Genomic DNA, 62,061 nt, shown 5'->3' with positions numbered 1-62,061 from the left:
CTTCTTGTTCCATATACCGCCTGGTTTGGTTCGAGCTTGCTCACGCACTGCTTGTTCGCTTGTACTCTTTGGCACGTCTCGGTATTATTTCGATACCACGAGATCGCCAATAAATATACTTGATCTGGACTAGTAAAGCCTTCTGGTTTACGGGCTATCAAGGGAACCAAGTCATATTTGTACGCGTAATCGAATAGTAGTGGTGATCATAGTCCGTCCACGACTCGACATCCACTACAGATGTACATCAAGTTCTTTTTTGTTCCACAGGTTGAATTTTTTGAGTCATAAGTAACCTGTAAAGCCATCCTCATACAATAATAGGGTAACTCAACTCCTATTTATCCTCTTATTTAATTATAAAACCAGGCCTTTTGAGGATTCTCTAGTATCCTAAGCAGACTTTGTTTCATATCCCCTCCTGGACTTGCGTAGAGTCAGGACTTAAAAGTTCTTTGCTCTTCGATATTGAGATTCAGTTTTGTCAGTACACCATTGATCTAAATTTCTTTCATATTCTTTTGTGAAGAACAGTACAAACATTTTTTTCTAGTAGTAGTGGGTTTTCTTGATTTAATTAGCGTTATTGAAGGTACGTACTATCTGATGTCTCCAGTTTATAAGTCCCTAAAAACTGTAGGGGCATGTGTATAGTAAGTTCGTGTTTAGGAGGGCAATCTACCGAAGACGCTGCATGTATATTTGACAGAATATCTGGTTTCTAGACATCAAATCTGACTAGGGCAGACAAATAGATGCTAGTAGCGATCTAAAGAGTGAAGAATAACATCGCACGATTACTTACCCAGTAAAGGAGTGTTATCAAGGTTGATAGTAATTCCTTCATTTTAATTCTTGTACATTGTTAATTTCTGTCTACCGCCATCATTATTGAATGTAAATGCATCCAATGTTCTTTGAGAGTTGCTGCTTCATGCCTTTTAACATTTCTTGCCCTAAATTATGACGCCTTTCACCCACAACAAAACTCTTGGCTAGTCATAAACCTACCTACAGCTCGTTACTGCAATTTAAGTGAGCTCATTGAAGTCTAGTCGATATTGGTTCTTTTCTGTTCTTCGATTTTTAGACTTCAGTTTTGACCAGAAATGTCTACTTCAGTTACTGACTGGATATATATTATTTCCATCTGGTATCTTGAAGAAATCAATTATCCATTTTGAGCTTATATTAGTCCCACCAATTTTCGTAATTGTGGTGTTTTTTTTAAAAAACGAGTTTGAATTTCTTACCTAGGTTATATTATACTCTGAAGAATTGTTGCCAGTAGTTGAGAAGTAGATTTCCTCACACAATGGATCTAACTCTTCCTGAACTTAATCATAACTGCTTCAGTACTCTGGATCATTCTTCTGATAACTCCGGAAACTCTGTATCAATAAATCATAGTTTTGCACTGATTGATTGCAAAAATCCCCAAAATGAGCAGTTGCATGGTGCCATTTCTGTCAGAAGTTGGATTAACTCTGCGGTATATTTCACGTAGTTTGTGACATGTTATCCTTCTTTAGAACAATGATTACTTGGAAGAAAACTTGGGTGATTTACGAAAGTGTTTGATGCAGAAAATTCTCGAGTTCAACTGTCATTCTACAAGTCATATACCAACTCCAGCAATTACGAAGTTGTATGAGTCTTTGATATGCTTGTACTTCAAAACCCCAAAACTTTGGTCACATCCATTAAGGTGGATTATAGAAGTATTAATACACGGTAATTGTTTCTTTTTCGAATATCTATGTGGTTTGTGACAATCATTTAAATTCCACTTGATTATATGTGGTTGTGTTTGGTTCAGTTAAGTTTTCATTTCTCATGGGAAAAGTCGCTTATTTAGGGTAAAGATAACGGGATTCTTTCCATTGTACACATGGCAGCTTCACCATGAAAGTTAATCCAATATGTTCTCTGTTTAATGGTTAGTACCACCTGGGATTAAGATCAGTCCAAATGGTTTTGATTATATTTAGTAAGACATTAAGATTGATTTCAACTTGAAAATTTGTAATTCAGAATCATACTCTGTGCCACTACTGAAAACAACATTGGCAGTCCGATTTTTATAAAAGCACTTTTTTAAGTCTCCCATCCTTCATAATCTTGAAGTATATTATTTGATAGATGGAAAAGCTATTTACTTTTACCAGGATATTCAATGAAAAAGAAAGTCTTGTTTGTTTAGTTGTTTTATTTATTTAAGAACGTAAACATTGGCACAAAAGGCCACTAAAATATACATGCGCCACGCAAATCATTGGGTTTATGTGTGCGCTGGAATATTGCCTTGGTGCCAAAACCGAAACAGGTGGTTTTCCTAGTGAGCCATATCTGATTCTTTGACCCAGATATCTAATGTATAAGGTAAGGGAGAAACGTTAGGAAATGCGGTCCCATGAGTCAGTGAACAAGAATAGGTTCATACTCTATTTGTTCCCTCAGGATCATTGAGCCCATGTGCATCATTACTTTAGAACCATGGCTTTTCAACTCCCCTAGGTGGATCCTCCATACCCACCAACCCGGTTTAAACACCGAATATTCGCCTTCTGTCCTCATTTTCGTAAACAACATCCCTCACGAAAAGGGTAAGTAGAACTTGCCAGGACATCCCTATCAGTGGCTATATACGGATAGCCATACAAAAGCATATTGAGAGAGAGTGTGAACTCTCCCCACTTCTCGTTCAGCATTTGGTGACCTAGATTGTTTGTATAACGTCTTGTATGCGATTCCTTATCAAGTCTAAATGAAATATCACGTTATGAATAATTTTGGTGAAAATCATGGGAATAAATACCTCTTAACGTAGCCAATACTGACTATTTGCCATTGAAAGCTTTCACCTAACCAGTGATGTTTTGGGAAAGTGTATTATATTTACGAAATACTTCTCAAAAAGTTCCCGGCCGTCGGTGTATAGTGGTACCGTCTGATCAAAAATACTAAACCTGAAGTTCGTAGTTCTCAGAATTCGTCAATGAGGTCGGACTATTAGTAGTATTAGTAACTGTAATATTAAAGGAAAAAAAGGGAATAGAAAGGAGTAAATTGAAACTCATGTTCTGGGAATGAATAAACAATGAACGTATCTCTTCCCCTTAAGATCCTCAACAATTGATCATGATTACCGAGTGGACACCAACCAGGTAGTCTACATAAAACGATACTCATGGACTGACGCCACGTTTTGGTTTGGCCACTCATGCGTGTCAGTATGCTTTTATACCAACCAGTATTGCACATCCAAGCAGTCAATGATTGGGTATGTGTAACATATCCCCCTTCAGCTACCTCAGTCTAGGAGGATTCGCAATATCATCTGATTCACCATCTTTTCTTAGTACCCTACGTCTAACTACAGTATTGCTCACTAGGCTTTCCCATTCTGCACGAGCGATGCTTCGAAGACACTTTTGGTCGAATAATAGGCCACGTTTCATAGCCACAAAATAAAGCAGAGGACTAGTGGGGATTATACTCTCCCTTCAACAGACAAGCAAAAGTCTTACCTACCCCTTTGGTGGTACAATTTCGTGGAAGTTCAGCGAGCTTTCTGTACTCGTGTTAAAATTTTGTCAAACGCCGACTCAACAGGGGTGATGAGACCTTCAAGATAGTGAAGTGATCAACCTACTCGAATACTTCACTATTTACTGTCAAACAAAGCATTGATTCAGATCAATCCCGAAGCAACATTTTACATTTACATTGAAATAAATCGCGAACATTCTAGTGTTGTCACTCGTAGTTCTGTATCGGATTAATGGGTTGTAAACTTTCGTTCACTTAATTGGTCAGGGATTATAATACGCATTCGTCCTATGATGATCGGATCTTTAGGTCAAAGACTCCGGGTGTGGCTCCTTAGGAAAACCACATGCTTCGGTTTGGGCATACGAAAATACTCGTATAAACTAATTTGTAATGGTTCGAGTTATCTCGTTATTTTTCGAGTGAATTTTGCTTGGCATATGTTCATCCGGTGCGGATTGTCTCAACATAGCTGTTATAGCATAAATTTACACAGAATAGATGGAATATGGCTAGCAGTAGAATCTAGGATAAACGTTTTGTCCTGTTTTCGTCTCATCAGCTAAATGTACCTCCATTTCCGAGTTAGTGTTCATTCTAGGATTCGAACTTACTACCTTTCTTTCGAGGGTACAGGTATATCTGACGAATGCCTCTTAAATAGGATAAAACGCGCGTTCTGTATTCCATTGCTAGTTATGTTTCGTATATTCTACCCCTATACATTGTTGTCTTTTCTGATTGTTGAGCACATCATAGTTAGTGCTTTTCCGTTTTCCAAATTAATTTAGCTGACTCTCTTTATGCCAGTACTTTTAACCCGTCAATCTCAGATGAAGAAATACAACACTGTTTAACTAATTCTGCATTTTCGAAACAAATCAAAGGAAACATACTACATCTTCTATCCTTAATTAGTGAGGAATTTACAACAGCCCAGTTAACTCATAGTGTTAAATGTATTATCAAAGAAGGTATTCATTCTGATGAAATTTTAGTCAGAAATATTCTAAAGGTATGGAAATCTAGAGTCATTAAATTATTTTTTTTAAAGATATTTTTCTAACGATTGGAATGTCAGTAAGTGAGTAGTGTACCACTTTCATCTGTTTATTTACTATTCAGCAAGCAAAACCATCCAGTCACTAGATTGGTACCAGTGATCTTCACTTAACCATTACGACAACTGGGAGTTTTTGGTTCGGTTGCTAACAGGTTTGACGTTAGGTAGTGCTATAAAGCAAGTTTGTAGTTGGTTTTGATCAGCGATGAAAGCCATATTCAACTTCATTTATTTTATTACAGTCAAGAGGTTTTCCCCAAGTGGTTGCATAGGACACTATTTTTTTTACGTCGAGATGTTTGTAATACAGTTCTGACTATTCATTAACTGAAAATAAACATTTACCCAGAGCTGCCAGGTTTGGAGTTGCTTTTAAATACGTAAATTATTTAATAATTACTAAGTCAAGCCAGTGAGTAAAGGAAAAGAGAGATATTATCTTGCTTCCTTACCTACGCTTGTTATCCCCCGTAAAGCATAGGTCGCCGACCAGGAATCTCCTAATTGCTTTGTCGTGGGCAATCTTTTCCAGTTGTTATTCATCCTTCTCATATCTGCTTCCGATCATTTGGTCTTCCTCTTTTCCGTTTCCCTTCAGGATTCCAGGTTAGCACTTACCTCGTGATGCAGTTTGATGATTTCCTCAATTTATGTCCCATCCACTTCCAACATCTTTTCCTATTTTCCTCTTCATTTGGAAGCTAGTTTGTTCCCTCTCATAGTAGGCTGTTGGTGATGGTATCCGGTTAACGGACATCGAGTGTCTTACGTAGACAATTGTTTATAAATACTTGTACATTTCTGATGATGGTTGTAGTAGTTCTCCAAGTTTCAGCTTCGTACAATAAAACTGTCTTGATGCTTGTATTGAAGATTCTCACTTTGATATTGGTTGACAGTTGTTTTGAGTTGCATATGTTCTTCAACTGTAGGAATGCTGTCCCTTTTTGTCAATTATTGCCTTTACATCTGCATCGGACCCTGAGTGTGTGGAGCATCTTCTTCTTCATGACCAGAGTACAACAGCATCTCTCACAAATCTAACCTTTTCTATCCAACTGGGGTCCAATGGGTTTCACTTATTCCGAGCATAACCAAGTTGTATTTCCTCATTTCTGTAGCTATCTGATTAGTCCTACAGGTCTTCTATATTTTCAGGAGATTCCATGTACCGATATTAACTGTTGCTGTGATTGTTTGAGGGGGCATCGTACTCGTGACTTCTGAAGAATCTTAGTTTTTGTCATGAGGCGTCCTAATTCTTCTGAATGAAAATCCTTCGACTCCCAGGACAGAGTTTGAAGGATTTAAATGATTCTTAGGAAAGTTTTTACCTACGGGATGGAGTTGCTGACCCCATTCCCAATCCTTCTCCTTTACCCGGGGTTGAAACCGATAGAAACCCTAAAAGGGTTCTGGGCGGAATCTCCTTGTTTCTTGATAATTTTAAAATATTCTGTGTGAAGGTACACATTTTGTCCTGATGTTAGGACTTACTAATATCACGTAATCTTGTATGGTTTCTATCTTGTTGGTGCCGGTTATATTCCGTTAGTATTCGAAATCTCTTTTGATTACTCTGTATTGCCTCGATTGTGTGACTGTATTTTATCTGCTCAGCTCTCATCTTCTATGTTCAGGCAGAATAAGGTACACCACCCTTGAACAGATATGTAGCTAAAATTTCACGACATGAAAACCTGTCAAATGATATAGACTTTTATTTGAATCTGTTTCGGCGATTCAGGTACACTTAATTCTTAGACGTGGAGTCATAGTTTTTGTTTGACTTCGGTTCTGAAATGTGGGTGTAAAGTTTAACTTTCACACAAATAAGTGTTTCACAGCTTTTAAAACAAAGTATGGAATCACAGGTCAAAATTCTCATGTTAGTATTTCTAGTGCTGAATTCATTATTGTCGGTGAATATGTTGACTAAGTAGTTGAGTTGCTCGACTTTTGACTACTGAATTACAAGTTCATAGCTTACTACACTTTGACTGGACTATCTAGGTAGTATCACTAGTCATCACAAAAAAGAAGTATACTTCAAGCCCTGGATATCGCTTTGTATTATGGGGTTCTTTTGCCAAATTGTTTTGCCTTAGGTCATATCTTGAAGCTGATAAGGAATGTCATTTTACGTCTAATTGTGCTGAGGTATCATAAGCTTGATATTATCTACATCCTATCGACTTTTAGTGTTCTCATAGACTCACACTTGACTCGTGGCTGTAAACACCAATCAGGAACCGGACTACTAAATTACAACTTATTTTCTCAGCGAGTATCAATCATCAGAAGAGGTATGTTATCATTTGCTGATTTACTAGACCAGATTTATCTGTACATAACTTGAATTATGTTGCATATTAACTGACTTTTTTCAAATCTTTTCATGGTTTCAGCAATTTATTAACGACGTAAATCATGAGGAAATTCGTTCTCTAGCTATTCATACTTCTGCTATATGGATGTCTAATTTTGTCCTAAATAATTGCCATTCATCGTCAGCTGATAGTTATTTAGATATTGTACATATAATCTACAATTCAATGCAATATTCTGAAGACCTTTATTTAACCGGAATAAATGCTTTAATAAATATATTTGAATCCGATGGTGTTGGACTAAAGTAAGGCTTTGTTTTACTCATCATTATATTTATGTTGTCTTTCCCAATCTATCTGATCAGTTTTTTATTTGTTGGTCTCCTGATTGTAATCAAGGAAAGAGTGTTATATTTTGTGTTAGAGTAACAGAAAGAGTTAGTTTTGGTTGATTGATTATATTTCTGTGGTTTCAACATACTACTTCGTTTCTCAGAAAAGCGTCTTCTTTTGCCTTTCCAGTTAGTTATAGACTAGAAATACAAATACAAGTATACATATGCGCCGCACGAATCTCATTTGATTTGTGTGAGAGCTATGATACTGCCCAGACCAAAGCAGGTGGTTTTCTTAGGGGACCACATCCGGAGCCTTTGACCTGAAAGTCTAGTCCACAAGGCAGTGGATCATCATGAGGAGATGCAGTCTCATGGTAGCCGGTGAACAACGATTCATTCATGCACCATTTGTTCCCTCGGGATACTGGAGCCCATGTGTACCATTGGTTTGGAATCAAGGTTTTCCAACTCCCCTAGGTGGATCCTTCATATCCACCAAGGCGGTTAAAGCACTGGACATTCGCTTTTCATCCTCTCAATTTCGTAAACAACAGTAATGCAATGAGAAGACAGTGAGTAGGACTTCCCTGTCAGAGGCTTTATACGCGTGGCGATGTGAGAGCATTTCGAGAGAAAGAGAGCGGACTCTTCCCACTCTCGGCCTTACCAGGGCATTTGGGGGCAATACAAATACAATGTAAATACAAATTTAAATCATCAGATTATTGTGGTTACCACGTCCTCATTAAGTGAAATTGAGGTCTAGGTGCCATTAAGTGTAAAATTTTAACCTAGAGGTGAAAAGATGTGGCTTCTGTTCTTTGACTGTCGATCTCAATTGTGGCATTTTAGGAAAAATGCAGCTATTGTAATATAATACACGGAAACCAGCAGTAACTCGGATGTTCATGAGAAACACATACATATCTGCTTAAACATTGGCGAGTGGAGAATGATTTCTTGCTTATAACAAGGTAGATTGTTTAAACGACCAAGCTACATCTCTGGTTTTTGGTGCAGAAATCATGTGCTTGCTGAAAGTTACATGAAATGGTACTATTGTCTCATTAGTATATACTTTTATTCCCCTTAGTGATATGCTACTCTCCTCTCTTTATTTTAATTCCCTAATTATTCCAGTTCAGATAGGGACAAAGGGTTTTTACTTGATTTTCATGTCTCCGAATTGACGAAGTTCAAATGTACTTTACAACATCTTGTCGAATTACATTCAGTAAATCTTCAAAATGGAGTTCAATGGAATGAATGTAAAGGATATGAAGCATTAAATAAAACTGTACTACTTTTATCAATCTTGTCGGAGAAACAGGTGTTTATATTTGTATAACTATATGATTGTTATAATAATAGGACTATACATGTTATCTCTCATATTTTGGTGTATGGAAACTATTTCCAATATCCTATGGTATTTACAATATTATTTAAACCTAAGGTGAAAATGACCTTTCAGATAATAATGAAAGAGGTAATTAGAAGGGGTTTTGTGGCGATTTCAGTATTTTCATAGCTGAAATCATGAGTCTATGGAAAACCTGGAAGCACTGGACGGCCGTTTCGTCCTATTGTGGGGCTCCTCAGCAGTGCGCATCCATGATCCCGCCTCGCGAGATCCGAACCCAGGACCTACCAGTTTCGCGCCAGGGCATTTGACCGATAAACCACTGAGCCGGCATCCAAAGGTGTTGATGTCTAACTTCAACCAATGCACGAAGTTTGAGCAACCGTTCACCAATTGTCTTCAGGAGACAATTGGTGCTTCCAGGTTTTCCATGGTGGTCTAGCTTCAATTGACTCATGATTCCAACTATGAAAAGAGGTAATCGTTTATTGACCTTTATTTTACATTTTACTTGGCAATATGTACTTCATCTATGACAATCGAACTGCTTGACCATATTTTTTTAGTAACTTATCGTCATACCTTATGGCTCGGTTGAAAACCAAAATTGTTTGTACTGTAGTGATTGAGGACACGAGTGGGAACGATCGGATGTATTTGACACGAAAATTACAGACTATCTCACTAAAATCTGACAATCATACAGTAAACAGTTAATTTGCAAAATAACAATCAGTTGTCTTAATCTGGACTGTTCCCTCTGCAAATATCAGTTCATCTTCTCTGGTTTCGTTGTACATGCATTTTCATACCAATTGTGTTCCGTTCCCGTCCTTTCCTTATCAATCTTCTACTGAAATACATTCAATGCCTGACCATCGTTATATACTACTTATGTGGATATAAGCAACCCACACCGCAATATTATGGTATGATAAATAAGCTAGATATCATCCTTAGTTTAGGTAATGTACCAAAGTTCAGGAAAATAATAATACTATCGACGAACTATGTACGATGTCTTTTGGTATTTGAAATAAGTCAAACGAGACCAGCTGACAACACTGACTTATTTATTTCAGAAAGAATCCATATCAGTTTAACGTTTATGTTATATCCCTGAGTAGTTATAAATTCAATTACTTATTTAAGTATGATTCTAATGTTAAAATGGACTTGATAGAATTTTTATAAAAACGTAATACACTTTTTAGTAGAATAATACTCATATGAAATTAACCATCTCAGGGGTATGTCACTGACTCAATTTCATTTTCAATGGTTTTGATGGTTTTCATTAGGTTCTTTTTTAATGAACAATAAGTAGCCAGTTCTAAATACACCTAATAGTCAAATAACTAAGTGCTCTGATTAAGTTATATCTGGAGACTTTTTGTTATGTTTGATATCTGGTACGACCGAGAGTGGAGAGAGTCCGCTCTCCCTCTCCAAATGCTCTCACATGGCCACGCGTGTATAGCCTCTACCAGGGAAGTTTTACTCATTGCCTTCTCGCGGTGAGGATGTTATTTACGGGATTTAGAGGACGAAAAGCGAATGTCCGGCGCTGTAACCGGGTTGCTGGAAGCAGAGGATCTACCTAAGGGAGTTGGAAAACCCTCATTCCAAACCAACGGTGCACATGGGCTGGCTCCAGTATCCTGAGGGAACAAATGGCGTATGAACCAATCGTTGGTGACCGGCTACCATGTGACTGCATCTCCTAACGATGCTCCATTGCCTTGTGGATCAGATCTTTAGGTGAAAGGGTTCGAGTGTGGCTCCCTAAGCAAACCACCTGCTTCAGTTTGGGCACCTGGGCAGTATCATAGCTCTCACACAAATCAAATGAGATTTGTGCGGCGCATATATATCTGGTGCCCCATTGTACCAATATTTATGTGTTTAAATAAATAAATAAATAAGAAAACATTAGTCTCTAGTATCAAAAATTATACTATTTAATATGTTTAAGCAAACGGATTTGTGAATAGAGTAAATATTAGATTATCAAAGTTCAGTTAGTTCACTGATAGAAATCTTTTTGCCTCATATAAATCATCTTCATATACTAAATTGTGCTGTTGACCTTAGTCAGTCAGTCAGTCAATCACAACGTAGAACTTCGTACGTACGTACATCAGTTCGAGTTGCCATACCACATTAGCACAAATATGAAGTTGACCTTAACATAAGTTTAGGTTATATTCTATTACATGAGATATGTATTTTTCCTGCTCCCCTATATTTTGTTCATTGCTTATATTCTTCTACTTATTTTAAGGCTTTGTATTATATAGACCTTTATCATCTTATTTTATCGTTTTGTTTAGATGGATTATCTCATTCATCGACTTAGTAACTCCTGCGATAATACCAATAATCAGTATATTCATGAATTATTTGGTATGTTTCTATTGACATTTTCACTAACTGGTCATTATCCATACGATGAAGATATCAGTGATGTTGCTTTACAAATATGGTTAAATATTTATGAAGCATCCATTAGCACAACCGCCTATACCGTCAGTAATGTTCACGATGAAGATGCAATTAAACGTATTCATACGGAATTCCTTCAACGCGCATTTATTAAAGTAGGTCGAATAATTTGTTTCTGCAATGTGAATAGTAATAATCGAAAGAAAAAAATCTTATACATTAGTTGTTATGCAAGATCTTGTCCATGGCTGTCTACATTGAGTTAAGTTGACATAAAACATTAATCATAAAATAGTTCGAATAAGTCATGTTCAGATAGCCAACCTGCGACCTTTTATGATTTTTATATGTAGTATTTGCTCTTAAGGTTAGATTTTAGTTGGTACTATAGTGTGGTCTACTTATATTGTTGTGAATGAGAACACAGGTGAGGACAACCAACTATGTATTTAGCACAAATTACAACGTTACTTGGTAAAATACAAAAACCATGCTATGATACACTATTTGCAAAATGTTCTTCAATTGCCTCAGGCTTCATTGTTCCTGGATTTTCACACAAATTGCTTTTTATTTCTGTTCTTCTCTTCTTGATCTTCTCAATCTTCTGCTGTCAGATATTCTATTCCTTACTCACCATATATACTACTTATGTTGATATCAGTAGCTCACACCACAATATCCTTATAAGTAGTATATGGTGATGGTCAGACATCGAATGTATTTTGGCAGAAGACCGATAAGGCAAGAACTGAAATGAAGTGCAACTGGTAGGAAAATGAAAATGCTCCTGTGGTTTATACTACTTATGTTGACAGTTATCAGTAGTATGTCACATCAATTGAAAGCGGGATGCATGCTAACAGAAGATTGAGAAGATTCAATTGAAAAGAAATCAAGTAATTGTAATAACATCAGAATTGAAAGAATCCTGAAGGCATGTAAACGACAACCGATGGAAGATGTACAAATTATGTATTCCATATATAGCTTTCATATTTTGTGAAAGCATTCTGTAATTTTGTATTAAACAACAAATTGGTCTTCTCCTTACTTGAGTTCTCGTTCACTACATTCTAAATATTCATTTGCTTACAATGTCACTTGATCTCCCATCAGAAGCTCTGACAAGGTATGAGTTGCTTAGACTACCCCTAACTTATACATGTCAAGTGAAAATGTAACACTTTGAAGAAACTGATTTCCGAACAGTAAAATTTATAAATACTCTATTGACACTGTGGTGTGGTTTACTTATATCCTTATAAGTAGTATATGGTGATGGTCAGACATAGAATGCATTTTGGCAGAAGATCGATAAGGAAAGAACTGAAATGAAGCGCAATTGGTATGAAAATGCATAAACAATGGAATTAGGGAAGATAAACTGATAGTTACAGAAGGACCAGTGAAGATCGAGACAATTGATTGTTACTTTGCAAATTAACTGTTTGTTGTATGGTTATCAGAATTTAGTGAGATAGTCTGTAATTTATGCTCAAATACATTCGATTGTCCCCAACTAGTGTTCTGTTCACTACAGTTAATATTATTTATTGAGGTTGACCCAAATCAATATTATTTATAACTTTTCATGGTTGTCATTGTATCCATTGTTATGTCGACGTTTCGCTCTGCAATATTATTATGACTTTTACAATATGATAATCCCATATAACTGACCCCTGTTGTTGGGCTTACAGTAATTGCTAGTTACAGAACAACTACGATTTTTCCCATGTGGAAAGCAGGAGAAGTGAATTGTGTGGGCGACCTTGGAGGCCCTTGAATGACCCTGAGTAACACATTACCCATCAGAAAGGCGTATGATTATTAAGCAGCTTATAATAAAAACGTGATAAATTTACAAAGATTTAGGTGTTTTGACACAAATGATGAACCTTTTCATGTGAGTTGTTACATGTTATCCGTCATTGTGTTTGAATTCCGCGTTAAAATCAAGTAGCATCGCTTTTTAATACTATTATATGTCGGTAGGTTGTACACATAATTTACTTCTGCTCTAATTGGTTCTCTGACTGATTCGACAGAACGGCAGCTGACATGTAACATTTCAACATTAGTGATTTACACATTATTATGCAATAGAAAAGACGAAACATTAAATGTAAAGTATGGATTTGGATGATCTTGAGGTTCTAACCCATTTTAGTTAATTAGGAGACGACAAAGATAATCGGATGACTTATTATGTTTGGAATGAAGATGAAGATATGGGTTTTCAAATCTTCACACTAGAGCTGGTGTCACTTCATGGTGAGAACTGTAATCCGGCGATACTATAGTTTTTGAATGAACCTGTCAGATTTTAAATTGCCGCTCTTGGACATTTCCGCGAGGTTTATTCATCTCAGTCAATCACAACGTAAAATCTGTACATATGTACGTAGGTTCAAGTCGCTATACCCCCTTAGCACACCGAGGTGACATGATCAGACCAAACAGAATAGTAGAGGTAGTAACAATCTCAATAGTAATAGGAAAGATTAGGCATCGAGGATACGACTTGAAAAGATAAAATAAACTAGCAAAACAGAAACAAAAAGTGTTATGAGAAATTTAGGATCTTAGAATTCGGGGGAAGGCAAAGAATGAATGCACCTGCAGCATTGCAAACGATTTTAAGCCATGTCATTCAAAGTCTCCAACTATTAGTTACTATAATCACGTGAACCCCAAGCAGGTAATCTGTGCCTATGGAATGGCTAAGTCCAATTATCGGTGACCTTATGAACTAGCGCTATGTTTTGGTCTGACCTCCCCTAGCTTTCTTTCAACCTGATCCTGCACCAGAAAATATCTCCCGTTGAGGTAGGCGGTGGTTGGTCATACGTAACACATCTCTGAAGATTTACAATCTCACCAATCGATTTACTATCTTTGCTTAGTATTCTATTCCTTACTCAGGTATCGCCTACTCTGTAGTCCGCTGTTACTCTCTGTACAGTCTGGAGTATGAATTCACACTCGAGCCTTAATTTTCTGCTTTTAGCCTTATCATTCCCCTATTTTATATTTTCATGTACAAAAATCTCCGAGCAGCGAAGACAGTCTTTTGATTTAACCGACCTTGGGTCCGTTATCCAGCTGAATTTGACAATGTTAGTAAATGCAGACTACTTGGATGGGGTCTTTGCTATAACCACTATCTGTATCTAAAGATTTTAGCTAACAGCTCAAAGTCGCTCGCAATGAAGCAAATGCACTCACTCTTTATCCTCCTCTCGATCTGGAGTTCTAGTGTTCCTTTATTGATATCTTCCCACTTTGTATTTTCGGAATGTTTTCTAAATGCGTAGTATTTTTCGATTAGCATTTTAATCTTTTGTTGCATGTAAAGTTAATCTGATTTAGTCGTACTTATTGTGAGGTAGGGGAACTTGGATCAACGTATATCTTGATTGATTGTACACTAGTAAATATTTCAGCGTATAAATCCTCACAGTATGTTAATATTTATCATACCATTTCCAGTTCCATTATCCAAAAGATTTAAATCAATATTATACCGTATGGAACCAAGAGGATAGAGATCTTTGGTTGAAATTTCGTCAAGAACTCAGTAACTGCTTTCTCTCAGTGTTCAGATACTTGAATTTACATGACTGGTTCCTTCAGGCAACTAATCAGCTTCAGTCTACTATATGCAATTGTACAAATGAAGAATTGCTAGCTAATTGGCAGGTTTGTATGTTTTGATGGTTGCTTTTTCTACTTTTTGTTTTTACTCAACGGATTCTATGTAATGTCTTGGTTGACAGTCTATTGTGCTTTACAAAAATGGTGGGCTTGTTTTTTGCACCAAATAAACGTATTTGTCTAAATTTGTTTGAACGTAGATTTAGACAATTACAGATAAGATGAGTATTGCACGTAATGTAGTCAATTACTAAACAGGTCTCCTCCATTGTTTGTATTCTACAAAAAATACTAGTCATTCAGTAAGTGGGTGCTGGAACCTGTTCAAGCTAGACTAAATAGTCCTGCATTAATTTTCAAAAAAACTTTACCGTTCTCATTTTTTCATGATGGTAGGATTTTGTTTGTTGATGAAGCTTCTTTCATTAGTAGGTGGGATCATTGGCTATTTACCAGAGGTGTATTGAAATATGTAAATTTCTTGGTTGTGGTGAGCAAAATGATCGCAATCTGCGTTTAAAAATCTTGAATATCATGACTCGAAATTTGTTGCAATCATGCAGATGGTTAAGGCTTGTGATACGTATTTGTTCTATGGCGATCAGCATACGAGTAGGCTTAACGGGAGCTTAGAATGATCAGACAGAAACTGTCAGTCTTTAAAATTACTTACCGTGAAATCATTCATGATGACACAGATAAACTCAATTCATATCTCAAACTTTAATACTTACACTTACTTACCTACATCCGTTCTGTCCGAACTAAATTTCCTGTGTTTAGATCCCAACTACAATCGGTATTATTATTCCAATTCATTTGCTCATCATCATGTTAGTTTCCTCATATCAGGTGGATTTGAATTTCGGTAAGTTAAGGCAATGTTTGTTTGTTCCAAATGCAATGTTTATGACTGATCTGTTGGCAAAGTAACGACAAGGAAATCCTGAATATCATGACTCAAAATCGGCCTCAGTAGTGCGAATGTGTCAATTATTTGCCTTCCTCCAAATCTTGGACATTATTATTCGATACTTTTGATTTGTCAACTACAGCCATTTTTGTCGATGTTTGTTTCTGTATTTAAGCTTTTCGATTATCGCTGGTATTATATTTTTAACATTTTCACGGCTTAGATTTTCTTCTTCTCGATTTCTTTTTGTTGGTCTGGAATAAAGTGTACCAACTTGGGGTTATACAAATTCGTGTTGCATCTTATATTGCACATCTCTATCTATTTGAATTCTATTAATCAACTTAACAGTTGTATCACTAGACTAAATTACTCGATGTCACAATCTACTGAACGTAGTATCATATAACTGAGCAATGCAAATAATCCAATAATAATATCATATCTGAGTAGTTATTGATTGTCGCAAATGCATTAAAGGCATGTTAAAATCAAAACGTCTATGTCTTCAACATATATGTTTTCTTAGATGATAGCTAACCTTAACACATAATAGTAGATATTTTGCATTCTTTTTGTCTCATTCACTTATATAGATGTAGTTAAACAATTCAATGACCCCCAAATGCCTTGGTACGTCTGAGAGTAGGGAGAGTCAACTCTCCCTCTCGAAATGTTCTCACATGGCCACGCGTATATAGCCTCTGCCACACAAGTCCTACTCACTGCCTTCTCGCGGTGAGGATGTTATTTACGAAATTGAGAGAACGAAAAGCGAATGTCCGGCGCTTTAACCGGGTTGGTGGATGTGGAGTGTCCACCTAGGGAAGTTGGAAAACCCTGATTCCAAACCAATTGTGCATATGGGTTCCCAGTGTTCTAAGGGAACAAATGGCGTATGAATCAATTGTTGGTTAGCGGATACCCTGGGACTAGATCTCCTGACTTTGCTCCACTTCCTTATGGATCAGACCTTTAGGCCCAAGGCTCCGGGTATTGCCCCTTAAGAAAACCACCTGCTTCGGTTTAGGCACCTGGACAGTATCATAGCACGCACACAAATCAGGTGACTTCTATGGCGCATATGTATTCGGTGCCCCCTTTGTACTAATATTTATGTGTTCAAATAATAATAATAATAATCATAAATATGGGTTAGATAGGGGGAAAGATATATGATAGTGCAATTCGATCAAGTGGAAGACTAAATTGTGTGAAAAATTAGTATGACGTAATAAGGAGGGATCAATCCGATGTGAATGAATCACGTATAGTGGAGATTAATAATGATGTTTAACCAATAATAATAATGATAATAGTACAAATATTTGTGAATAAAGATAAGAGAGACAATTACATTTGACTACGAAAGATCTTAAGTACAATAGTCAAATCAGGTCATCCAATAGCTAAAATTACTATTGATTAATTGACCTTGTGGTTGGTCAAGGGAGGAGCAAGGATTGGAGATATTTCTTCTGTAGGCATAGCTCTGGTTTCTTCATCCTGATGGCTACTGTTGTGTCTTGACCTAGCCGTCGCCAATTGTTATGTCTTGATCAAGGTTGTAGCCAATTGTTATGACTTGCTCAAGGTCGTCGCTAAATTGATATGACCTTACAACTTAAACAAGGACGTAACTTGTGTGAATTATCCACCAATAGAATGCAACTTCTACGACCTTAACACTGTGATAATCAAGGAAATCTAATCAGTATGAGTAATCTCGCGTCCCTATTGGTCCTTAATCCGCCTAGCACATCCACTTGAGTCCAGAACACCAATAGCAGCCTCGGCAATATGAGTCTAAGCGAATCTGCGCGAATCGTTTATTTCAAGCATACTCGGTTTATATACCAGACAGACACACAGCATTAAACCATAAAATAGGAAATAATATTTGTACAAGATCAAGCCAAATGTGGCTGTAAGCGTGGGAGACAATCAATAAACTGAGTACAATTTAGGAACAGTAAATCGTATAATGATAATCCATAGATCAAAATGAAGCTTATAATAAGATGAATATAGATATACACAATCGAATTACTCAATAGTTAAACAATAAGAATATATATAGAATAATAGTCCATTAATAGGTCCCGGGAGTTATCCGTACTTACATCTTCACTAGGATATAACAGCTACTGCCTCAGCCGTTTAAAAGGACTTTAATAACAATCAATTGAATGTTGTTTTTTTTGTTTTTTTTCTTCTCCTTAACACTTAGGAATCTGAAGCTCTACTTTTTATTCTATCATCAATTAGTGAACATGTTATATATAAAAATGAATCACAAATAATACCTTTATTAAATTTTGCTTATATCATATCAAATATTATATTGAATTATATTCATAAATTAGAACAATATATTACATATTCAATGAATTATGATGTGCTTATTCATTGCCAAAAACAATCATTACCACCCCCACCACCACCACCATCACAACAACAACAACACCACCACCAACAACAACAACATCCTCCTCCTCAAATTTTTATATTATGTAAAACTGTATTATTATGTATAGAAAATTATTATTCTATTATAGTAACCATGGTTACATTATCTGAAATTAATCTAATTAAATTTATTTTAAATTCATTACTACTATCTACTTATATTACTACTAATGAAAATTATCAAAATGATTTAATTGAATTATGTCATATATCACTTTGTGTAATTCAAATTATATTAAAGGTAATCAAAAATATATTTTATATTATAATTTCATATCATAATTCATCTTGTTTTGGTTTTTTAAAGATAGTTAAATGATCTATCTTATGATCATAGATAGATAGATAGTCATAACAGATTACTACTTTTTACCAATATGAGATTTGAATCGACAACTGTATCTCTTTGTTGATGTGATATAGCAACCCAAATTGATGTATGTACGTACGAAGTTCAACGTTGTAACTGACTGACTGAGTTATAACAGATTATTACCTGTTGATATATGAATATAATAGTTGAATTCATGAGTCTATTGAAGCTAGATCACCATGGAAAACCTGGAAGCACTGGACAACCGTTTCGTCCTATTGTGGGACTCCTCAGTAGTGCGCATCCACGATCTCGCTTCGTGAGAATCGAATCCAGGACCTATCAGTCTCGCGCGCGAGTGCTTAACCGATAGACCACTGAGATGGTCGGCATCCAACGGTGGTAATGTCTAACTTTAACCGATTCACGAAATTGAGCGATAAATCCACTATTGTCTTCAGTGAGTTGATATCTCACAACAGACCTGGTTGAACTTCACTCTTCACTGCTTTTCACTAGAACTCCAGGAAATACTTCTTGAAGCCAGTCACTAGTGAGCATATGTTGAATAATATTAGAATGGTTTTTGTGTATATTATAGTAATTTTAATAGTTGAGATCATGAGTCAATTGAAGCTAGATCACCATGAAAAACCTGGAAGCACTGAACGACCGGTTTCGTCCTAGTATAAGACTCTTTAACAGTAAGCATCCATTATCCCTCCCGGGATTTTCCATGATGGTCTAGCTTCAATTGACCCATGAATTCAATTATTAAAATTACTATAATGTCTACAAAACCCCTTTTGATATATGAATTTGTTGACCAGTTTAATACAAAAAACTCATATTATGAACTCATACCGTACCCGTTAATACTGTAGGTACAATTTAGTTATGTAATTCTAATATCTATACAGATTTTTTTTTTCTTTTTTTTTCTTTTTCGAACGGTCTAGAGTAAATTATCTTCATCAAATATGTTAGTTGATATGGTAACAAATACATTGGAATATTATCTTTATCATACCAAATTAATTGATCAAACTAGTTATAATTTAATATCATATTGTATTGGTATGTTATTATATATATCAGAAAAACAAAATAAACAGATAACAATTAACTCATTACAAAATATTTTATATAGTCGATTAGAAACTTTTAGATTATTATGTACTACTACTAATACACAAGGTAAGTCAAGATTTATCAATTTAATTTGTGTTATAAACAATAATTTACTTTTATTGATATAAATAGCTCCCAAATGCCCTGGTACGGCTGAGAGAGTGGGGAGAGTCTGCTCTCCCTCTCGAAATGCTCTCATATGGCCACGTGTATATAGCCTCTGTCAGGGGAGTTCTACTCGTTGCCTTCTCATAGCATTACTGTTGTTTACGAAATTGACAGGACGAAAACCGAATGTCCGGCGCTTTAACTGGGTCAGTGGACACGGAAAGTCCAACCAGCAGAGTTGGAAAACCCTGATTCCAATCGTTGGTCACTGGTTACCATGGCACTGCATCGACTCACGATGCTCCACTGTCTTGTGGATCATATCTTTTGGTCAAAGGGTCCGAGTGTGGCTCCCTAAGAAAAGCACCTGCTTCAGTTTGAGCACTTGAGCAGTATCATAGCCCTCACACAATTAAATGGAATGACGCATATATATCTGGTGCCCCTTTGTACCAATATTTATGTGTTCAAATAAATAAATAAATAATAATAACTTTAGAGACTGACCAGTTGCAGTCCTAAACATCAATGGGAAGGTACAAACAAACAATACCAAGTGAATTTAAACTTCATCCCATTGCACAAGCAAGTGGCTATCAGGACTCAGTAGTTGAGTAGATAACGCAATGGCGTTTCAAGTGAAAGGTACTGGGTTTGAGTCCCAGAGTGAACATCAACTCTGAGATGCAGGTACATCCGTCTGACGACTCCCAAATACGACGAAACGCGTTTCCTTGATTCCACAGCTAGCCACTATCCATCTTTGCTTACAATAAATGACTAACAAATATATATTAAAACACATTTATAGATTTATAATTGTACAACTTAGAGAAGCACCTTTTAAGAATGATTGTTCGCTTCAATGTTTTTTTTAGTTTTGAACACTTTACTGAAATCATCTGATTGTTTAATGTTCAACGTCATTAATGCGTTTCTTTTAATTATTGCTGCTGCTTTCAGATTTAAGTGATCTTCCACAAAATGTTATATCAATTTGTTCACAATTCACCTGTAAACAGAATGAAATTAATAAAAAATCTCATTTTATTACAATTCTGGTGAGTTGTATAGTTTATTGTTCATTAACATGTTTTCTTTTTCATTGATTCATTTCATATAAAATATTTTAATAGTGTAGTGTGGGTTACTTAAATCCACATAAGTAGTATATGATGATGGTCAGGTATAGAATGTATTCCAGTAGAAGATCGATAAGGAGAGAACGGGAACGAAATGCCATTGGTATAGAAATGCATGAACAATAATAATTGGAGACGATGGACTGATATTTACAGAAGAAACAATCAATATTAAGACAATTGATTGATAGTTTGCAAATTAACTATTAACTATATGTAAGCAAAGATGGATAGTGTTTAGCCGTGGAATCCCGTTTGACGCGCGTTTCGTCCTATTTGGGACTTGTCAGCTGGATATACCTGCATCTCAGAGTTGATGTTCATTGTGGGACTCGAACCCAATACCTTTCGCTTCAAACGCCATCGCGTTATCAACTCAGCAACTGTATGGTATGTGCATACTGTGCGTATTTCCTCCATCTTTGCTTACAATTCTTGTGAATTAAGGCTATATCTAGGCAATACGCACAATATGCACATATGCTAATATGAAACTGACCACTTTCAGTCCTAAACATCAATGGGAAGATTCAAATATTCAATACTAAGTGAATTTATTTACTATATGGTTGTCATATTTTACTGAGCTATTCTGTAATTTCGTGTCCAATACATTCGATTGTCCCCACTCATGTTCTTGTTAACTACCTCATGAAGAGGTCAAGTTCATGTTATAGATAAATGAATGAATAATTTTATTAACAGATTAATTTCTGTTCTTAACTATTACTGATATCATATGAAACCATTGAGTTATACAGTTTCTCGAATTCCAATTATAGGACAGTAACACACTCTAATGATACACTCCTATTCTTCATATACCGTTCTACATACTTGAATTTGAGAAGCTGGGTAGTATCATTAGCTTCCACACTTTGAATGTAGCTTAAATCCAATTGTGGTATGTGCTACTTATATCCGCATAAGTAGTATGGAGTATATGGAGATAACTTCGAACGATTACTTGAGTACTAATGACATAACATTTACAAAAATGAATCCATCATTCGGAATTATTTTATCCTTGAACTTGTAAAAGTATTAAGACACACGTTAGATTATAACACAATTTTTATTATCAGATTAGTCTATTAAAGTTGAACAGCCAATTGATAATGGAATAATAGTTAATCACCATATTATAACAATTCTATCAAAATTATTATGTTACTTAAAACAATCGTTAACAGAAGTTGCATTTTCCCAACTACCAGAATATTTTATACAGGTTAGAGCATTTTCTCTCTTTATTATTAGTATTTTTATTTGTTTCTATGTGGTGAATATTCCTCTGTAATAGAATCTCGCGAGGCGCGGTTGGGGTCCGCGTGACTATCGTAACCAATGGTTGGAGACTTTAGGTGACATGGCTCAGAATCGATCACAATGGCGCAGGTGTATACATTCTTTATGTTCTCTTAAACCTTAAGATTGAAATTTCTTCATAACGTTCTTCCTTCCTATACTATATCCTTATATACTACCACCAATAAATTAACTATTTCTATGAATCCGGTGTTCATCTTGTTGTGCTAACGAGATATGGCAACTTGGACCGATGCATATGTGTGCCTGGTCCTACGTTGTAGCTGACTTAGGCGGGATCATGGATGCGCACTGCTGAGGAGTCCCACAATAGGACGAAACGGCTGTCCAGTGCTTCCAGGTTTTTCATGGTTGTCTAGCTTCAATTGACTTATGATTTCAACTATATATAAAAATTACTAAAAATCTCCACAAACAACCTTTTAATCAAGAATTATTGATATAAATTTCTTCATTATAGAGCTACTTTATTTAACTCGTGTTTATATATCGGATGAAGAATCCTCATTGTTGAAAATATCACTCGCATTATTATCTTGTTGGCACTGTTTTCTCATCTAGATGATTAATTTATGTATCTGGTTAATAGCATCAGTATCTATTACCTTGTAGAAGTGAAATTTTCAATTATTTTACAAGTATTGAATCTCGCGAGGCGGGATCATGGATGCGCACTCTTGAGGAGTCCCACAATATGACGAAACTGCCGTTCAGTGCTTCCAGGTTTTCTATGATGGTCTAGCTTTGAACTCAGGACCTATCAGTTTCGTGCTAATGCTTAATCTCTAGACCACTAAGATGGCCGGCATCCAATGGTGTTAATGCTTAACTTGAACCAATCCAATGGAGTTCAACTGGGTCTGTTATGAGATAGTAACTCACTGGAGACAATAGTGGACGGTTGCTCAATTTTATGGATTCGTTGAAGTTAGACATTAACACCGTTGGATACCGGCTCACTGATCCATAATATTATCAGAAGGGTTTTTTGTGGTGATTTATTTTTCACCAGAGTTGAAAGCGTGAGCAAATTGAAGCTAGACCACCAGGGAAAACCTGGAAGCACTGGACGGCCGTTTCGTCCTATTGTGGGACTCCGACAGTGCGCCTCCACGACCTCGCCTCGCGAGATTCGACCTCAGGACTTCGAGAGGTATTTCCTGGAGTTCTGGTGGGAAGCAGTTACCAGTGGAGTTCAACCACGTCTGTTGTAAGATAGGAACTCACTGTAGACAATTGGTGGACGGTTGCTCAACTTCGTGGATTGGTTGGAGTTAGACATAAACACTATCAGATGCCGGCTGAGTGGTCTATCGGTTAAGTGCTCTGGCGCGAGACTGATAGATCTTGGGTACAAATCTCGCGAGGCGGCATCGTGGATGCACACTGCTGAGGAGTCTCATACTAAAACGAAACGGCCGTCCAGTGCTTCCAGGTTTTCCCTGGTGGTCTAGCTTCAATTTGCTCACGCTTTCAACTATTTATAATATTGATTAACTTTCTTTCCTTTTTTTTCTTCCCTTCCCCCTCCCACAACAGTATCATAAACTCTTACAAGTTGGTTTACCCATCTTCACATGTTCATTGAATAATCCAATGGATGATATAATGATTTCTATGGTTATTGAATCAATCCATTGTATATTTTATACATTTCATTATATATTAGAGAAATATAATAAATTAGATGAGACCATATTAAAACCTATACAATACTTTATTGAATGGTTATTCAATGATCAATCTAATATGAATGAACATTCATCATTTATAAACTTGGCTTCCAGTTTATTGTCTAATATTTTAGATAAAATTAATATACTACTTATTAATCAAACTATTATAGTAGATGATAAATTATTTGGAAAATATATAGGATATACTAAAGAAGAACGTATAAATCATCCTTTATCACCTATATTAATGTCATTTATTGGACAATCTATTACAGAAGAAATTGAAATATCAAGTCGATTTATAAGTCAATTAATCAGTTTCAAATCTCAAGTAAGTATACATTTAAAAAATAATATGTTAAAGACTGTTTTTTTTTTGATGGAGTTTTGTTCTTTGAGTTGGATGGTTTGGTTGTGGAGCTTTCATCGTCCTTCTGAACAACAACATCATCAGCACAAACTTCAGGTAGAAGTGAAGTGTTTGAATTTCTCCATATGTGGTTCACAGCTTGTTCTGTACACCTCGATGTTGATTGGTTCTTGTTGACCTTAAATCTGTCAATGTTTTTTTCGTTGTATCTACCATTGGTTTGGTCAACAAGAACTGATCAACATCGAGATGCAAAAGACAATTTGTGAACCATACTGGTAGGTGCAGACTACCTGATTGGGATCCGCGAGATGATAGCAATCGATGGTTAGAGACCTTGAATGACATGGCTCAAAATCGTTTGTAGTGGCGAAGGTGCATCCACTCTTTGTGTTCTAACAAATTCTAATCTTCTGAATTCTTCATGTCCGTATCCTTTTTCTCTTTCCAAATTTATTTCACCGTATTATACTCCTTCAATCCCTTATCTTTCACATAGTACTTTAACTCTTACTACTTCTACCACTATGGGATTTGAATCGACAACTGCCTCACTGTGCTACTGTGGTATGGCAACTCGAACTGATGTACGTACGTACGAAGTTCTACATTGTGATTGACTGAACAATGATTTTATGAACTGATTTCTATTCGATAGATTTTGATTATTTCCATAAAGAAACTTGAAAAAAAAAACTGCCTTACAACTACATTTTCCTTTTTCATTAACTCATAGCTCTACTATTATGAAAACTATCCGACCATACTTCTTATGAAATACCACAATCACACAATCACAGCCCAACATCATCACAGTCATCAACAACAAAAGGAAACCAACAAAGAAAATCTATTTTCAATCTCCTCAATGATGATGCTCATATGTCGCTAAAATTATTTTTATCATTAGCATTTAGTGGTATCAGTGTACCAGAATGGTCAACTGTCGAGTCATGTATTCAATTAGCTTGTCATTTATTAACTATATTAACTTATGAAAACAATATTGATCCATTAATGATTTTAGATGATAAATTACTCTTTGAAATTAATATATGTATATTATTAATATTAACTAAAGGTGTACCACCACCTGAAAAACTTCTAATAAAATATGCTGAACTTTATTGTTGTTTAGCAAATTTATTTCCATGTAAACAATTTATTTTTTTAAGTTTTATCACTGGGAATATACAATCTATTAGTCAAGAATATCAATTAAAATTAACCCAAATACCACATAGTAACATATTGATCGAATTGATTACAGATTGTTTATGTTATACAAGTCTAACGGAACGAGCACAATTTGTTATCATGGTAACAAGACCTTCCCTTTCATTGAATAAAGTTACCAGAAGTATATCAACATTTATTCGTTTATTATCATTACAAAGACATGGAAATTGTTAAACATAAATTTATTTATATAGCTCTCCCACTCCAAATGCTCTCACATGGCCAGCGAATATATAGCTTCTGCCAGGGAAGTCCTACTCACTGTCTTCTCGTGGCACTACTGTTGTTTACGAAATTGAGAGGACGAAAAGCGAATGTCCGGCGCTTTAACCAGGTTGGTGGACACGGCGAGTCCACCTAGGGGAGTTGGGAAACCCTGATTCCAAACCAATGGTGCACATGGGATGGCTCCAGTATCCTGAAGGAACAAATAGCGTATGAACCAATTGTTGGTCACCGGCTACCATGGGACTGCATTTCCTCAAGATGCTCCACTGTCTTGTGGACTAGACCTTCAGGTCAAAGGCTCGGGGTGTGGCCCCTTAAGAAAACCACCTGCTTCAGTCTGGGCACCTGGGCAGTATCATAGCCCTCATACAAATCAAATGAGATTTGTGTGGCGCATATGTATCTGGTGCCCCTTTGTACCAATATTTATGTGTTTAAATAAATAAATAAATAAACATTTCGAATGAGTACAAGACGCTAGTTGGGGTATTAGAACGAATTTATAGCGTAGCACAGATGATACATTGGAAATTTTTATCGGTGAATTCATTGATTCAAAATTTTAGTTTTCAAAGCTTGATATTGTTTTCATAATATGCCCTTCATAATAAATAGTAAGTCTATCGCACAAACATTCCTTCATGAATGAAGGCAAATACAAATAAGTGAGATAGGAAACGAACCAAGAAAACAAACCTTTTTGAAATGGTCCAGTATGTCTTCATACATAGATGATCGAAACAAGCATAGGCGACAAACATAAGGCATTTCACGTTGACGATGAGTAGACTGAAGGTGATGAGCTAATAATAATTTGCTGGCAGCAACTTTTCCGCAAATGCGGCAACTGGGTGTATTTGTGGTACCATTAAAGTTTGGTGCTAAAATTTCCACATGGTCAAAATTACTGACAGGATCATCATGACCATCTATTCGTTGTTGAGTTAATAGCTGGGAGGTGATTTGAACAAGGGGGTTTGTTTTTGCTTCATCACTTATCAAATTAGAATCAGAGGGTGGAACAGTATGCTCCTAAAAGTATAACAAGAAAGAGAAAAAAGCGACCTCATCGGAAACTAGCCATACATTATCAAACCACAAAGAATGTAAAAAAAATTCATACCATTTCTACAGACTTTAACACTATATCTTAGTTCAAGAGGTATTTTGGCAGAAGGTTGTCTACAGTATACAACATCCACTTAAACATGTTGAGTTATACATGGGTAAGTTAACATAAACATGTTTAAATAAAAAAAATTTAGATACACAAGTAAATATGGTTAAATGTCACAAGCTTTTCGAGGATATGAATTTTGTAGGCTATTCACAGACATGACTGTCAGAGTTTTTGTAAGTCATAAATTTGGTGTTCATCTAAGTGTGCTAATGAGGTATGGCAACTTGGACTGATACATATATGTGCCTGGTCCTACGTTGTAGCTGACTTTTGTAAGTTATATCACAATAAACATGACTACTAATTGAAACAATGGTTGTGAACCATGGCGAAAGTCTATTAAATAAAATAATGATAATAATACCAACAATTATTTAAGCTTCGCAAGTAGTCCGACTAAGGACAAATATTTCGAGCTTTTATCTGAAGCTCTTGACAAACAAAAAGAAAAACTGGGTGCTGTGTAAATTGAATATGGTTGCAAAAATTAATAGTGAAAATAAAATCAAATACTAACCGACCATTTACTTGGTCTTTATATTTTTAGTTCCATTAGAGTAATTGTATGTAAACAAAAGAGTGATCTGAGAGGAAGACAAAATAGTTCAGTGCTAGGGGGTTTGTATGAATTACGCACAACCAAAGACGAATTGTGATTAGTACCACTTCAAAATATAAAAGTTATAAATAATTCAAAACTCACTTTTTCAATATGATCTCTCAGATCAAACGCACAAGAGAACATCTGATTACAAACGGAACATTGTGTAGTGTCTGCTGTGTCTAGGCAAGCTTGTGAAGCCTCATCAACATGACCAAGAATATGAGACATTAATTTTGTATTTGAGTAGAAAATTCGTTGACAAACCGCACATTTGAATCTGAAATCACCCTTTTCCTCCACGTAATCGGTGTTTCCATCTTGACGCCCAAAATAATACTCGTCAATTGGAATGTACTTAACTAAATGATTTTGAATAGGATTGAATGATAAAATAAGTAATAAACAATATTGTGAGGCTTACGAACCGCAGATGAGCTAAATTAGAAATAAAATAATTTCAGGAAATAACCACAGGATAGTAATCTTATCGAGTTCAATGTTAACGGAATTTCACGAATTATGTTTTTAATATGGCTACTGAACAAATGAAGTTACGCCATGGTGGACTGTACACATGGTGTCAAAGTTAAGAACATGAGACTTATAGAATATAGTCTCGTGTTTGCTGGGACTTATATTTTGAAAAAAATTTAAACTGGCATTATCGGGAACTATAGACAGAAATCCTTAGGATTTCCAATTAATAAAACCTAGAAATTATTAACAGGATAGTAAAAACTTAATCAGTATGTTTCTTACTACATATCTTATTTTAGGGGTGTTTAAAATGTATCTATATGAAGACCACAAACTGTTAAGACAGTTTTTCGTTTACTTTTCTTTATAAATGATAGTTATGACAAATAAGGGAGTCCTTGGTAACTTTTAACTCAACCACACTGACCTTTACTATGATTTAACTAGTTAGTCTTGCTTTGGATTTATGATTTTCCTGCGTTCTAAGGTCATAGATATTGTTGTACGACATTTTGAATTCCGTAGAATAACAAGCTTTTCCTAAATCCAGCCCGAATTATAACATATTCTGCAATCATCCATAATTAGCAATGATCTTACGAAGAATCCTACTTAATGTTGTTTTTACTAACAATTACGTTTTCTGACTTGGTAAAACTACGTAAAGGAGCACTGATCTGTCACTAAATCAAAACAAATGGATGTATATTATATATACAAAAGGCATAGAATTTAGTTTTCTTTATTATTCCGTGAATTTGCACAAAAAAATTATCTCGAAAATCGTTAGAAATAGTAAGCAGACTATTTGGGGTCAACAACAGATTTCTAAGAGCAACATTAATGACATTACCAGTCTTACCTCCTTTACCATCTTTACCCGGCTTTTTAACTGATAAGCCCTTCAACGATTGAACTATTTCAATGCTTCCTTCTGGACCAGAATTTATGATATTGACTTCTGGTTCTGGAACATCTTCATCTACATCTGCAGCATTGCGAAAAACAATAGTAGGCGGTAAGAAAGTTCGTAGTGGCCGGACAGAACCATGGAGTTTTGCTCGTTCACCCTCAACAAAGCATTCTGAAATATGGACTGCAGGCCAGTCAGACCGAATAGGTTTTTCGGAATCTAAAAACTCATCAGGAATAGGAACATGAGCCTTAACTATGGCTACTTCACCCTCTGAAACATGAAAATTAATATAATATAGAAGTCTACCTTCAGAAATAGGAAATTCCCAATTATTTTGCTGCAGCGTATTATACACAGATATCGCTCCGGCATGTTGAAGTGCGTTTAAGGACTCCCCAGTTAGTAAACCATGCTCTCCTATCGTGACAGCCTCCTCTGTCACGCATACATTGCTACAAAGCGCAAGGCGACTGACTGCATCCAAAAATGTGCGGTATTCTCTAAGACAAACAATAGAAATGAATTTATGCGTCAATTTATCATACTCGACGAGTAGCAACTATGAACTAAGCTTCACTACACTGCATCGTTCAGTACCTCAACAAACATGTTAGTGCATATACTTATTGAGTGAAAAAACTAAGTTCTAATTTTTAGGACACTGTACCTGAACTTAAACTTATAGCCCGGTATTATATTAGGTTGAGGACTACTATGTTTTTCAGAGATAGGATATATTTAAGATGGGTGTCTTGATTCTTATGATAAGGTCGTTATGTAGGCCAACGATATTATGTCATAATGTTTTTTACGGCCGAGCACGATAGTAGTCTTATTATTCATGCTTTTATTAGAGAGGGGTATCTAACGGCAATGTTAATATGGTGAACAATAGCACACTTCGCCTTGATCCACAGCTTCCCTACCTAACACAAACACGTCACTAAACCGAGGAGTGATGATGCGTCCTGATATATGCCATAACTTGACCAGAGCTTCTTGTAATAGAAAGTCTGTCTACACAGATATGCAGGTTCAATGTACCAAGATCACAAGTACATAACTAAAGAGACTGGTTTTCAATTCTAGATAGTATTAAATATTACTGCTGATGAACTTAGGTTGGAAGCTTGTGTTTTTTCGTAGGGAACTTCTGTTCCTGGATTGTAGAAGGCAGAAAATGTAAGTACCAACTTAAGATGACAACCTTTTATTGCCGTCATATAGGTGAAGTGATTATTGTTAACGAACATTAATGTAGCCCCCCAAATGCCCTAGTACGGCCGAGAGTGAGGAGAGTCCGCTCTCCCTCTCGAAATGCTCTCACATGGCCGCGCGAATATAGCCCCTGACAGGGAAGTCCTACTCACTGCATTCTCGCGGCGGGGGTGTTGTTTACGAAAGTGAGAGGACGAAAAGCGAATGTCCGGCGCTATAACCAGGTTGGTGGATATGAAGGATCCACCTAGGGGAGTTGGAAAACCCTGATTCCAAACCAATGGTGCACGTGGGCTCCAGTATCCTGAAGGAACAAATGGCGAATGAACCAGTTATTGGTCACCGGCTACCATGGGACTGCATCTCCTCACGATGATTCACTGCCTTGTGGGTTAGACCTCTAGGTCAAAGGCTCGGGGCGTGGCCCCCTAAGAAAACCACCTGCTTCGGTTTGGGCACCCAGGCAGTATCACAGCCCTCTCGCAAATAAATGAAATGGAACATTCAACTGACAATTATATTCTCGTTCATACTAGAAACAAATCAACTTGCATTATTATTATTATTATTATTATTATTATTATTATTATTATTATTATTATTATTATTATTTACCATATCGCTAATTCACCCCCTTTTATCCCCAATTTGTGTAACCTTACTTTTCAACTTATGCAGCAGCTCGCTCTTGGTGGAAAATCTGTCCTATCTAAACGATCTCCAGTCACTGTCTGGTTGAAAGTGAATGCTTCCACCGATTATGAATACTGAAGCAGTCTTTCTGAAACCACGTACGCCGTTCAAGCTGGCTTCCTTCAACGTTCGCACACGAATGCAGATCAGACAACAGATAGGGCTGGCTATGTCTTTAGAAAGTCTTAATGTTGATGTTTGTTGTCTATCCGAGACCCGTATTCAAGACTCTAGTGAAGTACTACAAATTCGCTCTCCATCTGTCGCCTCGAAAAGCTTGTTTCACGTGCGCTTATCCGGGGACCCTGTGGCATCTTCGTCTGGTCTTGCTGACGTTGGTGTCGCACTAAGCGCTAGGGCTGAGGCAGCACTTATCGATTGGATCCCCATTAACAGTTGGTTATGTGCTGTTAGATTAGAAAGTTCCGTCAAAGTGAGAAGAAATCAGCGTGAGAAATGATGTCTTCTAGTCATCTCCGCCTATGCCCCGACAGATTGCAGCCCGGATGCAATCAAGGCTAGCTACCATCCCACCGAAAAGTATAGATGAGCACTGGTTGCATCTTCACAACGCCATGAAAATGGCGAGTAAAGCCGCTTGCGGCTTCGCGAAACGTCCCGCTTACAAGCACTGGGTTTCTTTTGGCTCCTTACAACTGATGGAAGCCCGTCGGTCTACTCCGGGTGACCGTGAGTTTGACCACAAACGAAGGCTGTTACGTAGTGAAATCGGGCAAAGCTTGCGTAAGGACCGAGAAGCCTAGTGGTCGGAGCGTGCTAATGAGATGGAAGCAGCAGCTGCATCTGGTAACTGCCGGAAGCTCTTCCAACTCATCCGAGCCAATGGCAGCAAGAAGTCTGGTGTGAGTGAAACAATCTACGAGGATGATGGGATGCTAATCACTAACATCTCTCGACGTCTTGGACGATGGGCGGAATTTTTCGAAGGGCAGTTCAACTGGCCTGCTGCTCCGGCAACATCAACCAGTTTGTCCTGCCCCCCATGGCCGGTGACGACTGATCCACCAAACGAGGCGGAAGTCCGCAAGGAACTCTAACTCTTGAAGCGCTACAAATCACCGGGCCCAGATGACTTACCTCCGGCTCTTCTTAAAGATGGTGATGACTTTCTGGCCAAGGAACTGACGGTGTTGTTTGCAAAGGTTTGGGAGCAAGAAAGTGTTCCAACATCATGGAATAAGTCGGTAGTCGTCCCTATCTTTAAAAAGGGTTCACGTTGTTCCTGTAACAACTATCGGGGGATAAGTCTACTTCCGAACTATTGGCTTCTGTCATTCTTCGTAGGTTGTTTAAAACCCGAGAACGATTGACTCGCGAGGAGCAGGCTGGTTTTCGTTCTGGTCGAGGATGCATTGATCACATCTTCACCCTCCGCCAAATGTTAGAACACCGTCATACTTATCGCAGGCCAACAATCGTAGTGTTTCTTGATATCAGGGCGGCCTTCGATTCGTTGGACAGGACTGTTCTCTGGGATTGTCTATTGAAGAAGGGTGTGTCTGAGAAGTTCATTAACATCTTAAAGGCCCTATATACGAACACCCCAGGCAGAGTGAGGGCATACAACCACCTTTCTCCCTTGTTCCATTCGAGCAGTGGGGTTAGGCAGGGTTGCCCAATCTAACCATTCCTCTTCAACTTTGCCATCGACGACATCATGGAAACAGCTCTGATGGATGTAAGTAATGGCGGTGTGGATCTGCTGCCTGGAGAACGACTTCTCGACCTTGAGTATGCGGATGATATTGTCCTACTGTGCGATAAGGCCCAAGGCATGCAATCCGCACTTAATCAGTTGACAATCAGTGTCCGCTGGTACGGCATGTGCTTTGCACCCTCCAAGTGCAAAGTACTCGTACAAGACTGACAGGATTCTCATCCTGTACTCACTCTGGATGGTGAGCAGATTGAAGTAGTTGAGAAGTTCGTGTATCTAGGTAGCTATATAAGTGCTGGTGGTGGCGTGAGTGATGAGATTGATGCACGTATGATGAAAGCCAGAGCGGCTTATGCCAATCTGGGCCATCTTTGGCGCCTTCGTGATGTTAGTCTGGCTGTAAAAGGTCGGATCTACAACGCGTCGGTGAGAGCAGTTTTGCTCTATGCTTGTGAAACCTGGCCTCTCCGAGTTGAGGATGTTAGAAGTCTCTCTGTGTTCGATCATCGTTGTCTCCGAAGGATTGCTGACATTCAGTCGCAACACCATGTTAGTAATGCAGAGGTTCGGCATCGTGTGCTCGGGCGCAGAGACGACAATTCAATTGGTGTCACCATCTTGAAACATCGACATCGGTGGCTTGGACATGTTTTACGAATGTCGTCCCAGAGACCTCCACGTCGTGCATTATTTGTCGACTCTGGGACTGGTTGGAAAAAGCGGAGGGGAGGTTAGTGTATGACATGGTGTCGTGGCATGAAAGAAAGCTGCAAAGGGCTAGCTTCTGCTGGTCCTTTACGACTCCCTCAGTCAGTCAGTCAGTCAGTCAGCTACAACGTAGGACCAGGCACATATATGCATCGGTCCAAGTTGCCATACCTCGTTAGCACAACAAGACGAACACCAGATTCATAGAAGTAATTAATTTAGTGATGGTAGTATATAAAGAAAGGTTGTATATAAGGATATAGTATAGGAAGGAAGAGAGATATGAAGCAATCTTAATCTCAAGGTTTAAGGGAAGATAAAGAGTGTATACACCTACGCCATTGTGATCGATTCTGAGCCATGTCACCTAGAGTCTCTAACCATTGGTTACGATAGTCACGCGGACCCCAACCAAGTAGTCTGCATCTGCCGACATGGCTCAGACTAGAAGTTAGTGACTTCAAACACTGATGCCATGTTTTGGTTTGGCCGCCCCTAACTCTCTTCCAACCAGAGCAGATAAGGGTTCCGTCTTTATCCGAGATTGTCTCACTTACACTTGACTTCTTAATTCCAGTTTCTTTTATTAGTCTGAATAGTTGCCTGGTGTTGCCTACAGCCGCTGCTTTTTCCATCTCTTTTGCTTTCGTTGCCCACCACTGCTCACGATCGTTCCTTAGACTTTTAGCTAACCTAGATCTAATTTGTTTACGCTCTTCGTCATGTTCAGAGCCTGATGGGATGAGTTTACGCGAATCCATCAGTAAAATAGACTTAGAAGAAATCCATTGGTTTTTTGGAGCCCTATGGTTTAAATGACTAATAGATGTTATTGGTTTCCACAGCTGTTCGTATGTCTTTCCAAGCAGTATCTGGGTCAGTCTCGTTTACAGAACTGCCTAGATGTGAACTCAGTTGTTTCTGGAATTCGCATTTGGCTTTTTCGTCCTCCAGTTCAATCCTAATGGGTCTTCTTAGTGTACTTTTCCTGCGTCCATTGAGGCGTAGACAAATGCGCGCTCGTATTAAAGCGTGATCAGAGTCTAAACAAGTATTCCAATACGAGCGACAATCTTCTATTGAGCCTCTCCAACGATGACTGATGACAATATGGTCTATTTGAGTCCATCGTTGGTTTGGTGCAGGTGGTCGCCATGTTAGACGATGTCTCTCCTTATGTTTAAAATTAGTGCTTGCCAAAAATAAACGATTGTCTGAGCATAGTTGCAACAGACGACCACCATTATCGGTTCGTTGAGCCGGAATACTAAAACACCCACCTAAATGTCTTTCTGTTTGATTTAAGCTGCCTACCTGGGCATTAAAGTCACCCGCTACGACTACTATGTCTGAGCGCTTAGCTTTCTGTAAAAGTCATCTTTCACTTCATCATGGCTGCAGTCAGTGGGAGCGTAGGCAGAAACGACGAAAAGGCAACGACGTGTGTCTCTATCCTTCCGAGTTCTTACGGAGCCATTTAGCCGGACAGCACACAGGCGACTGTTAACGGGGATCCATTCTAGTAGTGCCTGTTCTGCCCTTGTACTTAGTGCTATGCCTACACCTGCAAGTCCACGAGAACTAGCCAACGGGTCGCCAGATACACGGAGGGTGTATTTCGTTGGCTGTCCATTTTGGCGAGGTGAGGTCAAGTGAATGACCACACTGGGATCCTGTATGCGTGTTTCGGAGACACAGCATACATCAATGGTACGAGATTCTAGGGTTTTAGCTAAGGAGGCCTGTTGACCGATTTGGCATAGGGTACGTACGTTGAAGGCTCCAATGTGTAGTTTGGAGCGAGGTTTTAGTAGACCTAGGACAGCGTTTCGCGCACTAGAATCGTTGGCCATGGTGATACTTGAGGAGGAAACCGAGAGAGGAAGTTTAGTGTTGAAAGTCAAGGTAGAAGGAATAGTAGGAAGTGAAGAAGGAGATTGATTATGAATACAATGATCTTGAGTGCTGTTAGAGGTATAAGGGCAGTTATCACTTCCCGGTTGCCCACACCGTGGAAGGGTTCTTCTAGAGGTACCTGAAAAGGAAATTGGCTTAGAAGTGGTCTTAATGACCTGAGAGCGTGACCGCAGTGCCCAAGGGACAACTGCTTGAGGTCGGTCACACACGACCTTTTTGTGGGTAGTTTTTGTGTTAGCTCCGTTCTTCAAAAAAACCTTACCGCCGGAGACGGATATCCGTGGGATAAGGCGAGGTGTGCACTTTTAGGGTCGACCTTTTCTAACCCCACCCCTCCTTGTGGGAAGGCAGCATCGCTGTCATGCTGGTTGTCTGAAGGAAACACCTTACTGCCGTCACACCTCTGTACAGTCAACAGTACGACTTCGCCTTCGGGCCTTGGGTTTGCTGCTTTTAGTCTCACCGCTCTTCAACCGACCTGTCTGGCATGGTAGGAACTCGAGGAACGATTGTTCCAGCCAGCATAGCTCGATTGCTTCATCACGATAGGCAAGCTCGAACAACACGTCAAGGTAGCAGCAACGGTCGGGTTACGACTCCCTGGCTGGGGTCCGAGAGATGGTGCAACACAGTGGCTAGAGACGTTATCAGATATGGCTCAGAATAGAAGCCAGTGGCGAGCCTGCTGTAACCTTTCTCTACTTTTCTCATAAAGAGTGGCTATAACTTTCCTAACTGAGAGAGCTCTTCTGGTTGTGCATTTCAGTTCCCCCCATCATTACTCTTCTCCTTTCTTTTTACTTTCCCTTATATATACACATCTTCCCTCTCCTCTCATTCTCATTATTCTGTGTGGCGCATATGTATCCGGTGCCCTTTGTACCAATATATGTGATTAAATAAATAAATAAACATTAATGTAAGTTGTAATTTGTGTCGGTAGTTGGAAATTATTGTAAATGTTTGTTAAATTTCAGAACACAGAGGAGGGATGCTCATATTTGGGATAGTAAAAATGCAGTTTGAGGTGTTTTTTTCGCAATTTTTTTTGACGCCCGACCTAATTTTTTAAAGGCTTCTCTTACCATGGATTAACTTCTCACTCGTGAGTAATACTCTGAGACTGACAAAGTGTATGTTGTTTTTGATTTCATATGCACCTGGCAAATAGGACACATTCCGAATAACACACTGCTTGTAATTTCTTCGCAGATCTTTGTAAATAAGAGTAGGACTTTGCACTTTCAATAAAAATGTGTGTCTGTTATTAAACTCCTAGTGAACTATGGTGTTATTTCTTATCAATAAACGTCTTAACAGTGTGTCGTTTTTTGATTAAGTTGGCATATGTCATTTTGAAATCGAAGTAAATGCGAACATCTGAGGCATTTGGGGCTGGGCGAAAGGTAGACGATCATGCCTATGCCTTATGTCGATGTTCTGACGATATTTCGTAGACAGCGGCGACAAAAGCTGTACACGAAGAAAACTTTTCCTTGCGTATTCCATTTATTCTTTTTTTGTATTTTCCGACGAAATTTCTACTTTATTCCCCACTCCTTGGCCGGTATTATTTTTCAGTCTCGGTTAATTAAGTGGGTCAGTTTATTCACATAGAAAACAGTGACACACTAAGTGAAACCGCAAATATAGAGAGACAAAAAATACGAGCACTAAGACTCCTTAATCATGAAGCAGACAAAAGTAAACAACCTCAATTAAGAAATAACAGTTACAAGACTGGTATCAAATTTTTAAATACAATAAGACAATGACTCCAAAATATGACTTACTGTAGGCGTGTTTGATAAGCCTTTAGTTGTGCATCTGATAAAGATTCATCATCACAAATGAGTGATAATGTAGCAAAACATCTTTTGCGATGATCCGTTCTGTACGGCAGATGAGCAAAAGGTTGGGACATAATGACCTTGAGACAAAAGTATATATCTAAACAAAGCCGTGATTTTATATTACATGCAAATTCTCAGCCTTTAATAATATTTGGTGACAGATATGTGAAGTCATATAATATATAAATATTTCTTGATTTCATTTAATTTCTATTATTCATTCCAAAGTTTTCACAGTGACTTGAAAAGAACGATTTAGAGACTAAAAAAGAAATGGTAGTCTGTTTTGTTTGTTCATTCTGTGTTCCATATCAGAAATGGATGGTTGGTTATCTATTCTCCTTTCAGGGCTGTCTTCTCGCATCGACAAACTGTGGTGATGTTACGTGTTTTGGTATAAAATACCAGTATTTGAAAGTGAGTTATGAGATCTTAATGGAAACAATATAACTTTTGTCGCCGAACTTTCTGTGACTGTCTCTTATTATGCTTAGTTTTATAAAGAAAAAATAAAAAAGATATTGCCCAAAAGAACTATATTTGAGAATCACCGTATCGTTGCAATTGTACAACTGTTCTCTACATTAGAATCCGCTCGGTTTTCGAACTAGGCCCGTTACTTTTCCCGAAATGGTTCAAGAACTAAGTCTTGTTTCAGATCCTATTGTATTGCATATTTGGTCGTGCCTTCACAATTATGCCTACAATGATGCTCTATTTGCAGCTGAAAGATTGTATGCTGAAACACACAATAGCGAAAGCCTTTATATACTGGCAACCAGTTTGTATCGAATTGGCAGGCCGAGACAAGTTAATAAACTACTCAACTCTGCCAATTCTTTATCTCCTAAGAGTCGGTTAGTTTCTTAAAAATGGATTTTCATTTGCTTATTAGATACTTGCTTGCAAAATGCTACTTTGACATTGGCTCACTTACGGAGGCTGAAGATGCCATACTGTTTTCTGGTCTTTCTTCTTCGTCCTTGGATGAGATAACCAGTACTTATGAAGAACAATCTTGCTATGTTCTGCTACTATTAGGGGATATTTGCAAACACCAAGGAAGACTTAGTGATGCTATTATCTACTACAAAAAATGTCTCGAAATGAATCCACTTATGTGGTCTGCATTTAAAAACCTCTGTAATATCGGTGAATATGTCGAACCTTCCTCCGTTTTCCAGAATCCTAACGGGCTTAAACTTACGACACCTGTGTATGCCGTTCTGCTCGACGATCTACGTGGTAGTCCTCATGAAAATGCTTCACGAGAAAATGTCAACCCTCTAAATTGTGAGTCTTTTACCACTCAGGCTTTAGTGTCTTCGAAAGATTGCGAAAGTAGTGATCAAGAAACATTTGTTGATACAGATTGTCCGTACACCAATCAACGTCATTTCGTCTCATTTTGCTCTAGAAGCTTCATTGGTGATTTGGTACCTGCTCTTAAACCTGTAGACGTTCGTACCCCAGACAAAGTTATTCCTTCTACTTTGTCTCCGAAGGCTCCAAAACCTGTTAACCGTGTTGCACGCAAAGTGGCACAAAATTTAAATTCTCAATCCATAAAAGCAAATATACCTCGTTTTGGTTTACTTTCTTTTTTTCCTCAAAGTCCCATGTTCGCTTGTGTTCCCGTAAGTTTCTTTTTCCTAGTGTGTTATCAGTGTTTTTCATGTTGCTTTTTAAGTTCCCTCACATTATAGACTCATTTCTGAAACCAAAAGTCCACCTCTACTTTCCTTAAATTATATAAAGCTCTCTCTTTATTACAGTATCTTTGTGATGAATTAGTGTAAAATTGTTTTGAGTAACATGTATCAGAAGAGTGGTTGGATGTTTGTATTTTGAGGATAGCTGAGGGACTTGTGACAACAAGGATGACTGCTAGGTCTAATTGCTGTCAAGCGACTCGATCTATAGTTATACATAGCTAATATAATATAAAGGCATGATAGGTTTAATAATCCATTGTATGGAGACTATAGTTAAGGAAGCTTTATTAACACAGTGATAAAGGGACAAAGAGAATCCACAACAAAAGAATTTGGGAAGCTGACAAATGGGATGGCGGCTTGTTCCATCTGTTTACTTTCTGTTCCAAGGGAAGATGCGTAGTCGGAATGGATAGATTATTATATAAATTAAAGGTATCTGTCGATGGGTTTATGGCTACTTCAGTTGGTGGTATTCCAAAGCACACAAACCTATGACGCAAGATAATGAAATTGCACGTGATTATTTTTTCTTTCGCAAATAGTCTTAAAAGCCTAACTTTTCACATCGCCCCGACTTATATAGGATTCATTTGTTTGGATTTCCTAAGTTACTCGATATATTGTTCACTTTTGTGTGATGGATTGATGAATAGGTCGTTAATTGCTCTTCATTAGCTCGACGACTAAATTTCTGCTTTGAGCTTCTCGTTGCCTCACAGATACCACCTGAAATAGTGATTGTTCTCAATAGTTCTTGATAATTTTCATTGGACAAGAAGTTCCACTGGAAGAGCGATAATGTATAAAATACTACCTTCTTAACCAGCCGCTATCTTTAAAGCCATTTTAACTGAATATCATTATGTTTGAAGTATTCGTCTATGAAGTTCCTACTTAACCACCATATCCATGCCATCCTAACCTACAAATTGTGAAAAGATATTTTAGGAATCACATAATTTCTTGTATGATTCCATAGTCCACTTTGTTATCATATTTTAGGTATTTTCAAAACTTTCTGAGAATCAAATTACATCTCCAGAATCGATCCTCTCGAAAGCTGTGCAGTTGCCTTCAAGTCAGTGTTTACCAGAGTTACAGTTTACTCTTAACTCATTGAATAATAGCCAAAATGATATGACCTCTCTCCAAATCCCTCATCAGCGAAATGATACTTCATGCAACAACAACACAACTATGGGGTCCAAAAAGGACCCTCATATTGACGAACCGAATGCTAATAGAAATGCTACATATAACGTCAAAATTAATACATCTATTACCTCTTTAGAGAAATCTAATGCTCTCTCCGACACACCAACCAGTGCTCTTCGTCATCTTGTCTCCACGGCAGCATCTAATCTTGGTTTTTTAACGCTCGAGCCAAATGTTACTTCGACTACCACCTCTCTTGTCAGCACACCAAATGCCCGTCTTGAACCACCTCTTCTACGTAGCACTTCTCAACGCAATTTGTATCCTACGCCCAGTACCCGCCACAACCGTGATTCTCTCTCAGTATTGAGATCAAATTTGCAGTTTTTCAATCCTGCTTCTCAAAGTCCTGGCATGTTGACTTCTTCTTCAACACCGAGACCACTTTCAAGTCAACAAACATCTACGGGGTGTCGAGCTATCGAAAGCACCACTTCTGTGGACATATCTACGGGTGGACCTCGAACAAGATCCCAGGTGGCAGCAGCTGCAGCTGTAGCCAGAGCTTCTGGGATTCAGAGAAAGTCGAATAGATTTTTAAGAAGTCGAGGTCAGAACCGCAAGTTAGATTCTAAATTACTACTATCGGACTCTACAGGAAACTCTGCAAACGTGCAACCTAAAATAACCAGTTCAGGCGTATGTCCCGACCCTAGTTCCCTTAAAAATATACATACTTCTATAAATGAAGGTGCACCAGATTTTGGATGCAGCAATCATTATAATGCACCCTTGTCAATCGATGCTCCACCTATAACAGATGATCCGAGGATACTCTCACTACAGCAGTATTTAAACTTGTTAAGTCAGCTTGGTAAAGCTTATCAAATGTTGGTGCGACATCAGTGGCGTTCAGCTACTCGCCTACTTTTAAAACTTCCAAGCTCTCAACTTCATACTGGCCGTGTTTTGGCGTGGGCAGCTCGCGCTCATATGGATAATTCAGATTATCAAACAGCTCATAAGTTGTTCAATGAAGCTCGTCGTATAGAACCATGGCAGTTATCTGGAATGGACTTCTACTCGACAGTACTATGGCAAGTCCAAGCTGATCAGGAATTATCACAATTAGCTCATGATTTGTTACAACTTGATCGTAATGCTCCTGAACCTTGGTGTGTTGCAGGTAATTGTCTCTCTTTGCAAGGTGAACATGAAGCGGCTATTAAATTCTTTCGCCGTGCACTTCAGGTGAATAGTTTTTTTAGTTCTCATGACCACAACTTAATTCATATTTTTTGTGTATGTTTACTGCTTTTGCCCATTGGGTTTGTTTCTCAGTACATGAAATTTTATTTATTTAAACACAAATATTGGTACGAAGGAGCACCAGATAAATATGCGCTACACAAAACTCATTTAATTTGTGTGAGGGCTGTGATACTGCCCAGGTACCCAAACTAAAGCAGGTGGTTTTCTTGGGGGGCCACACCCGGAGCCTTTAACCTAGAGGCCTGATCCACAAGACAGTGGAGCATCGTGAGGAGATGCAGTCCCATGGTAGCCGGTGACCAACAATTGGTTCATACGCCATTTGTTCCCTCATGATACTGGAACCCATGTGCACCATTGTTTTGGAATCAGGGTTTTCCAACTTCTCTAGTTGGACGCTCCGAGTCCACCGACCCGGTTAAAGTGCTGGGCATTCGCTTTTCGTCCTCTGAATTTCGTAAACAACAGTAATGTCACAAGAAGACAGTGAGTAGGACTTGTGTGGCATTTGGAGAGGGAGAGCGGACTCTCGGCCGTACCAGGGCATTTAGGGGCATTACATGAAAACGTCACATCCATGGTATTAAACATGCCAAAATAAACTGTGAAAACTGGAAAGGCTTATTTTCAAACAACCTGTATACACAAATTCAGGGAAAATTAAAGTTATTCTGTGAGGATAATATTCCATATACAGCGATTCCTTTACATTGTATCTGTTTCAGTTTAAGAACATAAGTTGTATTGTAGCTATACTGGTCAGTCCTTAACAAATGTATTCCCTTTTAATTAATGAAATTAGATAAATCATATTAATAAAACATTTCTTGATTCACCTTTTATATCATTAATCCTTACCAAGTTACTTACAAGCTCGTCAGTTTACTCAATTCTTTTACTGATGTTCTGAACTTTAACTGATTGTCCTGTCGTTTATGCTTTCCTTTTCTAGGTTTCACCTACAAGTGCTTATGCTTGGACACTTTTGGGTCATGAACAGTCAACTCTAGAAGAGTTTGATCGAGCACTAGCAGCTTTCCAATTCGCCTTAAGAATTGATCCAAGACATTATAATGCTTTGTTCGGCATCAGTAATGTTTATTACAAACAAGAAAAGTTCGATCTTGCCGAAAATTACTTGGTTCGCGCAGTTGCACTTTTCCCTCAGTCACATTTACTTTTGACTCATCTTGCAGCTTTACGCAGTCGACTAGGTAGACTTGATGATGGGTATGGGAGCGCAATGGATTTGATTAGTCGTGCTTGTAAAATTCAACCCAACAATCCTCTGGCTCGTTACCACAAAGCATCTATTTTATATCATCTTGGACGTTATTCTGTAAGTCTTAGTAAATATAGATAATGAATAGGTTGTATTCCTTGAAGTAGTTGAATTAATCTGTTTTCAAGATTCATTCATACTGGCTTTGTCAGTAGATTTCAAACCCATTTGTCAAAATGAGTCAGTAAAAAAATTAATTTTTAATCAATTAAATAAACACACTAAGTACTTCGATATAAGCCACAATCTGTGAAGATGAAGCTTACTTTGTTTTCATATAAAATACCGGTCCTATCAAAAGTTCCTTGTGCCTGTATATTCTTAGTATCGTTTAAATACGTGACCATGAATTTACTGACTTATCTGATTTCTGGTTTTTCTTCTTTGATTCACCTACGCATTATTCTAAGTGAATACATTAATTAGTCATTTGGGGAAAAAGTTCATTGGAAAAATATCTTCAGGTTTAAAAGCAATTGTTAGGGTGGTTTTACATATGAAATTCTCAACTTTTTGATGCTTATCTTCAATCATGAACTGTTAGATATTTATAGTATAACTTGTCATGGTGATTCGAATATGTTTCTGATATTTTGGTATTTTATGGTCCTTTTTTGATAGTTGAAATCATGAGTCAATTGAAGCTAGACCACCATTGAAAACCTGGAAGCACTGGACAGCCGTTTCGTCCTATTATGGGACTCCTCAGCAGTGCGCATCCACGATCCCGCACTCGCGAGATTCGAATCCAGGACCTACCAGTCTCGCGCCAGAGCACTTAACCAATAGACCACTAAGCGGGCATCCAACGGTGTTAATGTCTAACTTCAAATGATCCTCGATTTTGAGCAACCGTTCACCAATTGTCTTCAGTGAGTTGATATCTATACAACAGACTTGGGTGAACTCCACTGGTCACTGCTTCCCACTAGAACTCCAGGAAATATCTCTTGGAGTCAGTTACTAGTGAGCATATGATTATAGATCAGACTATTTGACCAGACACTTTGTTTTCTGGTCGCTTTTAGCTAAAACCGAGTGGGTTATATTACATCAATGATATATATATTACCAACAATATAATCTGTAGTCACTAAAAATTAAAATTGTAGAGCTCAACGTAATGGAATAACTATTGCACCTGTTAACGGTAAGCTTCACTCTGAAACTTTTACATACATTTAAGTTCCAAATTCATCTATCCAAATGTTTATCATGTTCTCTGCTTTATACAGTACCATATCTCCTACTTCCCTTTTAGTGGTATGATGATTTAATATCAATTATATTAATGGAGATGGACCCAAATGAAAATAATTTTAGATTTCACTATGTCATTCCATTCATATCATGTCTCATTAAATGAGGTTTTTTCTATCTTAAATTTTATCCGATGAAAATTTTCAAGTACTTTACATTGTTTTCTTTTTAATTAGGAAGTATTATCGGAGCTTCAAAAACTTTTGGTTTTAACTCCACGTGAGGCCATGGTTTACTTGATGATTGGTCATACCTACAAAAAACTGGGGAATACACCACAAGCAATGATTCATTACTCATGGGCTATGGAGCTTGATCCTAAGGGTGCTAACAGTCATCTGAGAGATATAATGACCAATCCACCAATTTCAAGTCGCGGCTTGAATCGACAAGACACTTCCGAGGGCCAGAACACGGGCAACTCGGCCAGACCACATTTCAGCTCATTTCAAATTGGTGTTTGTGCTAACTTCGAAGAAGAGGATGGAAATGAGATCATTGATCGGGCTTCAGGAGCAGACGAAGAAATGGTTAACAGTTTACTTCATCCATCACAAAGTGTGACTCGTTCAAACTTAGTTCGCCGACTGACTGATTTCTCGTTACTGTATGAAATGGAAGGATATGAACAGGACCCTGTAATATCTGATGCAGATGAAGAGCACTATGATACGATGGATTTGAGTGGTGGAGTTGATAGCAGAACTGAGCGTAGCATACCAGACGATTGAAGCAATTGCATTCATCTATTCTTATGTGATATTGATAAAACACCACTTTTTATTTCCATCCCTTAATTTTGGTCAGTCTTATTTACTTCCACATAAAACATATACAAGTTTCGATTCAAAGCCAAACGTGTATAAAGTTTTATTGCACATGTGTTGTATCGAATTTTCATATAAATATATGATCATCACAAAACTAAAATCTGTTGTACATATGTCTGTTGCTTTAGTTTGGGTAAAAAATATTCAGTTGCAACTCTCACACTATATTTAAGTAATACCTGTTTTGGAATTCCATCATCTATGTAGATATTTTGCGAATCTATACCGGCTAAAACAGTCAAGTTCAGCTTTTCCAATACTCAGCTTCATTGCACTATCTACATACACGGGTGGGGTTTTGTTTAGATGCTATAGAACACTAGTTCTTGCTTTAGTATAATGTCGCTCAGTTATAGATGATGTAAGACATCACATCAGCACAGCCAAGAAAGAAACTAGCAAGCTAAACAGCAAAAATGGAAGAAAGTAGCCTGTTAGATCATATTATTAACTTGGTCATCTATCATATGGACAGGCTTGATCAACTCATCTAGATTTAAATGTCCTACCGGATTTTCATCCGTGCAAAAGTGCCTTTCTAAAAGTAGTTTTTATATACCGAAGAGAAATACATCCAACTCAAATAAGTTAGAGCACCAATTATCTAGTTAACAGTAACTTGAAATGTGAATTTCTCATGTACATTACTGACGGCTAGGCGACACTTATTGTAAGGCGAACATTGTTGTTTCAGAAATTTAGTTTGAGCCTGTGACTATCTTCGTCTATATCATATGACATTCAACCACCTGGACTTAATATTGTTGATAAGAAATAATACATTTTTCCTCTGCGTATCAGTCTCAATGTAATCAAGTAAGTGTCAAAACGTTATGTTTTTACTGTGTCAAGCCCAATACAATCGTTTTCCGTTTAAGATAAGCATACAGATGATTTATTTCATTAGTGAAAAGTGGATGTAATCTGTCATTTCACAGTTTTTGTTTACGATTCTGGGTTTCGTAGAAGCTTAGTTTTGATTCAAAAACACTTTACAGAAGAAGCTTTAGCGCTGTGGAATAGAAAACGAATACCAAAATATGAGCTATACTTTACTACTACTAGTCTATCAGTCAAGGATATACATGAAATTTATCATCAGAAATACTGTTTTAATATGAATTCTGTAAAGCCTGGTACTGTCTCGTCAAAGCTGTACAAATACAAGGTGATATCTGCAGCTTAAGAAAGTACTTAGGTGGTACCGTAAACTGGTCGAACTAACTTGTCGCGGTGAGCTATGTTGATTGTAGGTTGTACAACGTTAAATAGGTTACTTGAAGAGCTGACAGCAGTGAATATCACCCCGAAAACAAATGGTATTCAGGGGTTTGATATCAAAACTGTTAAGTTTAATGAGCATCTAACGCCTTTTTAGATAGTCTTAAAGGCCTTACCTTCATTTGTTTCTACTAAAGAACAAGTGTATTCGTCCCGATTGTTATCTTCCGAGTACGACGTTTAGAAGGATTTTCTGTCAGAATCATCTACTTTGTTCTTTAAAGTCTTCAAACTGTAAGACCAAAAGCAGGAAATCCCAGGAGCGAAATCGTACTATTAACTGTACTGAACTGTTGTGATAAGCTGTTACTGTCCATAGTTAAGTTTCAAAAGTACGATGAAAAATATTAGGAAATGCGCATGTATTCGTCTGGAACATTTTTTTCGGTCTTTGTCTACATTTCCAGGTTAGCTAAACTATCGACACTAAACCAGTTCTCTTCAGGTCGTTTAGGATAAATAGCTCCTTAAGTTGGGTAACCAGTAATTACTCACTGCCAATGTATTCAAAATTCCATTGTAAATTTCCAGTTACTATCAAACACTGTAGATTATTTTTTTACGTAAGTCCAAGATTCCCCAGTTCTTTGATATCATCTCACTAGTAAATATTTTGAGTAATTATATACGTTTCGTAATAGTATCGAATTAGAGTCTAGATGAATCTTTAACCAAAAGAACCGAAATTTGGTATTTGAAATCTGTGTTTCACAACAGGAAGTGACAAAATTCAGGGATAGGGAATACATGCAGTCAATCAAAATGAGAGAGAATAAAATACGCGTATCAAGCAGTGGTGGGAGTTACGTCAGAATGAATAACTATGAGTAACATTTATACTCATAAAAAGATAACGATTTCCACATCTTTTTGGTTAAGTAAAAACAGCTCGTACCAATATCAGACTGAGTCAGGGTGGTGGGCATTTCAAGATCAAGTTCGCTGGGAAATGTTTTATGTTAGCAACTTACATGTGTATCTGTTTGCCAAGATTCCTAATTTAAATGTTTTCAACCTCTGATCTGACCGTCTCGAATACCGCCTTGATAGTAGAATTAAATAGTATGTTCCATAAGTAGTTATTATTTGACAAGAGTTGTAGGAGTTTATCGTTTCCAAGGTCACTTTTGATATAGGAACTTCTTTAAACGCATTCAGGAACCTGAGGCTATCTCTCAGCAAAAAATTAATATTTGTCTTTACTTTGGATACGAATCTAAGTAAGAGACGTTAGTCCAAACTGCCCTATCAACTATATACTCACCACTACGCTATGTAAATTAAAAAACCTAAAATTCACTTGAAGATTGTATTTATCTTTGAAGATTAGGAACTCAACTCCTGTTGTATCTACACATTTGTGGCTATCTATTGTTAATCATTTTTTTGCCTTCTTGTCTTGATGTCAAGAAAGTATTCCAGATTTATTGGATAGGCACTCCTTCGATATAATTTTTCTGATCATATACCAGAGTGTAGGAAACGTGAAACTAATTAGAAAACAACTAGATGTAACTTGCTAACCGTCGTTTATTTGTCTAAAATGTAATAATGGAATCGAACGCGAAACGGTCTATCGGTACGTTTATCTCCAAAATAAGATAATACATTAGAATGTATTGAAACTAAAAGGGACGTTCTAGGTATAGAATTTTCTTCAAGACTAGCTTCTTCTTCACACTGAAAGGTTGTAGATATTAGTTGTTCTAAACTTCAAAGACTTAAGTCTTGAATTACTTTATTTCCCGAGTGGTGATCTCTAGCGCTGCTGAAACTATTTTTGCTCCGACAGAAACTGGTTTAAGTCTATCATTGCCTTTTGATGATTTTTTTAGCCCATTTACAGTAGTTATCAGAACAAAACGAGTTAAGCAAATAACAGTTATGAGATGTGTGCATTTACCGAACAAACAGGATTTTTTAAATCACTTCGAACCGATAATTTGGATCAAAGTTGTTATTTATGTGAAATGTATGCATGCCCCGTAATCATCAGTTGCATAGTTCTATAGTAAAGTATTATCATCGGTATACACTTCACGACGCATATAAGTTGAACAAACGCCTGGTTGTTATTATTTCTATCTTATGATCGCATGAACAGCTTAGTTTTTTCATTCGTTCCATTTTATTGCACTCATAGTAGAGATGTGTAATTTGGATCTATTTTTAAGTAATTTTGTTAATATTCATATCACTCATAACCTGACTTAGTTTGTACAATTCTTGTTTTCTACTGTTAAACGTTATTTAAGCTGTCAATTTAACTTCATCGTTCAAATACACATGTTACGCTAGTTACTAGCGAAAAAACACAGGATTCTTTACTTACACATTGTTATCTATTAAGGCATTGTTACACAACCATGTTTCTAATCTAACTGTCATACATTTTTACCTGGTGTTTCAGTCATCTTTCTGCTTAATTCTCTGTCATAATATCCCGGTGTATTTATTAGTTTGGATACAACACTCATATATATGAGATATCTTGATTGTGGAGTTATTTTGAACTTATGATCATCCAGCTGCCTGTTAATTGCAAGTAAAACTGTATAGATTGTATTCTGCATAGATATTATCAAAAGGGTTAAAATCCCTATGATATTTATTATTCCGAATACAACTAAGCCAACATCAGCAGTGTATTCAAATTGTGATTATTTGAAAATATATTTTATAAATGTCTCCAGTACTTTGTATGCATCACTCATATTCTACTAGTTCAGCTGCTACATACAATCTTCCGACTGTGAGGAAACTTCGGAGTTTTCTCAGTCTCTGGAAATTGTGAGAAAACAAAAAGCCAGGGTAGCACAGTTTGACGAAAACGGATTCCTTACGTGAGAGATTATTTGAACCTTTAATGCATAATTACAATTATGGGTATTGTTCATATATACACTACTACTTACTTACCGACGCCTGTTACCCCCAATAGAGCATAGGCCACCGACCAGCATTCTTCAAACCACTCCGTCCTCAGCCTTCCTTTCTAGTTCTATCCAACTTTTGTTCATTCTTCTCATATCTGTCTCCATTTCTCAATGTAATGTGTTCTTTGGTCTTCATCTCCTCCTTTGACCTTCAGGATTCCACGTAAGGGATCGCCTTGTAACTCAGTTGGGTGATTTCCTCAATGTGTGTCCTATCCACTTCCAGCGCTTCTTCCTGATTTCTTCCTTCACTGAAATCTGGTTTGTTCTTTCCCACAGTAGGTTGTTTCTGATAGTGTCTGGCCATCGAATCCGAAGTATTTTGCGTAGACAATTGTTGATAAACTCCTGTATCTTCTGGATGATGGTTTTCGTACTTCTCCAGGTTTCCGCCCCATACAGCAGAACTGTCTTGACATTCGTACTGAAAATTCTGAGTTTGGTGTAGGTTGACAATTGTTTTGAGTTCCAGATGTTCTTCAATTGTAGATATGCTGCTCTTGCTTTGCCGATCCGCACCTTCACATCTGCATCAGATCTACCATGTTCATCAATGATGCTGCCCAGATATGTAGAGGTTTCTACATCCTCCAAAGCTTCTCTGTCAAGTCTGATTTGATTGGTGCATATTGTGTTGTATCGGAGAATCTTGGCTTTTCCCTTTGTGTGTATTGAGACCTACTGCTGCCACACTGGTTGTCTTCTCCTGCATATGTTGTTGCGTGTGTGATAGAAGAGCCAGATCATCTGCGAAGTCTAAACCGTCCAGCTGCATCCTAGCTGTCCACGGTATCCCGTGCTTCCCTCCAGATGTTGACGTCTTCATGATCCAGTCGATCACCAGGAGAAAGAGAATGGGTGAGAGTAAGCAACCTTGCCTGACACCCGTCTTTACCTCAAACGAGTGAGTGAGTTGTCCGCCATGAGCGATTTGGCAGTTTAATCCATCATAGGAATTCCGTATGATATTGACTATCTTCTCAGGCACGCCGTGGTGTCGAAGAAGCCTCCATAGTGTTGTCCTGTCTACGTTATCAAATGCTTAGTCAATTAAGTTGATGTAGAGTGATGAATTTCATTTAATTGATTGTTCCACAATGATCTGTGGTGTTGCGATCTGGTCAGTATACGATCGATCCTTACGGAATCCAGCCTGTTGATCTCGAAGTTGGGCGTCAACGAAGTCCTTCATTCTGTTTAACAATACCCTGTTGAAGACTTTTCCTGGTATTGAGAGAAGAGTGATCCTTCTGTAACTCTCACACCTATTAAGATCGCCTTTCTTTGGTATTTTGATTAGAAGTCCTTCTTTCCTGTCTGTTGGTACTTGTTCTTAATCCCATATCTTGCTGAAGAGAATGTGAAGTATTTTTGTAGTTACTGCTACATCTTTCAGTGCTTCTGCTGGAATGTTGTCTGGTCCCGCTGCTTTGCCGTTCTTGATTTGTCTGATGGCCTTGCCGATCTCTTCAATTGTTGGTGGGCCAACATCGATTGGGAGGTCCGTAGGTGCTGCTTCGACTTTGGGTCGGTTCAATGGGGCTGGTCGATTTAAGAGTTCCTTGAAGTGCTCTACCCACCTATTTCTCTGTTATTCAACGTTGGTGATTATCTTGCCTTCCTTGCTTTTCACTGGTCTTTCTGGTTTACGGTAATTTCCAGCGGGTTTCTTTGTTGTATCGTACAGTTGTCTCATGTTTCCTTCTCTGCCTGGAGCCCCTTTGGGGCTATATATATGGAAAGTATGAGTTTGTAGATTTTATCACCTAAGCGTCTCTCGAAGTAAGAAAGGCTTGACCCACTAGTGATGTGTATTATGATGGGAGAAGATAATACTGTGAAGAATTTCAGTGCAACTGTAAACCATTTTGAACGTTTTGTTCCAAACTTACGACATTCGCCTAAAGTATGCTAAGTCGTTGCGACAATGTTCAACCAAAATATGTGGACACAGGAGTTTATTACCATATTGAGCAACGACCAAATCTTTAGTGAATCTCAGAAATCTGACTGAACATGTACAGATTCGGTGGGTTTAAAGTACAATTTAACTGTGATGGTTTGTTGAGGAGTACACTCTATCAACGATGCCTGATATCCCTCCTTTATGATTGTCATTACACAAAGAATTTACTTTTCGACTCATATAAACAAAACTGCTTTGACATTATTTTGATATTTACTGCATAAAAGAATACCGTTTTGTTTTTTGCTTGTAGAACATAGTTATCGCGATTTCGATGGAAACATAAAAACTAAATCAACAGCTATATACCAATGGTAAAAAGTATGAGGAAATTAACTGTTCTTGAGAAATGCAAACATCACTCTTTGAATTCAGCATACACCACCATTTGTGACACATCAGCCTTACTACTATGGGGGTGCGTAGATGTGGTGCAAGATATTGCATGTGTCGGAGAAATAGGACCAGTTCGACAACATGATTAAGGTAGTATTTATAGGTTCATATATTGTTGTCTAAAAATCCATTACCTAGTTATTGATTGCATAACAGTTTCGTAACTCATGGTTTTTACTGGTTTTATGTTAAAGGTGTGAGATAGAGAACATGTTTATGTGCAAAACAATAAGAAACTAGTTTTCGCGTCGCGTGAAGTCAAAGAAATGATACGAAATCAACTGAGAGTACAGTAATGATGCGTCAATAAGTGACTGAAATTCCGATAGCTTACAAGTAAATTCGCTGAATTTCTTTGAAATGTAGAGGCGATTTTGTAGACCCAAACAACCAATAAAGGGTAAATAAAGGCGAACAAAGGGGAAATAAGGCGGAAAATGCATTGGAAAATAAGTCGTAAATAAAGGGGAAATGCACCAAAATGTCTACTTTTTCGCCTGTCCGGGGGAAATAAAGCGGAATTTCCCCTTTCTGTCGCTCTGTTTTTTAAATGTCGCTAAATTTCCGATTTTTCCCCTAAATATCCGACTAATAGCCGACTTTTCCCCTAAATATCCGAGGAATTTCTGATTTTCACCCTAAATATCCGACGATTTGCCGACTTTTCCCTTAAATATCCGACGAATTTCCGATTTATACCCTAAATATCCGACTTTTAACCTAAACATCCAACGACTTGCCGATTATTAGCCCAAATATCCGCTACATTGTCTACTTGGGGAAAATCGATTTTCCCTAAATAATTATTTTTGAAAAAAAATTTCGGATAAGTCCGAAATTTTCCGAGGTGATCAACTAATTCAAGTAAATATTTTCACAGCTGGTTAAACTTCTGAGCGAACTTTGAGAAACTATCAAAGGAAACCCAAAATCTCCTCTAATATGATAAACCTTTTCCTTAAGTCAAGAGATTGAAAAAACTATTGCAACTGTGGTTTTCTGTGATCACAACATAATTTTATCTTTGTTCCTCAAGTGGTATTATCAGGAATGGAATATGACGACTACTTCATTATTTATGTCTGGATTTTCCAGTATCTAACAGTAACATGTAGGTATTTTATAATTACGCGTAAGGACATGCAATTCAGTATCCAATATGTTTGTGACAAGCTAGTACGCACTGAGTAGTTTATTCGTTCTATCATACTTATGTCATAACATGGCTTTAGGTCATCGATATGGCTTAGCATGATTAGTCTAGTTATTCATTTGAACTAGTCCTGGAGATTTTAGTAGTTGATTGGCGGTTAATATTTCTTAAGCATATATTCGTATGTTTGTTCTAGGTCATTGTAATTGCTAGAACATGGAGCTATCGCGTTAAATAGCAGGCGGCCAGAAATACTCAGTACGTTGAACACTATTATAAATTTGCCTCATGTTCACCTGCAACCCATTGAGTATAATCTGAGGTGTCGTAAAAGGCATTCATATTTCAGTCTTCAGTAATAAGGATAGTAGGTTGATGAACCTGTGTTAATCCTGACAGATTTCCTTCCAGTGAAGGTCCAGCTTCTTCTTGAAAATGTTCACTGGTAGTGCTGATACCACTTGTTCTGGTAAAGCGTTCCAGTCATTGACCACTCGATGAGAAAAACGGGACCCCACCTTTAGTTTATTGGATCGCGGTTTCTGAACCTTCTTGCTATGACCTCGGAGATTATTAGTGCTGGAGGGAGCAAAAAGATAAGACATATTAACACCCAAATCATAATTAAAGATACGAAATGCCAGTATAAGGTCACCTCGCGTCTGTAGTGACCGGCCAGTCTCGATAAGAACACGATTGGAATAACGGAAACAATTATTATTATTGTAACCAATTGTACCAGAGATTGTTTTACTGTATTTGTTTAACTGTATCAGTTTCACTTCTTGTTTCGATATCCGCCTTGTTTAGTTCGAGCTTGCTCACGCACTGCCTATTCGCTTGTACTCTTTGGCACGTCTCGGTATTATTTCGATACCACGAGATCGCCAATAAATATACTTGATCTGGACTAGTAAAGCCTTCTGATTTACGGGCTATCAAGGGAACCAAGTCGTTTTTGGACGCATAATCGATTAGTAGTGGTGGTCATAGTCCGTCCACGACTCGACATCCACTACACGTCCTACGATAAGATAAGGGGAAAGGGTTTAGACGTTTTAAACACTCATCGTAAGGGAGTTTAGAAAGTCCCTTTACTAATTTTGTCCCCACACGCTGGACACGCTCAAGCGATTTAGTATCCTTTATCAGACATGGGCTAGTTGCTTGGATACAGTATTCTAAATTTGGCCTTACATAGGTGGGATATAAAATTCGAAACATATCCTCGTCGAAGCATTTAAATGCTCTGCGAAGCGACCATAGCGCACGATAACCTTTGGAAGCAACCGCATTGCAGTGCCTAATGGTTTTCAAGTCGTGACTTACAGTTACTCCTAAGTCTTTGTGCTCTTGAACGCGTGGAAGAGATGTACCATTAATGGTGTAGTGGTAACTAATATCGTGCCCGGTGTGTATGACCACGCTCTTCTTGGAATTAACTTCCAAGCCCCAATCATGAGCCCACCTAACTAATTCGTCTAAATCTGCTTGCAGATAACAACGATCAGTCTCATTTCTTATTGTCCTCCAGATTTTAGCATCATCCGCAAACAATAACGTCGAAGACCTAAATAATAAAGGTAGTTCATTAATATACAGAAGGAAAAGTAGAGGGCCTAAGATGGTGCCTTGGGGTACACCACTTTTGACCGGTTTCCATTCGGATAGCGTTCCATTGACCCTTACTCTCTGTCTGCGGTCACATAAGAAGCTTCCTATCCATTTCTGTATAGCACCTGTTATTCCAAAGCTCGAGAGCTTTTGCATAAAACCTAAGTGTGAAACCTTGTCAAACGCTTTGCTAAAATCTATGAATATCACGTCGACAGACGGGCCGTTGTCTAGGGCATCTGTCCAATCCTCTCTCGCAATGAGTAAGTTAGTTAAGCATGAATGCTTGTTACGAAACCCATGTTGCTCGGGAGTTAACAGATTATACGAATCTATGTGACTCAGCAGCTTAGCCTGAATTAATTTTTCAAGTAACTTAACTACTATGCTGGTCAGGCTGACAGGCCGGTAGTTAGATACGATCCGTCTCTGACCATCCTAAAATATATGACTAACCATGGCGTCTTTCCAGTCTCTAGGTAGTTGGACGCGTGAAAGGGACATGTTGAAGAGTGTCGTGAGCGGTCTTGAGATAATGTCCGCAAGCGATGACAGCAAACGTGGATGTAACCCATCGGGGCTCGGTATCTTACAAGGTTTGAGGCTAGTTATCAAAGGAAGAACAATATCCTCGGTCACGTTTATAGGTCCTATGGCTGGTATCTCGTTGTCAATGTGACAAGTAGTTGTAACACTACACGTAGAGTAGACTTCACTGAAATAGTTTGCAAATGTCTCCGCTTTCGCTAGATCGGATTCAGCCAATAAAGCTGAATTTTCGCTTAACAGTAACGGGGGGATACCATCACTACGTTTCGTCCGCCTTTTAACGTACGAAAACAGTCGCTTCAGACAGGTATGGCTATCGTATGTCAACTGTCGTTCGTAAGCCGTGCGGGATTTAGCTATGGTCTTTTTACATATATTCCTGATTTTTTTATATTCGCACTTAAATGATGCCTGACCTGTTGACAAGAATGAGTCCCAGAAGTGTTTCCTACGCTTTAACAGCTTCCGGGTTTCCTTACTAATCCATGGAGGGCAATGTGATAGCTTACGTGCTGACCATGGGATAAACGGTTGAGTTACGGATTCGAACGTAGACTTAAACCTATTCCATGCATCATCGATCGATCCATCAGCATCGACCGACCGGTCAACCGAGATAGCATAGTCCCTGATTGCCGGAATATTAGCTCTCCAGATATTAGGACGGAGTGGAGCAGATGCAAATTCTATACCATGTATCCGGAACTTAAAGGAAAGTACGACATGGTCACTATTCACCAGTGAGGGAAGGTGTTGAATGTCGACGATATCTTCACAGTGGTGTGTGAGGACAAGGTCTACCAAGGACGGATTATGTTCTAAGTCAATATGTGTTAGCTTAACGATACATTGTACAAGTGCACATTGAATAATTGATGACAGAAGGACGCTATCGAAACCCCTACCTGGAGCTGTGAGCTCTATCCAGTTAATATGGGGTGCATTGAAGTCTCCAACGATGAGACAACATTCTGCCTTACTCCAAGAACAGACGTGTCTTAGGATAAAGTCGTCAGCGAGACAACACGGACTACGATATATTCCTCCTATCGTCACTAACCCGTTTCTAGACCTAATTGTACAACATACTACCTCACACGTACCACTTACATGCGCCTCCGATATGATCGATAGTATGCGGAAGTGGTCCCTAACATATAACATTATGCCTCCTCCCTTGCGACTTATAACTCTATCACTTCTGATACAGATGTAGCCTGAAATGACTGGAGAACAGTCTATATCTACAGTGAGCCAAGTTTCGGTGATAAAAATTATATCCGGATTTAATTCGTCTACCATCAAACTTAGCTCAGACATCTTATTCCGAAGACTACGGGCATTCGTGTAACACACATTTAAGGTGTTTTTGGAGACATACGTTCTACCCACACAGGTCTCGGAAGCATTGGCTTCCAAGACCTGACTACCCGAAAACCCTTAATCGTAAGGTTCGTTTCACCGTTTAGCTTTCAAGTTTTTAACTCTGTTAGGGCATTCTTCCATTTGATCCGATCCTCAAGTGGCCAGCCTGGTCGAATACGAATATTTGCGTGTGTTATTCAGTACTACGTCTCTTTCCTCAAAATTACCGAGTACTAATTTAAGGATCCTTCTCTGTTGGGTTTCGCCTCCAACATGTTTACCGAGTCTGATGACTTTCGAGACATGTACCCCTGAGACCTCATCGGGCACTACATTTCTGATGAGAGATCCCACTAACTGCAGGTCATGGGCATCTCTCTGAGCAGGATCGGTGTCTTTCGATTCTTCCGAGTTCCAGATGATTACACTATGGACCTGTTTAACTTTCTTTAAAAGTCGTGTTCACGGCTTTCGACCGTGATGTCAGATCCTGCCGGTTAGCTACTGGCTTCTTACTGTTAGCTTTCTTTATAACAGTGCCGTGTGAGTCGAGCGAGTGACTCACAACAACATTTGGTGAAGCCAAACTGTTCCCACCCACAACAGTGCTAAATATTTTCTTACATTTGGACTTAAGCAGAGTTGCCTGATGCGCAGGACGTGAGTCCAACAAAGACTTGTCGACTATACGCGCGCTTTCTTCGGGTATTTTTCCTCCTCTTTTACGTTTCCGCGTAATCCGTTTCCCACTGGTCTCAGCATCCAGATCGGAACTACTCTGGACGATAGTGGTTCTAGCCGGGTCATCAGTCGCTGCTAAAGCAACTTGTCCCTCAATTCTTAATGGCGTGTCTTTCATTAGTTGTATCGGAGTAGAAATTTCTGTTTCGTGTTGCAAAACTGGGTGTCTGGTACATGCTATGGCAGCATTTACGACACTGATACAATCTTCTTTATCAGTATCCATGTTGCCAGCACGGCCTACGTCGACCTTTTTAGCTAACGCTAGAAGGCTCATGGCTTCCTGAATGAGTCATGTTTTGCTTGAACAACAAAACATACAGAGCCAATCAGAATTGGGTTTCGAACACCTTTTATAGGCAGTAGGGCTTAAGCGGGTGCACATTTTGTGAAACCATTTCTTACATTCGTCACATTGCATCCCTTCTTCCACGGGGAATGAGCAATATGGCTGTCCACACTTGTGTGCAGAGCCGACCATCTTAGAATAAAGCAAAATGATAGGCAAGGTAGATATGTAAGACAAATACAACCTTAATCAAATAAACAAGCCAAGAATGCTTTGATGCAGTAAATACACAAAAGCAGGATCGAAACACACAAATACAATGTCACGTTAACTGAAATAAATTCAATTAAAGTGTAAACAGTAGTTTTGATACGTAATTTACGATCAAAACAGTGACTTTAGCTCCACGAGAAACAATACCACTGTCCTTTTAAATAGCGCGCGAACATTTTTTTACTTGATTTCTTTGACCTGCTTCGTAGAGTGTTTCTGTATATCCCCTAACAGATTAAAATCCCATTCTTAGAAAAACAATGGTAATATGAGTTTGCACATAGAGGGCATTCACAACGTTAACCGTAATTTGTATCCCGGACTCTTGCTGTGAAAAGACAATACCATGGTTTTAAAACCGACCTCACCCCACTTTTAGGCAATGATTGGTAAAACAAGGACAGCATTCCCACAGTTGAACAGAACATATGGAACTCAAAACAACTGTCAACCAATATCAAAGTGAGAATCTTCAGTACAAACGTCAAGACTGTTCTATTGTACGAAGCCTAAACTTGGAGAAATACTAAAACCATCATCATAGATGTACAAGTATTTATGAACAATTGTTATCAACAAAATGAGAGGCCAAGTAAAAACTAATTTGCCTCTTTAAATCCAACACTAGCGCCACCTCTTAGTTGTAGTAGCTTCATAACGGACCCTTCTGACAAATTCTCAGACACATTATTCACCGACTTATCCTACCATGCCTCGCACATCCATGAGGATCTTCGGAATGGATCACCCTTATCTCCTTCGACAATCATCTATTAGTTGTGAAAAACCTTCTCCAAATCCCAATTGCACAAACATTGGACTGACTCACTGCTCGCTCACCAGGTTGTCTGGTGATTTATCGCAATCCCATATCTCTTCACATGTTTCTATTATTTTATTTAGTTCATTCCCTCTTTATAATAAGATGGCTAATCTTATATCCGTAGTTTACCTTGTTAATCAGTGCTGCATCCTAATCACTAAAACCTGGTACGCACTCGAGATTTCTGATTTAACGCTGAGAGCATATGGTTACGATGTGTACCGCAAAAATCAGAATTTTTATCAAATTCACATTCAAACCGAGTAAATTATGAATAAGGCTTTTTGTTCAGCAGATCTTTTCAGCTATTCTTAACATTCAGTCAGTATTTAACAATATTGAAGGTTTTCGTAATTGGAAACTGAGCGACAGATTTCTAGTTTACAAAATAATAATATCTCCTTCGCAGCTACCCTCAGGAAGAAACTTGTTACCTAATTTAATATTCATACTGTCCTAAATGTCAGTTACGAACTTATACGAGGCCCAGTAGAACCATATGAGCTGCTCACCAACACATTTGAACAGAAATTCACTTGATATATTCAAAATAGATATATAACTGGCAGTTACAGTACATGAACGTTAGCGGACCTGGAATTCCCGTCGAGTTTTATGACAGGTGCAATAGGGTCGTTAAAAGATTCTTTGGGAAAGGGGTATGATGAAATACTAACTAGTTTAGTTAAATATGGAAGTCCTAACATTCCAGTCCTGATGACTAAAATATTTAACCTGTTTTTATTCAGGCACTTTTGCTTGGAATTGGAAAACTATAAATATATATTATTGCACATTTGATAATGTATCTAGACCGAACGTAGACAATTATCATCCGGGTAACCACGCTTCCATGTTATCTTAAAATATTGAGAAAATCATCAAGAAGACAGTTGGAAATTATCTAGATAGACAATAACCGATGACATCGCAATACGGATTCAGTTCCTGAAAGTTGCGCAAAATCCCTTATCTGGAATACCCCATTGACATAATAAACCATATAGATGAAGGGAAACTAGTTGTCATTCTATGCTTTGACCTTACTAAATCGTTTGATAAAGTATAGCACTCTTCTACTTAAAATAGATATTCGTTATAGACAAAATGCATAACTGGATCTCATCCTTCTTAAAGGACCGAGCTCAGGCAATGAAAATAAAACAACACCTCTTCTACTTTCAGAACATTATTATTGTTGTTATTCCCAAGCATCCTACGGGTACATAAGTATTGTATGCAATAATAAAAAAGTTTCAATAATGTTAGCATTATATTAGCCATATTTGAAAAAGAAAAGAGAGAAGAAAAAGAAAGTATTAATAAAAAATAATACTAATTACTGGTCGCATTCTCCAGAGCTCAGTCATGGGAGCCCTATGGTTTATCAAGCATGATTGTGACATATGTAATTGCACTACTCTTGGCAAAATCTTCTTATTTGCTGGCGACCTTAAATTGGTATATACATTCCACTCAAGCCCTTGATTTAAATGTCGACCGAAAAACACAGGAAGGTCTGGATGAATTCCAAAACTGGTGTGATGTACGGTTTCTACCTCTTAATATTAAAAATCCGGGATACACGTGTTGTGGCACGTTTAAACCAGAGATAAGCTTACATCCGAACTATTTGGAATATAGACAACTAAGTAGAATCTGCCATTCAGGAGAGAAATATTCCAAAATTCTTTTGTTCACTGAACAAGCTACATCACAAGTCAAAAAGCCTGTAGATCTATTGCTTCTGTCAGTCATAAGTTTCATTAGAAGGAGTCAAAAATCGTTCTCTATAAGGTACATGTTTGATCCCCACTAGAATGTTACTCAATAATACTCAGTTGCATGCATCTCCTAGACAAAAAGAAAATCTAGAAGGCGCGACGCTACTTTACAAGACTTCTCAAGCCAGAGCTATCATATGAAGATAGACGTGAAGTATGGAAACTGGATTTTACATATATAAGACGAAATAAATTTAACCTTGCTTCACTTTTCGAAATTCTACATGAGTGAACGACAGTACAATTTTATACCTTAAAAATTGCAAAAAGTTAGTATTATGATCTTCGGAATTGCGATTTCACATGAAAGATATAGAAGTATATCAGAAAGTCAATGTCGATTCTCTTTGTAACACGCTACGAAAGCCTCTTTATTACGTTAGCAGTAAACATCCGGTCAAGTCAAACCTCATTGACATCCATTTGAACACATAAATATTGGTACGGGGAGACACCAAATACATGTGCGCCACACTTCGTCATTGGATTTGTGTGAGAGCTGAAATACTACCAAGACGCCTGAAACGAAGCAGGTGGTTTCCTTATAGAGTCACTCTCGCAGCCTAAATCGGTCACTTATTTACTCTGAAGAAGTGGTTTGCATTAATTAGCGAAAAGACAAAAAAACAATCTAATTATTCGGATATAACAAAAGTATATTTACTACTAACTTTCTACCTAATTCCCAGTTAATTTAAAACTATCAAGCTCAACCATGGCATTAATGGGTTGTTTGTTAACTGTAATATACATCAAGAATGACATGCACTTGTATCTAGTCTGACCGTACATTACATACGAATATAATGGGAAGTGATGGACTCATGATACAATCACTCAACTACTAAACATAGGTTTACAAGTCCAAACCGGAACCAGATCTACTTCAGTTTGAGAAAACGAGTAGTTTAATTACTCCATGGACACGAATAGAGGACCATGGAATGATGTACATGAATTTGTACTTAGTTTTTGAGTTCAGAACAATTATTAGTTGGGAGCAACTGTAAGAAACAACAAGAATTAACAATTATTGTTCCATATTGTTTAGTTGATTGTAGTAATGCGGTAATATTCACTTCTTAATTCAGAAACATCTTAACCTTTATTTATTTGAACACAAATATTGGTACAAGGAAACATCAAATACATATGCGTCACACTTCCTCATTGGATTTGTGTGAGCATTGAAAAAATACCAACAAGCCTAAACCGAAGCACGTGGTTTTCTTATGCAGCCACTCTTTGAGCATTTAACCTACAGGTATAATCCACAAGGCAGTAGAGCAAAGTTACGAGATGCAGTCCCATAGTAGCCGGTCACCAACAATAAGTTCATACGACATCAGGATCCTGCGTGAATCATTGTTTGGAATCAAGGTTTTCCATTTCCCCTAGCTGTGTCCTCCGCGTCCACGAACCCAGTTAAAGCACCGGACATTCGATTTTCGTCCTCTCAATTTCGTAAACAACATCCACACCAAAAGAAGTTAAACGCTTACTCAATTAAAATCCTCTCTAAGCTATTTATATAGACCATTTCGAAGTTTCCTACTTGCTCAACAAAGCTTATCTAAGCCAGTGACATTCTATACGTTACAGTCTCAACAACATGGTTTGTCCGTTTCTTTTATTATTCACTTCGTATTCCTTTTTTGTGACCATTGAATGATCATGTTTTCTGAGTTTTTTTACCTTCACAACTACTGATGGTGTTGCACACATTCGGTCTCATAAATACCTTGAACTGCGATCCAATAGAACCTAATGCAATTAAGGAATTCCCAGGTGGAAAATCAGGGACTTTCCACGGGAACCACTGTCAATGATAACAATGTGAGACCCTCCTTATATATATACTATCATTTTTCAACATTTACTATATGTTACTGTTCAACCATTTACTTTCAAACACTCACCCACTGCCCTTAAATAATTAGGTTCCACAACTCTCCTTCCCGGCGGTTTGTTCGTGCTATATTGTAAGAAAATCCATGCTCAGTCCTATGCTACTATGCAATGCTGTTTCGATACACTACCAGCTCTAAATGTCCAGTATGTTTGCTCAAGGTGCTTGAGAAACTAGTGTTTTGTAACGAGGTATGAAGATAGAGGTTGGAGGCGAGACAAAACTGTGACTCAACCAACAACTTAAAAGAGCCGACCATCTAAATAGGGGAAAGGGTGGAGTTGCTGACTAGCGGATATTGACGGTGAGGTGGACGATTGCAGTCCACGCTGTAACGTTAGTAACGTTGTGATCTTGCCTGTTAACAAGCATGCCTCCCGTAAAACAGCACTATATGGCGATAGCTTGCTATTATTAATATTTAATGATATCAGGCTTATCCAGCCGCGCAGGTAGTTAATTTCCATCTTACCTTCAGAATTTGACGGTGTATTCTGTGACACAGAATGAGAGCCTAACGAAGACTTATCTATCAAGCTGGTGTTGCCTGCG

At 37.9% G+C, this 62,061-nt stretch overlaps 3 protein-coding genes across 4 annotated transcripts; 2 read left to right on the top strand and 1 right to left on the bottom strand.

Moving 5' to 3' along the window:
• Positions 1 to 1,315: 1,315 nt before the first annotated feature.
• Positions 1,316 to 25,663, top strand: Smp_021960 (hypothetical protein; the record flags this gene model as incomplete). The annotated part of the gene is made up of 10 exons (XM_018795361.1): positions 1,316 to 1,492; positions 1,533 to 1,734; positions 4,344 to 4,567; positions 7,024 to 7,250; positions 8,424 to 8,613; positions 10,980 to 11,246; positions 14,587 to 14,796; positions 15,535 to 15,619; positions 23,826 to 24,163; positions 25,019 to 25,663. The coding sequence occupies 10 exons, from the start codon at positions 1,316 to 1,318 to the stop codon at positions 25,613 to 25,615; spliced, it is 2,517 nt and encodes an 838-aa protein (XP_018649682.1). The 3' UTR covers positions 25,616 to 25,663.
• A 645-nt stretch (positions 25,664 to 26,308) lies between these two features.
• Smp_021950.1 (putative suppressor of hairy wing homolog) lies at positions 26,309 to 36,984 on the bottom strand (the record flags this gene model as incomplete). 2 transcript variants are annotated; one of them, XM_018795360.1, is made up of 5 exons in its annotated part: positions 26,309 to 26,701; positions 27,553 to 27,812; positions 28,793 to 29,116; positions 29,153 to 29,346; positions 36,854 to 36,984. In XM_018795360.1, 5 exons carry the CDS (start codon positions 36,982 to 36,984, stop codon positions 26,309 to 26,311), a joined length of 1,302 nt encoding a protein of 433 aa, XP_018649681.1. The 2 variants fall into 2 exon arrangements, with proteins under 2 accessions (XP_018649681.1, XP_018649680.1); XM_018795359.1 differs by having other exon boundaries at positions 28,793 to 29,346.
• Positions 36,985 to 38,259: 1,275 nt separating this feature from the next.
• Smp_134020 (putative cell division cycle) lies at positions 38,260 to 44,530 on the top strand. Its single transcript, XM_018795358.1, has 4 exons — positions 38,260 to 38,550; positions 39,634 to 41,037; positions 42,011 to 42,397; positions 43,777 to 44,530. Exons 1-4 carry the CDS (start codon positions 38,533 to 38,535, stop codon positions 44,329 to 44,331), a joined length of 2,364 nt encoding a protein of 787 aa, XP_018649679.1. The 5' UTR covers positions 38,260 to 38,532; the 3' UTR covers positions 44,332 to 44,530.
• The last annotated feature ends 17,531 nt before the right edge of the window (positions 44,531 to 62,061 follow it).

The sequence above is a fragment of the Schistosoma mansoni genome, chromosome 2 (assembly GCF_000237925.1).
Source record: "Schistosoma mansoni strain Puerto Rico chromosome 2, complete genome".
NCBI lineage: Eukaryota > Metazoa > Platyhelminthes > Trematoda > Strigeidida > Schistosomatidae > Schistosoma > Schistosoma mansoni.
Note: the sequence above shows the minus strand (reverse complement) of the source record. Positions and strands in the feature narration are given on the sequence as shown.

Coding starts and splice junctions, on each gene's coding strand:
- Smp_134020 (XM_018795358.1), top strand. Junction 41,038..42,010: donor TCTTTCGCCGTGCACTTCAG/GTGAATAGTTTT, acceptor TTCCTTTTCTAG/GTTTCACCTACAAGTGCTTA. Junction 42,398..43,776: donor ATCATCTTGGACGTTATTCT/GTAAGTCTTAGT, acceptor CTTTTTAATTAG/GAAGTATTATCGGAGCTTCA.